The sequence below is a fragment of the Cyprinus carpio genome, chromosome A12 (assembly GCF_018340385.1).
Source record: "Cyprinus carpio isolate SPL01 chromosome A12, ASM1834038v1, whole genome shotgun sequence".
In the NCBI taxonomy this organism is placed as follows: domain Eukaryota; kingdom Metazoa; phylum Chordata; class Actinopteri; order Cypriniformes; family Cyprinidae; genus Cyprinus; species Cyprinus carpio.
Window position 1 is genome coordinate 3,668,558 of NC_056583.1, and position 72,089 is coordinate 3,740,646.

At 35.8% G+C, this 72,089-nt stretch overlaps 4 protein-coding genes across 7 annotated transcripts in view; 3 read left to right on the forward strand and 1 right to left on the reverse strand.

Moving 5' to 3' along the window:
• Window positions 1-3,602: 3,602 nt before the first annotated feature.
• Window positions 3,603-6,398, forward strand: cd79b (CD79b molecule, immunoglobulin-associated beta). The gene is made up of 5 exons (XM_042767177.1): window positions 3,603-3,773; window positions 4,240-4,533; window positions 4,613-4,731; window positions 4,838-4,891; window positions 5,574-6,398. The coding sequence occupies exons 1-5, from the start codon at window positions 3,722-3,724 to the stop codon at window positions 5,679-5,681; spliced, it is 627 nt and encodes a 208-aa protein (XP_042623111.1). The 5' UTR covers window positions 3,603-3,721; the 3' UTR covers window positions 5,682-6,398.
• Window positions 6,399-7,893: 1,495 nt separating this feature from the next.
• On the reverse strand, window positions 7,894-9,833 carry LOC109058766 (interferon a3-like). The gene is made up of 4 exons (XM_042768266.1): window positions 9,300-9,833; window positions 8,675-8,752; window positions 8,416-8,570; window positions 7,894-7,909 (listed from the first exon to the last, which is right to left on the reverse strand). Exons 1-4 carry the CDS (start codon window positions 9,573-9,575, stop codon window positions 7,894-7,896), a joined length of 525 nt encoding a protein of 174 aa, XP_042624200.1. The 5' UTR covers window positions 9,576-9,833.
• Window positions 9,834-23,285: 13,452 nt separating this feature from the next.
• Window positions 23,286-40,635, forward strand: LOC109099339 (pleckstrin homology domain containing, family M (with RUN domain) member 1). 4 transcript variants are annotated; one of them, XM_019112844.2, is made up of 13 exons: window positions 23,286-23,469; window positions 24,591-24,650; window positions 24,730-24,888; window positions 26,601-26,845; window positions 29,568-30,203; window positions 31,333-31,771; window positions 32,407-32,575; window positions 34,724-35,611; window positions 36,717-36,862; window positions 37,411-37,604; window positions 37,704-37,767; window positions 39,081-39,238; window positions 39,423-40,635. In XM_019112844.2, the coding sequence occupies exons 3-13, from the start codon at window positions 24,835-24,837 to the stop codon at window positions 39,529-39,531; spliced, it is 3,102 nt and encodes a 1,033-aa protein (XP_018968389.1). In that variant the 5' UTR covers window positions 23,286-23,469; window positions 24,591-24,650; window positions 24,730-24,834; the 3' UTR covers window positions 39,532-40,635. The 4 variants fall into 4 exon arrangements, with proteins under 4 accessions (XP_018968389.1, XP_018968386.1, XP_018968387.1 ...); XM_019112841.2 differs by lacking the exon at window positions 24,591-24,650; XM_019112842.2 differs by lacking the exon at window positions 24,591-24,650 and having other exon boundaries at window positions 23,287-23,469; window positions 24,800-24,888.
• A 2,327-nt stretch (window positions 40,636-42,962) lies between these two features.
• LOC109080946 (rho GTPase-activating protein 12-like) overlaps window positions 42,963-72,089 on the forward strand; it is a 31,327-nt gene continuing 2,200 nt past the window's right edge. Inside the window, exons 1-20 of the mRNA XM_042768267.1 lie at window positions 42,963-43,549; window positions 45,954-46,818; window positions 47,609-47,774; window positions 56,449-56,552; window positions 58,490-58,540; window positions 61,149-61,613; window positions 63,377-63,583; window positions 63,738-63,818; window positions 65,091-65,202; window positions 65,506-65,509; window positions 65,624-65,693; window positions 67,789-67,856; window positions 68,697-68,781; window positions 68,853-68,954; window positions 69,057-69,155; window positions 69,241-69,343; window positions 70,373-70,498; window positions 70,590-70,688; window positions 71,187-71,264; window positions 71,557-71,685. Coding sequence (XP_042624201.1) covers window positions 46,045-46,818; window positions 47,609-47,774; window positions 56,449-56,552; window positions 58,490-58,540; window positions 61,149-61,613; window positions 63,377-63,583; window positions 63,738-63,818; window positions 65,091-65,202; window positions 65,506-65,509; window positions 65,624-65,693; window positions 67,789-67,856; window positions 68,697-68,781; window positions 68,853-68,954; window positions 69,057-69,155; window positions 69,241-69,343; window positions 70,373-70,498; window positions 70,590-70,688; window positions 71,187-71,264; window positions 71,557-71,685 — 2,923 coding nt within the window. The 5' untranslated portion in view covers window positions 42,963-43,549; window positions 45,954-46,044. The remainder of the gene's footprint in view (window positions 43,550-45,953; window positions 46,819-47,608; window positions 47,775-56,448; window positions 56,553-58,489; window positions 58,541-61,148; window positions 61,614-63,376; window positions 63,584-63,737; window positions 63,819-65,090; window positions 65,203-65,505; window positions 65,510-65,623; window positions 65,694-67,788; window positions 67,857-68,696; window positions 68,782-68,852; window positions 68,955-69,056; window positions 69,156-69,240; window positions 69,344-70,372; window positions 70,499-70,589; window positions 70,689-71,186; window positions 71,265-71,556; window positions 71,686-72,089) is intronic.

The window sequence follows — 72,089 nt, forward strand, 5'->3', positions numbered from 1 at the left end:
TGTCATCAGCTGCCAAACTTGTCAGACCACACCCCCTACAATAAGACAATTAAAAATCACATTTCATGTGGCTTTTATTTGTTACTACGCTGAAGAAAAAAGAAAAAACTGGTGTAGAAACAATTTTCACTCAGATATTGCTAGTAAATTTAACCAACAATTACAAAGAAATGGCAAGTAACATTGAATTAAACAAAATTTTGAAAAAGAAAAATACTAAATAGTATATTCTTTTAAAACATACTCCAGTAATCTTTGTTATTTCGAGCACATTTTTTTAATTTTTTAATTTTTTTGTGCTCTTCAAAGTGACTGTCCTGGGAAGCATTTGGGGTACATTTACAGTTTATTTCCATTAAGAAGTGACCAAAAGTGGTCATATCTAAATCAGTGAGCTACTTATTTTGTAATTAGTCCCTCCATGTCCACCAGTCGGTTTGATTTGAGGGGTAGTAAGCATTTAAGGCCATTTAAGGTACTGAGCCAAGCATAGCACAATGAAGGCACTGCTTTGTCTCATTTAATCACATATTTCATAATACTTGTTTAGTTTTATTTTTGTACTGTCGATTACTTGCTTTAAGGGGGTACTGCTTGGCTTGCCTCCTCAAACAGTTCTGACTTTAACTGATAACTGCGCGTGAGTGAGTTTGGTTACAGCTGTAGTGCTGTACACTTCGCACAGCTCAATGACTGTGACAGACTGCAACGCAGAAACGCATGGAAAGGACCACATTAAAGACACTTCATTGTTATATGTGTGACCCAACAAAATCCAGCATGGCAACCCTCAGAAAAGACAAAAACGGCAGCAATTATAAAATGCAAGCAACATTAAAACCCAAAATAACGATAATAGACCAAGGGTGTGATCTGGCATGGGCTATGTCCACATTAATCCCACATAGCAAACGGACTTGGCCCAAATGTGGCCTCAAGCTGGCACTGCTGGCCTTTTGTCGGCAATGGCATGTACCCTTTCAGCCAGAGCTGGGCCATGTGTGGCAATGACGGCAGGGCGGTGATCCGGCAAACAATATGAGGGCTGATTGTTGGTGGGAGGAGTGTGGCCCAGATCAGTCAGGTGATATGTGGCCTAAATCAGGCTATGATCTGGCAGCATATTATGTGACCCATGATAAACAAGATGCATGATAATGGTTAAATGATCACATACATTTTTAACGAAGTGTAGTATTGTTAATATGTAGTCTTTGAAATGGCAAGTCAAAACAGAATGAAACATTATCATTTCAAAAGTAAGCAAATTAGTCAAGTGCATTAAACTGCACTTAATTAAAATTTTATTAAATTTTATATTTTTATTCTTGGTACAAATAATCTTAGAATCCTTAAATGAAGAGTGAGAGAGAGAGAGAGAGAGAGAGAGAGAGAGAGAGAGAGAAAGAGTGAGAAAGAGATCATTTAACCATCATGTAATAATTATTTGGTTTACCATGAGGCACATCATTATTATTAGTATGCTGTCATGCACAAGCATTAAATAAAATGATCATGAAAGAATTTTATTTTTTATTTAAATCCTCTGTATCCATGTGATGCTTGGTGTGAGGAACAGAACAGATCCAAATTCAAACCGCATTCATCGGCGATATGTAGCTCCTTCCTCTGTAGCTATAGTAACAATTGAAAAATGTGCCGTTAATAAGTTTTACAACAAGTTTTACGGCAGCGATATCAAACGCTCATTGGCTCTCGCCGGTTTCGTCATAGATTGCGACATGGCGTGTGTCCGGTGATGCGTGTTTTGAATGAGAAACGCGCGCCTTAACGGAGTGGATCGGGATAGTATTTTCAGCGTTTAACAAATTAGATTATTCCCTGCTCCTCGCACTACTATTATATTCTGCCAGAGAGGACTACAACTGCAATGTATCGTCATTTGGACTACTGTGGTACTGCTCTTTGACACACCTGTAATAAATTATTATGATTAAGTTACATGTGTCTATCTGTTACGTTTCTCTTATAGAATGCATTCTTTATATACTCACTCTTTATTGGTTGATTTGTTCTTTATAAAAATACATAGAAAAATCAATGCAAAAGGTATTTTTTAATGTTTTTTTTTTTAATTGCACAGTTACATGATGTGTGAGTTTTAAGTCTGATTTTCTATTCAGTTAAATGTACTTTATTGGCATAGTTTGTGTGTACATTAATGTACAGATGTGGGCCGGATCTGGGCCAACACTATGTTGCTGTCTGGTTTACCAAAGCATGTCACAAAATGAATAATTGTGATTATAGTAATATACAAGGCAATAATCTGAAATATTAAGATTATGTATTCCCAGACAGCAATATAGTGTTGGTCCAGATCTGGCCCACATCTGGCCCGCATGAAATCCAACAAACTGCTTGCTGTCTGTGTTGGGTCTGGGCTATATAAGGCTCAGGTGTGGCTCAGATTTGGAGATTCTGGTTTACTTAAGGCTGAGAATTGGCACCAATAATAAAACCTGTTTTGGCCCAGTTCAGGGTGATTAACTGGCTGAGATTCGGCCCCGGTTATGGCCCATGTGTGGCCCTTGTCTGTAATCCAGTTCTGGGCCACTTCAGGGCCGTCATTCTTTGCGGCACTTGGGCCGAGGGAAAAGTGATTGTGTGGCCCGGATCTGGGCCAGAAGACATTTGCTATGTGGGATCCAGGTACATTTGAAAACACATCTATTTCTCTAGGTTTTGGCCTTTCATCTACACTGAGACAGCATTTTTGTCCAGCAAAAAATTAGCTTTTTGAAGCCGTTCTCCCATGTGGATAAAGTTTAGTGTACCAATATACTAAATATATCTCTGGTTGTACCAGCATTGTAGTGCCTGCTATGATAAATGCTACTTTGTACAACCTTATTATTACATTCCTGCAGAATATTTACTTTAATGTGCTGTCGTGTAACAAAAGGTGATGATAGACCACTCACAGAATGTTGATTTTGAGTGCGACCTGTGTTCAGGTATGTTTAATTAGGGCTGGAGCTAAACTCTGCTGAAGGTGGTCCTCCAGGAGCAAGATTGGGATGAACATAAGACACAATGCTTACGGTTTATTTTGATGGTCCCCTTTAAACATTCTGCTGACTATATGTAACTAACTCTCATTAGTTAGGGATAGTAGAAAAAAACCACACAAAATCCGTTATTGCAGAATTCGCAGTATGTACTAAAATAAGACTTTTGCATTTAACTGTTTGTGGGCATATTACAAAAGCAATGGCTAATATATTTTCTTAGTAAGATATGATTCACTTTAAGAAAAGTCTGTAAATATACAGCCCAATATAAACCTAACATTTTAATATTAAGGAATTTTCTGTATTTGTGTTTCTCCTGTATTTTGAATGACACAATGCATTGCATTCTGCTTTAGGGTTAAAGGAAATGAACATAAACTTAATGAAAAACATACTGGTCATTTTCAGCCAAGACATTAATCTGTTTTTGTGATGCATAGATACATACATACGTGATAAAGTAGCCTATATCAGTCTTTAGATTTTCTATTAAGATGATTCATTTGCTCTTTCACCTTTTGATGCATGAGTGTTTCGATTTGCATGTTTCTCGGAAAAACGGTATCATTGCAGCTTTATGACCTGCACCCTTCAGTCTGGTGGAGCTGTCTTCCTTCTGTTCTGTCTATGTGACCTGCACTGAGTTCTACGCTTTCTTGGAGAGGTGTATTTGAGGATCAAGAATCATGCATTACTTCCTGCTGGGATCTTCAGTCATGGCGCTGATTTACCTCTCAGGTAAAAAAAAACTGCTTAAGACTTTAAAAAGTGCTGTTGTGTTTAACCTGAAATGTAAGATTTTGGTGCACGATTATGTTCTAGGTTGAATTGTTAGGACAGCAGTTTAGAATTGATTCATGCAATTTTTGTTTCATATTTGAAAGGATTACAGTTTGCACATTATAGTTGCCTTCGACTTGTTTTTAGTGTCGTTCTTCCTTTCCATCTGTGAGTGAAAGAGGAAGTCCCATCGCTTCAAAACAAGTTTGCATTTGCTAGAAAACATTTTTTACAGTAAACATGTCATGAAGTTCATTGTTTGAAGCAGTCTATAACACTGTGGGATGTACTTGCTGTTTAGTGTCTTTTATAATGCCATGCATGTTTCTTGGTTTTACTTCTGCTGCTAACTTGAAAATGACCTTTGCAATATTAAACGAGCTCTGTCTTATGTATTTTCTCTTCATCCATCTCATCTTTTCAGCTGAAGTAAATATCCACGTGTTCCAGAAGCCACGATTTATTGGTGTGAAGACCGGTCGGACTGTGACAATATACTGTGTGACATCTGATCCATCTTTGACGGCTCAAGTAGAGTGGTACAAAGACCCCGCTTACAAAAACCAACTCAAGAACGGCCAAAAAATAAGAATAACGGAGAAGAGCGATAAAATGAATGCATCCATTACCGTGAAGAAAGTGGAGATTGAGGACAGTGGCACTTACTTTTGCAAGCTGAACAAAACAAATGGACCTGGAACTGAGCTACAAGTTTCCAGTAGGTATCATTTTGTTAATGTTATCCGCTTGCTTTCTTCGCTAGCCTGTATACACGTATTTCTCTGTTTCTTCTCCAGGATACAGTGACCCCAAGACTATCCTGATGAGATCGAGAGTCAAGGATGTTTTCATTTTCCTGCAGGCTATACTGTTGATTTTGTGTGTTGTCGTTCCTCTGGTTCATATTTACAAACTGGTAAGGGCCACAGCATTTCCACAAGCTGATTTGTGCACTTTCCGTTGTTAAGTATGCATTTCCTTTTACCTTACATATCTAACAACAGTTTCTCATTCGGTTTCAGGAGAAGAAAGAAGATGCGATTTATGAAGAGCCGGAGGATGATCACATATATGAGGTGAGTGTTTCGGTTAATTTGGTTAGCTTGTTGTTGTCTTTCTGTTGGTTTACGGTTGGTTGAGTTTTTAGCTCCGAGCTCTGTAGCTATTGTTGCATGCACTTCCGGAAGTGAAAACATGCATGGTCTGTTATGATACACAATGCGTGAAGTTAAACTTGTAGTTTTTCTGAAATAAATAGGAACATTTCTAACCTCTCCAAATTCTGGTCCTTTGAATTTAACTGGCCAAGCGACATTTCAAGAGTGTTCAGACCCTGGACCACAAAACCAGTCATAAGGGTCAATTTTTCGAAATGGAGATTTAAACATCATCTGAAAGCTGAAGAAATAATCTTTCCAGTGATGTATGGTTTGTTGTTTGAGAATCTGGAATCTGAGGGTGCAAAAAAATCTGAATATTGAGAAAATTGCCTTTAAAGTTGTCCAAATGAAGTTCTTAGCAATGCATATCACTAATCAAAAAATTAAGTTTTAATATATTTACAGTAGGACATTTACAAAATATCTCCATGGAACATGATCTTTACTTAATTTCATAATGATTTTTGGCATAAAAGAAAAATCAATAATTTTGACCCATACAATGTATTTTTGACTATTGCTACAAATATACCCCAGCGACTTAGGACTGCTTTTGTGGTCCAGGGTCACATATGTTCTCTGTCTCTGTGCTGTCCAGGGGTTGGAGATTGAGCGGTGTGGTGGTACTGATGTGTATGAGGACATCACTGGCTATGCCCGGGACACAGAGGCAGCATGGGAAGTCGAGTCCCCAGACCAAGAGTGAGAAAAACAAATCCATTGGATACTGATCTGCAGAAATCAACACCAGACACAAATGTCTGTGATTACATCCAATCCACTATCAGTTTTTGCTGTATAGGTCACATGCATGCAGACTGATGCCACTGTGTGTGAATACAGTAAATGCTTATAAAAAAGTTTTTATTATTATTATTATTATTATGCTATTTTTAACCCTGCTTGAATTTTTTCTTGAGGTTGACATTCATCAATAACAATCATCTATAGACACTGTAATACATTTAACTTATGTTTTTATTGTTGTTTGCTTGTTTGTTTTCTTTATTACACCTTTTATTGTAGTTCATATTCATTTTACTGTACTGTGTGTTATGTGGTAGTTTTTTTAGAGTGTGTTTGTTGTATGAATGCACCAGCTCTGCTAGTCATTCATAACAAGGTGCTCTCTATCTGGTAATAAAAATACCAGTTGTAAGGAACTGCTCAAAGCTTAAGGGAACTTTCACTTCATATCTGTTAAAAAAAGCATGTGAAAAGCAGGTGTTTTCCACAAAGTAGCTTTTTTGGTAAATGTTTGGTATATTTTCTTTGCATTCAATGATCGTACACCACAAGTCTGATGATCAGCATGATTTGAAAGAGCATCTGCAAAGAACATCTGACTGTCTGTACAAGGATTTAACATTGTCACTGATGCAAATTTGCTATTTGATTAGTAAAATACTGCAAAATCCTAAATTATATTTGTTTGAAAATTTTCTATACCCTGAAAGTTATAAAAGAATCAAATAATTTTTATTTTTTGTTTAAACCCCACATTTTCTGAGTGGTCTCAAACCACATTTGGACGCTATGCCTATATATGGATTAATAACATACCTGAATGGAAAGACAGGTTAATACACATATTGAAGGAGAGAAATACAGAAAGGCTGACAAAGATACAGACTGTTGGTTCAGTCTTCTAATAATAAGCTACTGTAAGAGCTGTATGGAGGGAAAGTGCGCCATCTTTTGGCCATTCAGACAAACTAAACTTCTTTTACACTACATGACTATGCCCTGGTTTACAGTCTAGACCAGTCGATGCTAGTTGGAAGAGACATCTGTAGATTTGAGTAGACAGATTTTACAGAATTTCATCATGTAGTGTACTCTCAAATGAGTTTTGTTTTTTAAGCATTACATCACCTGCTCACCAATGGATGCTCTGCAGTGAATGGGTGCCGTCAGAATGAGAGCTGATTAAAACATCACAACAATCCACAAGCAATCCGCACCACTCCAGTCCATCAATTAATGTCTTGTGAAGTGAAAAGCTTCATGTTTGTAAGGAAAAAAAATCATTAATTTGCTTATTACTTCAAACTGTTGCTTCCAGCTAAAATACAAGTCCTCTTTCCATAATACTGAGGAAGTGTTGTTATGGATTATGGACTCTTATTTTGGCCAAAGCGACGGTTTAAAGTTAAAACACCTTAATGATGTTCACTCCAAGCTACAGATGATCAATTTCACTGCAGAGGATCAATTCGAGCAAGTGATGGAATGCTTAATTTTTCTGATGAAGGAACAAACTCGTCTACATCTTGGATGACCTAAGGGTGAGTACATTTTAAATTTTACATTTTGGGTGCACTATTCCTTTAAAATATGTTCAAATTTGAAAGCTCATGTAGTGTACAGCAAACAGGAAAATATTTTGTTTTAAAAATGTATAAAAACATTCAAGTTTTTATTTGATGCCAGAAATACAAAAAGTATTTTTTTTTTATTGTGATCACATTTTTGCATTTTATTTAACAGCTAGAATAAAAGAGCCATTAATAAATAAATATAAATAAATAAATAAATAAATAAATAAGGATATAAACTCAGAAATTTGTATGCAAAATCATATTGTATAAAATATATTAAATTACACAAATAAAATGAATGATTAAAATAAATAATAATTATAAATAATCTATTAAAATGTAATATTGTTAATATAAATATCTAAAAATATAAGGAATAAAAAACAACAATATATAAACACTGTATACACCTGTATCTGATAACATTATAAAAAAGAAATGTAAACCCTGATTAACAACACTAAATTGTTGTTGTTTTTTTATCTTCTGTAAATGGAGTGTGGCTTCTAGAAGTCCATTCTTAAACATGAGTGTTGAAAGAGAAGGACCCCAGCTGGTTCATGAAACTTAAGATCCGTTTTCTGACGATCTCCCAGCTTAGATCTCTACCCTCCTGAAAGAGAAAAACAGCATAGTTCATCTGCTACCAGATTCCTGAGGAAGAGCTAAAACAGCAGCATATTGTAGTTCATCCATATGCATTTATTTATTTATTTATTTCCACGATGAACAGCTGAGGATCGACCAAGTATTGAGTGCATAACTGAACATATACTTGAAGGAATTGTACCTTTTCTTTCATTGGTCTGTGAAATATGCTAATTTTTTGAGATAGGAATTTTGGGTTTCAGTGAGCTGTTCAAAATCAAATACAATAAAAGACCTGCAGCTTTTTGGTGTGCCCCTTACATTTTGCTAAAGAAGGACCCTGCTTACCGTGTTCGAGAATGTGTCTCAGTCTTTCAAAATTCCTCTGAATATTAATGAGTTCCTCTGACTTTATAGTGTGTGTGTGTGTGTGTGTGTGTGTGTGTGTGTATGTGTGTGTTTGTGTTTGTGTGTGTGTGTAAATATATATATATATATATATTATATATATATATATATATATATATTTACAGTGTACTTACACATGAGCGCAGTCCTTTAATCTGTTCATGCATGACATCTAAGAAATCTTTCAGTTTTTTAGCCTCCCAGGGGACGACGGCATCGTCAAAGAGGACAGTGATCTCCATCAGAGCCTGAATGACGAACAGGATCCGTTTCTCAGGCTGAGAAGAACAAAAAATATGTAAATATGAATATAGATCAGCATCCCATAATACTGAGTCTGAGAATACAGAGTCTTTTTTAAATAATGATATTTTTTACTGACCTCTGCACTTCTATGGTTATTGATCAGTTCATCTGGGATGGGGTTGACATCCTCATGATCATTATGGATTTTCTCACCCTGTGAAATATTCAGAAACAGATTTAATGAAGAGATTATTTTGAACAGAATGGTTAGCTCGGTTAGCTATTGCAACTGCATTTGGTTAGTTTACATTTTTTGGTTAAATCTATATTATATGAATTTATATGTGAAATATATCAGTTATCACCCAGTAATATGTCTTATTAAGATGATATTTGATGTAAATGCTTAGCTTTATAATGAAAACTCTGTACAGTAGTTTCAAAATTCAGTACAATGATGATTGAAAGATGAATAAATAAATCATTTAGACATCAGAAAGCATGTAGTAAACATTTTTTTCCGCTAAGTTTTGATTATGTTGATCATTTAGAAACTTTGGAAATACACACAGATATATAGGGTTAATAAACTTTAGCATTTTTGCAATTCACTTACATTTTTTTAAGTTTAGTTTAAGTACTTTTAAGTAATATTCCATTTAGTCTCTCAATTAGTAATAATAATAATAAATTAATAATAATAATAATTGAAACAAATACAATTAAAATTGTAAGATATATTCCATAGAAGTTAAACTCACCATCTTTCTGATCAGATCCAAAGAGACTCCATGGTGTTGCCGGAACTTGTGTTTTATCCACCTGCAGCTCAGCACAGAGCTGAAAGCGCACGCGGACAGAAGAAGGCAGAGCTGCAGCAAACGAAGGTCCATTCTGTCGTGTTGAGTGATGCCACTGCTTGATCCACTGATGAGCTGCTGTTTTAATGCTGGTGTTTCCTCTGGTTCTCTGCTGGTGTCTCCTCTCCTCCATTCTGGCCGCCGTTTATATGCGCGCTTTTCGGGAATTGCACCCATTTCACTTTCCAGATGTAAACAGCGCGCACCTGAGCGACAGGTAAACCACAGTTACGCAACCGCTTTTGTGTTAGTGTGTGGGAATGCGCAGTGTTTCGCTGATAGGGGCAGGTAGACCGTACAAAACAAAAATAACAAACAGACATTATAACAGAATAAATACAGATAAACACCACAAGGCCTACTGCTAAAAGTAAAATTGAGAAAAAATACAATTTAAACATAGAGTGTCTAACAAAGAAAGTTATAGTTAAAGTAACATAGGCTATATTCAAATAAATAAATAGCTAAGTAAAACATGCTGTTTTTGTGCAGGAAATGTATTTTTAAAATTAAAAAAGCAATCATGTAGGCTATCTTGTAATTAAAAAATATTTTATAACTATAACGTGTATTTTTTTAATTAATTTTAGTAGCTAATTGTTGGGAGTATTATTATTATTCATTGTTTCTTTGTTTATTTACGTTTGATGGTTTAAAGAAGACGAAAGGGCAGATTGCGTGAGAGTTTGAACTCTGACTCTTACAGTAGGAGAGAAATCCCGCCGCGGAATACCTGAGAAAGTGAAATCGAAAGCGAGTGACGTCGCAGAGCCGTGACGACACGTCATCGTTTCATCACCGAATGCACATTAAGTTTTATAGATCATAAGCCATTCTATGGGAGTATCATGATGTATCAGGCTTATAGATCATTATATATTTTAAGCGATTATTTTGGAGTATCATGATGTATCAGGTATCTATCTATCTATCTATCTTTCTATCTATCTATCTATAAAAAGTGTATATAAAAGTGTAATTTTATTCTGACAATTTAGTCGACAAACTGAATAATCAATGACAGACAAAAAAATCTGAAAGGTAAAATAATTATCCTCAAGCATATGCATATTTACATATTCAATTGCCCATAGGTCTGTTTGAATGGTAATAATAGAAACACTATGAATGAAAATTTAATGATTTCACTCAGTCAAGCTATAGGTTTTAATGAAAGCAAATATAGTTTGAAATGTAATTGGAATGTAACTGGAATGGAAATATTAAATAAGAATCCCATTAATTAGAATAAGCAGGCTATCCAATAAAAAATAAGAACACTAAAAACATGCCATGCAAATCAGACTCCAAGGGTTTGGTTTTATCATTTTACTTCAGAATTATATATATAAAAAAAAAAAAAAACTTTAATGTGTCCAAAAAATAAATAAATCTTAAATTGTTATAGAGCTACTATTTTCCAGAGAATCAATATTAGATCAAATCTCAAAATGACTGACTAAATCTGACAAATATTAATGTAATTAAATTTTTTACCCTTTTGCCATAATGACATGACGTGGCTAGTGCCTTGAATAGATAGATAGATAGATAGATAGAGGGAAACATAAGGGGAAGAAAACAAACTAAAAGTCCATGATGGTGAAAGTATGTAAAATGCGATAGATAGATATAGATAGATAGATAGATAGATAGTGTGTGTGAATACAGTAAATGCTTATAAAAAAAGTTTTTTTATTATTATTATTATGCTATTTTTAACCCTGCTTGAATTTTTTCTTGAGGTTGACATTCATCAATAACAATCATCTATAGACACTGTAATACATTTAACTTGTGTTTTTATTGTTGTTTGGTTGTTTGTTTTCTTTATTACACCTTTTATTGTAGTTCATATTGATTTTACTGTACTGTGTGTTATGTGGTAGTTTTTTTTAGAGTGTGTTTGTTGTATGAATGCACCAGCTCTGCTAGTCATTCATAACAAGGTGCTCTCTATCTGGTAATAAAAATACCAGTTGTAAGGAACTGCTCAAAGCTTAAGGGAACTTTCACTTCATATCTGTTAAAAAAAAAAGCATGTGAAAAGCAGGTGTTTTCCACAAAGTAGCTTTTTTGGTAAATGTTTGGTATATTTTCTTTGCATTCAATGATCGTACGCCAAAAGTCTGATGATCAGCATGATTTGAAAGAGCATCTGCAAAGAACATCTGACTGTCTGTACAAGGATTTAACATTGTCACTGATGCAAATTTGCTATTTGATTAGTAAAATACTGCAAAATCCTAAATGATATTTGTTTGAAAATTTTCTATACCCTGAAAGTTATAAAATGTTCTGTTTTTTTAAATCAGATAATTTTTATTCTTTGTTTAAACCCCACATTTTCTGAGTGGTCTCAAACCACATTTGGACGCTATGCCTATATATGGATTAATAACATACCTGAATGGAAAGACAGGTTAATACACATATTGAAGGAGAGAAATACAGAAAGGCTGACAAAGATACAGACTGTTGGTTCAGTCTTCTCTAATAATAAGCTACTGTAAGAGCTGTATGGAGGGAAAGTGCGCCATCTTTTGGCCATTCAGACAAACTAAACTTCTTTTACACTACATGACTATGCCCTGGTTTACAGTCTAGACCAGTCGATGCTAGTTGGAAGAGACATCTGTAGATTTGAGTAGACAGATTTTACAGAATTTCATCATGTAGTGTACTCTCAAATGAGTTTTGTTTTTTAAGCATTACATCACCTGCTCACCAATGGATGCTCTGCAGTGAATGGGTGCCATCAGAATGAGAGCTGATTAAAACATCACAATAATCCACAAGCAAATCTGCACCACTCCAGTCCATCAACTAATGTCTTGTGAAGTGAAAAGCTTCATGTATGTAAGAAAAAAAAAAAACATTACATTGTTTATACTTCAAACTGTTGCTTCCAGCTAAAATAAGTCCTCTTTCCATAATACTGAGGAAGCGTTGTTATGGATTATGGACTCTTATTTTGGCCAAAGCGACGGTTTAAAGTTAAAACACCTTAATGATGTTCACTTCAAGCTAAGCTTTTCACTTCACAAGATGTTAATTGAATTGTGTGGATAACTTGTGGATAATTGTGATGTTTTTATCAGCTGTTTGGACTCTCATTCTGACGGCACCCATTCACCGCAGAGGATCAATTCGAGCAAGTGATGGAATGCTTAATTTTTCTGATGAAGGAACAAACTCATCTACATCTTGGATGACCTAAGGGTGAGTACATTTTAAATTTTACATTTTGGGTGCACTTTTCCTTTAAAATATGTTTAAATTTGAAAGCTCTAGTGTACAGCAAACAGGAAAATATTTTGTTTCAAAATTATTTTACACCCTTTTTTATATTTCATAAATAAATTCACAAAATGTATAAAAACATTCAAGTTTTTATTTGATGCCAGAAATACAAAAAGTATTTTTTTTTTATTGTGATCACATTTTTGCATTTTATGTAACAGCTAGAATAAAAAATCCATTAATAAATAAATAAATAAGGATATTAACTCAGAAATGTGTATGCAAAATCATATTTATAAAATATATTAAATTACACAAATAAAATGAATGATTAAAATAAATAATAATTATAAATAATCTATTAAAATGTAATATTGTTAATATAAATATGTAAAAATATAAGGAATAAAAAACAACAATATATAAACACTGTATACAGCTGTATCTGATAACATTATAAAAAAGAAATGTAAACACTGATTAACAACACTAAATTTTTTTTTTTATCTTCTGTAAATGGAGTGTGGCTTCTAGAGGTCCAGTTCTTAAACATGAGTGTTGAAAGAGAAGGACCCCAGCTGGTTCATGAAACTTAAGATCCGTTTTCTGACGATCTCCCAGCTTAGATCTCTACCCTCCTGAAAGAGCAAAACAGCAGTTAGTTCATCATGCAGATGAGTTTCCAGATTTACAGCTGAGGATCGATCTATATATTAGAATCTTACCGTGTTCAGCTCTGTCATGTGTCTCAGTCTTTCAAAATACAGATGCAGCTTTTTGTTCCCCTTCATTTTGTAAGCACCCTGCATCGAGAAAAATATTAATGAGTTCCTCTGACTTTATTGTGTGTGTGTGTGTGTGTGTGTGTGTGTGTGTGTGTTTGTGTGTGTAAATATATATATATTTGTTTTTATGTATACACGTGTATATACTTACACATGTACTTACGCATGAGTCCAGTCCTTTAATCTGTTCATGCATGACATCTAAGAAATCTTTCAGTTTTTTAGCCTCCCAGGGGACGACAGCATCGTCAAAGAGGACAGTGATCTCCATCAGAGCCTGAATGACGAACAGGATCCTTTTCTCAGGCTGAGAAGAACAAAAAATATGTAAATATGAATATAGATCAGCAGCCCATAATATTGAGTCTTTTTTAAATAATGATATTTTTTACTGACCTCTGCACTTCTATGGTTATTGATCAGTTCATCTGGGATGGGGTTGACATCCTCATGATCATTATGGATTTTCTCACCCTATGAAATATTCAGAAACAGATTTAATGAAGAGATTATTTTGAACAGAATGGTTAGCTCGGTTAGCTATTGCAACTGCATTTGGTTAGTTTACATTTTTTGGTTAAATCTATATTATATGAATTTATATGCAAAAGTATATCAGTTATCACCCAGTAATATGTCTTATTAAGATGATATTTGATGTAAATGCTTAGCTTTATAATGAAAACTCTGTACAGTAGTTTCAAAATTCAGTACAATGATGATTGAGAGATGAATAAATAAATCATTTAGACATCAGAAAGCATGTAGTAAACATTTTTTTCCGCTAAGTTTTGATTATGTTGATCATTTAGAAACTTTAGAAATACACACAGATATATAGGGTTAATAAACTTTAGCATTTTTGCAATTCACTTACATTTTTTTTTTAAGTTTAGTTTAAGTACTTTTAAGTAATATTCCACTTAGTCTCTCAATTAATAATAATAATAAATTATTAATAATAATAATTGAAACAAATACAATTAAAATTGTAAGCTATATTCCATAGAAGTTAAACTCACCATCTTTCTGATCAGATCCAAAGAGACTCCATGGTGTTGCCGGAACTTGTGTTTTATCCACCTGCAGCTCAGCCTGGCTCAGCACAGAGCTGAAAGCGCACGCGGACAGAAGAAGGCAGAGCTGCAGCAAACGAAGGTCCATTCTGTCGTGTTGAGTGATGCCACTGCTTGATCCACTGATGAGCTGCTGTTTTAATGCTGGTGTTTCCTCTGGTTCTCTGCTGGTGTCTCCTCTCCTCCATTCTGGCCGCCGTTTATATGCGCGCTTTTCGGGAATTGCACCCATTTCACTTTCCAGATGTAAACAGCGCGCACCTGAGCGACAGGTAAACCACAGTTACGCAACCGCTTTTGTGTTAGTGTGTGGGAATGCGCAGTGTTTCGCTGATAGGGGCAGGTAGACCGTACAAAACAAAAATAACAAACAGACATTATAACAGAATAAATACAGATAAACACCACAAGCAGCGCCGGCGCTGTGGTGGGGCATTCGAGGGCCGTGCCCCCCCTAGCGGTCATTGATGCCCCTCCTACAGGCCATGGCGTGGCCCAAAAAAAATATCCCTTTTAGTTATTTTTTTAATATTAAATGTTCAAACTGTAACTTAAATTAAATAAAATAAAAATAATGGGGAAAATGCATAATTTTGGTTGTTCATGGCACGTTACTAGGCTTCGTCATGGTGAATGCTTATTGGTCGCCGAGTAAACTTGTTACATTTGATTTGCAGCACGCGTGCAAAATCCATTTCAAGTTGAATAACAGTTTGTCCGTCTATATTATACACAGTTGTTAGCAGCTAATTTTAAAAATTTATAAAAAAAAAAAAAAAAAATTGGATTTACGAAAATGGTTTAGACCTTCGCAGCCTCGTCAATCAGCAGACTTAGATACTCCGGCCACGACCACCAGTACCACGGTCTATGAGAGCCGAGCTGGCGCTTCTTCTGCAAATGCTAGCTCCGGGCAACCGCCAAAATATTTAATACGCAGACATTTGTGTGATGATGTCCAACTCGTTTTATGAAGAAAAAAAACCTTAAGTTTTCAGAAACATCTATACGAAAAACTTTGTCTGATGGGGACATTTTTTTGCCGGTTTTTCAAAGCTTCAAACTGATTCAGTGTTTTATTTTTGTCGTCGTAATTTGTTAATTATTAAGTATAAAAATATATATTGCTATTTATTGTAGGCCTATTTTATGTTTTTTATTTAGCCTATATTATATTTATATTATTATTTTCTGTCCTGTTCTGTTGTTTAGGCTATCTGTTCTGGGCCGGGTTTCCCGATAACGATGTAGCCTAGCCTATCTTAGCTCTTAAAAGCGCTCTCTACGTGCAAGGTTATAAACATTAGCCGCAATTCCTCGCGCGTTTCCCAAAAATGTAGGCTACTGAACTTGTAGAACGCGAGAATAGGCTACTACGTGCTACTTGAGTCGCTGTCCATTCGCAAAGTGCTGAACTAGGCTATACTAACCTTATATGGAATAGTATTCTGAACGTTTTAACTAACAATCGTCATCTGTTGTGTATTAGGAATCAAGACAGGTAAAAATAAAAATAAAAAAATTATACAATGACATTCTTGTAATAATAAAAAACTCCATAGTCACGGGAAGAAGGAGGCGGGAACCGGCGAACATTCAGATAAAACTTTAATAACCAAATAAAGGTAAAACAGCACGACAGCCCCTCACGGGCGACTGCCGCGCACAAACAAAAACCAAACACCAAAAATAAAGCCCAGGCCTGGTCCTCTCTCGTCCTTCACTGTCGTCGCTCCTCTTTTGTATCCTTCCAATCTCCTCCGTGGGACTCGAGACCGGTGAGTGGAGCAGGTGTCGCTCATTTCCCAATCACTCCACCGGCCTCGCTCCGTTCCCACGGCTCTCGGCCCCGCCCCACTCGTCACAATTCTATATAGATAGATCATTGGAGCTAACATTCTAGGGTAGAATGTCATTTCTATATAGATCATTGGAGCTAACTGACTCTTGCCGTATCCGGGTCGGCAAAACAGCAAATTTCAGCGCTGTCTTCTGTTCCTCTTTTAGATAAAAACCCAAGTCTAAATCGTTCATTGTCATTCTATATAGATCTTTCAGATTTAGGTCTGGATTTCCATGCTACTATGATGTTGCCAATGCGTCAAAAAATATTTATCAAACGACAGTGCCCCCCCGCCGATGATCCAATGCCCCTCCAGTAGATCTGCTTTGACGCCGACTCTGACCACAAGGCCTACTGCTAAAAGTAAAATTGAGAAAAAATACAATTTAAACATAGAGTGTCTAACAAAGAAAGTTATAGTTAAAGTAACATAGGCTATATTCAAATAAATAAATAAATAGCTAAGTAAAACATGCTGTTTTTGTGCAGGAAATGTATTTTTAAAATTAAAAAAGCAATCATGTAGGCTATCTTGCAATTAAAAATATTTTATAACTATAACGTGTATTTTTTTATTAATTCATTTTAGTAGCTAATTGTTGTTAGGTGGGTGGTGTTTAAAGTTTAGGCAAAGGTAGGCGACTGCCTTGGGCCCCCAAAAGCCAAGGGCCCCCTAATGCTTTTCATATAGGAGGTGCGCATTAAGCGCGGACACACGCGAACGGTTGCTGTTTACGGTGTTTATGCACGAAAATCGTCTGCGCGACCGAGTTGAACGTGCTTCTTGTGTATCCAGCTTGTCGCAAAATAAAATTGTATGCATCTAAAGCTGACTGCCGCACGAGCGCGAGGTCCCTCTTTCCCAGCGCGCGCGCACACTTCTCTCTCTGCGTTCAGCGCGCGGCTGAAAGAAGCTGCGCTTTCAGTTAAAACACTGACATGTTGCTTCTCTAATTTTACATATAAGTATAGCTGAAATCACAGCACAGCTATTGTCTTCAAGCTATTCTGTAGCCTATTTGATTTTTATCAGATGACGGCACGATTAAAAAACAGGATTTTTTTGTGCAGATTAACTTCTCGGAAGGGAGAGCTGGTTAGTCTTAATGGGTCGCGTTTCAGTCGCTATTTCATATTCATCCGGTTGTCTGACAACAAACAGTCAAATGTATCAATGAAAACAGTTTTGAGAATTTTGCTGCATCAAAATACAGTATGTGGCACAGATAGGCAAACAAATGTAATAATAAATAATAAATGTACATTTTGCATGTTCAGAAGTGAGCTGCCCCGTCGTGCGAAAATGCAAACAGGTTTTGTGTAAAGTGCTCAGTGCAAAGAAAGAGAAGTAATAGGAAGCTAGTATTTCTGTTTTTTTTTTTTTTTCATGTGTCTAATAGACATGAACAGAGTTCCTTGAAAAACATATATTACCTATGAAACATGTCTACTCTTCATGCTCTGTTAACTATGGTTTCACTAATAATAACATTTATTTATTGCATAAAGGATCATTATTTGTCCATGCCCATGTTGATTAGATTTAAAAACTTTAAGGTACATTTAGAACAGATAAAAATGTGCGATTAACTCATGACAATCATGCCATTAATCGTGATTGTATATTTTAATTAATTGACAGCAAGTTAAAATGACTAAAATAAAATGTTGGCTTACGTTGGTAACTCACATTTTCATTTTACCTGATAAAGTACCATTTATGAGCTGAGCTGTTTTGGTTTAGAGCTGTTACCAGGGAAACCACTATATTTCTGTCTCCAAAAGCACCTCCTACTGGCAGAGAATGAATGTGCATTTTCAATAATCCAGTCTGCAGTTTTTGTTCAGACCAATGCGAATATTCACCCACATAAATCTGTTTTAAATAATATAATAATTTATACTTCTGACTCATCTCAGAAATATAAAGTTTCAGTTGTGAGGTTTATCAGTTTATAATTTATTTTGTTTTATGTTAAATCTTAAAAAAAAAAAAACGGTAAATCAATTTCTATTTTGTGGTCTACAACATGAAATAATAAAAGTATCTGCTAAATGAATAAACTTAAATTAAAGAATCCCATTAGAACATGTACATAAAAAATGTAGAAACATTGGACACAACAATGTGGCACCATTGTGCAGAAGCAAGCATCACGACAAAAAAAATGAAAGAATCCCATTATATATGTAAATTTTTGAAAATTTGTAGGGCCCCATTCCTGTATTTGCCTGGGGCCCCCAATTCACTAAATCCGCCCCTGGTTGATCTATTTATATGTGTGCAAATGTATAGGGCCCCATTCCTTTTTTTGGTTTGGGGAAGAAGTAAGGGCAGATTGCGTGAGAGTTTGAACTCTGACTCTTACAGTAGGAGAGAAATCCCGCCGCGGAATACCTGAGAAAGTGAAATCGAAAGCGAGTGACGTCGCAGAGCCGTGACGACACGTCATCGTTTCATCACCGAATGCACATTAAGTGTTATATTACGATCATTACAAAAATGTCGATGAAAAGAGTAATACAGTGGGCTAAATAAATGAAAAAAATAATAAATTAATGAAAAAAATAAAAAAATAAAAAAAAAGCCTACCGATAGAGGAAGATGCACGCGTTAAGAACAATGTGGATATTTAGATATTTAGCATGATACATCAGCCAATCTGTCGTTAGTAAACATAACATAGCTGTTATAACACAAATGTCAAATATTTTAAAGAGGGTTAGATGCCTCCAATCTTCCACAGAATGGCTTTTGATCTTTATATATATATATATATATATTAAAGTGTCATTTTATTCTGACAATTTAGTTGACAAACTGAATAACCAATGACAGACAAAAAAATCTAAAAGGTAAAATAATTATTCACAAGTATATGCATATTTACATATTCAATTGCCCATTGGCCTATTTGAATGGTAATAATAGAAACACTATGAATGAAAATTGAATGATTTCACTCAATCAAACTATAGGTTTTAATGAAAGCAAATATAGTTTGAAATGTATTTGGAATGGAAATATTAAATAAGAATCCCTTTAATTACAATAAGCAGCCTATTCAATAAAAAATAAGAACACTAAAAACATGCCATGCAAATCAGACTCCAAGGGTTTGGTTTTATCGTTTTACTTCAGAAAAAAAAAAAAGAAATTCTAAAAACTTTAATGTGTCCAAAAAAAAAACAAAAAAAAAAAAACTTAAATTGTTATAGGCCTACTAATTTACAGAGAATCAATATTAGATCAAATCTCAAAATGACTGACTAAATCTGACAAATATTAATGTCATTAAATATTTTACCCTTTTGCCATAATGACATGACGTGGCTAGTGCCTTGAATAGATAGATAGATAGATAGATAGATAGATAGATAGATAGATAGATAGATAGACAGACAGACAGACAGACAGACAGATGATAGATAGTCATCACTGACATGGACCGCTCCTCCTTCAGTGCATTCACTGTCAAACAGCAAACTCCACTTTCTGACCATAACCAAACTAACATTTATATTAAAACAAATCACACACCAGAACAAAACAAGCTGGAAACCTGCAAAATGTATCAGGTCCAGCAGAGATACAAATGGACTCCAGACAGTGCAGAAAAATTCATGTAAGCCCTGAATTCCGAAGAACTGAAGAATCTAATCACTATATTTATGAATAAAAAATTTGAAACAACTAAAGATGGTGTTAATTTGGCTACAAATGAAATCAATAACATATTTCAAAAAGCAGCATATATAAGTGAATTGAAAATGAAAGGCAAAAAATTCATTAAAAAAAACACCAAAAGATGAAAAATAGTTTGACTCAGACTGCAAAACATTAAGAAAACAACTTTATCAACTTTTTTCAACTTTAAAAAATGATCAAATCTGAAACATAAAGAACCATACAACACCAGCATAAGAACTGAATACTGTTCAAAACTAAAACAATACAAAGACACAATTAGAGCAAAAAAGCAACACCATCTGACCAAAAGTTTAGAAGAAATAGAACATTCAATAAATCAAAATCAGTTCTGGGATATGTGGAATAATCTTAGCACAAGAAAACCACAAGACCTACCAATACAAGATGGAAACATTTGGACACAACATTTTGAAAATTTATATAAAGAAATCCCACCAAAACAGCTCAATGACAATTATGATCTGATCAAACAAAATCTACAAACTTATGAAGACACAATTAAAAATAATCAAAATCCACTTGACTTCCCAATTACATTTAAAGAATTGACAAACAAACTCAAAAGCCAAAAATGTAAGAAATCTTGTGGTCCTGACAGTATTCTGGGTGAAATGCTGAAACACAGAACACCTGAGCTTCAGACAGCTGTGCTCAAATTATTCAACACTGTACTTAGTTCAGGCTGCTTTCCTGACATCTGGAGCCGTGGACTCATTACTCCTATTCACAAGAGTGGAGACAAATTGGACCCTTATAATTTCAGCAGTGAGCAGTAATCTGTGGAAGTTATTTAGCAGTATTTTAAACCATAGAATGGTAAACTTGCTTAACGAGCACGATGTCCTGAGCCCGAGTCAGATTGGCTTCCTTCCAAATCACAGAACGACTGACCACATTTACACCCTACACACCCTAATCAATAAACACGTAAAACAGACCAAAAATGGAAAAATATTTGCATGCTTTGTCGATTTCAAAAAAGCATTTGATTCTATTTGGCATGACGGATTATATTATAAGCTTTTACAAAGTGGTGTTGGGGGTAAAGTTTTTGACATTATAAAATCAATTCAAACAACAAATGTGCGATCCGAATTGGCAACAAACATACAGAATTCTTCACCCAGAAAAGAGGAGTGTGGCAGGGCTGCCTGAGTCCAATGCTGTTCAACATTTACATTAATGAATTAGCTGTGCTGTTGGAACAGTCTACAGCCCATGGACTCACTCTACAAGACAAAAACAGCTTTTTCTGTACGCAGATGATCTGGTGCTGCTGTCATCCACCCCACAGGGACTACAGCAGCACCTGGACCTGCTGGACAACTACTGCCAGACCTGGGCCCTGGCAGTAAACCTCAAAAAGACCAACATTATGGTCTTTCAGAAAAAGCCCAGATGTCAGGAACACAGATACCAGTTCAGTCTAGACAGCACCGCCCTAGAACACACGATGCAGTACACTTACCTAGGCCTGATCCTCACTGCATCGGGGAGTTTCAGTTCAGCAGTGAATGCTCTCAAAGATAAAGCTCGAAGAGCTCTATATGCTATCAAGAAAAAATTCCAAAATATTGAAATACCGCTTCCAATTTGGTGTAAAATCTTTGATAGTGTGATTCAGCCCATAGCGCTGTATGGAAGTGAGGTTTGGGGTCCACTCAGTGATCAGAGCTACACTAGATGGGACAGACATCCAACAGAAGCCCTACACACAGAATTCTGCAAAATGATTCTAAAATTACAAAGAAAAAACACCCAATAATGCATGTAGGGCAGAATTAGGCCGATTCCCATTGATTATCAATATGCATAAAAGATCCCTCAAATTCTGGATGCATCTTAAATCAAGTCCCACAGAATCGCTACATTTTAAAGCAATACAAACCCAAGAACTGAACCCCGAAAGGAGTCCACTCAGTCAGCTAGTTCTGAGACTTACTAACCTGACTTACTCTACTAACACTATCCAGTCTCAAACCAGCACTGCTTCTCACCCAAACATCGAAATAAATCAAATTATCAAACAATCTAAAAATACATATCTGGAACATTGGGATCAAGAAACTAAAACACAAAGTAAATTACAATTCTATCGAACTCTAAAATCAAATTATGAATGTGAAGATTATCTCCAGAGTGTCAGAGACACAAAGCAGAGACGGATCCTGAGCAAGTACAGGCTCAGTGAGCACAGTCTAGCCATCGAGACCGGCAGACACAGAAAGAGCTGGTTACCCAGAGAGCAAAGGGTGTGTGCTCACTGTCAGACAGGAGAGATCGAGACAGAGACGCACTTCCTCCTTCACTGTCAGAAATACATATCCATAAGAAACCTCTACTTCAACAGATTCACCAACTTAATTAAGAACTTTACAGCCATTAGTGAAACAGAACAAATAAAGATACTATTAGGAGAGGGACACACAGCAGCACTGGCTGCGAGATACGTGTGGACATGCCACAGCCTGAGAGACAGCAGGTGAACGTGTGTGTGTGTGTGTGTGTGTGTGTGTGTGTGTGTGTGTGTGTGACCTCAGTGGGTCTGACTCTATTGTGCACCACAGTCATCCTTAGTATGTTTGTGTGTTTCTATGTAAGTTAAAGACTGTGGTATTAAATGTTCACACATTATAATCTGTTACAGTTTAATATTTTAAGCTGTTATAATATTCAGTTCCATTACTGTGATGTTCATTTAATTATTATTATTATTATTATTTTTGTATATGTATACTAAGCTTTGGCAATATTGTATTATTTACATTCATGCCAATAAAGCAATTTGAAATTGAATTGAATTGAATTGAATTGAATTGAATTGAATTGAATAGAATTGAATTGATAGACAGACAGACAGACAGACAGATAGATAGATAGATAGATAGATATATTTTAAGAGAGTATTACAGACAGACAGACAGACAGACAGATAGATAGATAGAAAAATGCCACATTTATTGCTTATTTGCACTTCTATTAGATTTTTTTATTTCTTTACTTTCACTTCACTCTCTGTTTTAATACACTGTGCTGTTTGTTGGTTGTGACAGTGTGGAGTTTCGTTCTTTTCCATCACACATGTGCTCAACATTGAGAGAATCTGTTTATTTTATGCAGTGTTGTTCGTTGTCTCTCGCTGGAGTCTTCAACACACTCAATGCTGCGCAAGAGTTGCGCAATAGCGCTGCTCGTCAACAGGAACACGGCGAACCTTGCGTTCATTTCCCATGCTGCCTTTCGCGTCAGCTGATCATAAATCGCCTGCCCGCTTCTGTTTTCCCGGATCAGAAAGTGACAGATAGCACACGACCAGTGCTCGTGTCGATTCGGTAAGAGGAAAGGAAACACCTCAGCCATGACCGTGTAGCTGCTCCAGAGCCGCGCGACAGATAAACGCAGAACAGACATGGTGAGTGTATTGTGCGGATTCTGTCCGCGATCAGGAGAATTGTCTGCTCGCTTATAATCTATATCTATATAATCTAATCATTTTAGCCGGATTCATGAGCAATAACAAAAAGTCTGTGTCTGTTCGTGTCTCATTTAAGAGCGTTTGGATGTTTCTCAGCTCATGACGAGAATACAGAATTAAATGATACATTTTAAACCATGTAAACAGTTTTTGTTTATCGAGATATTATATTCTATTTCAGTGAAGTGTCGTGAATTTAGTGTTTTAGTCTAACCAGAAGTCTGCTGCAATGTAAGCAGTTTATTTAATGTTAAAAACGCTTATCTTTTTTGGAAGAAGCACACTTTAGCATACTTAAAAATCTAACGTTACTTAATATACTTTAAAAGAGGTTACTTAAGTAGGAACTGAATGTTACGTTTTCTGACATTTAGCAGCATGTTATTTGCAATTTGAAGAAAATATATAGTTTGTATGCATATCAAAGCAAAGCAGTTCAACTTAAAAGTTTAATAAGTATATCTAGTAAATTTATAATAACATATGTTGTCTTTAAAATGGGGTTTAAGTGTACAGACAGGCATTTATGGTAAACTAAAATGAGCTTGAATGTAATTTCTGTTGAAACGTGTAATGTTTTATAACGCACTACAGTTAACATTTTTTTTTTTTTTTTTTTTTTTTTTTTTTTAAAAACCTTAGTGTGTGTGTTAGCCAACACATAAAAAAGTGAAGAAACAAGTATACTCTCTTTAAGTACACTTAAGTGGTCTTTTATTTCTTTTGAAATGGGGTTTAAGTGTACAGACAGGCTTTTATGGTAAACTAAAATGAGCTTGAATGTCATTTCTAATGTTTGTGTAACGTTTTATAACGCACTACAGTTAACATAAAAAAAAACCTTAGTGGAAAGAAACAAGTATACTCTATTTAAGTACACTTAAGTGGCCTTTTATTTCTCTAATACTATATTATCTGTTACAACAGATCTGAAGTACATTACAAGTGCACATTTAGTTCTACAATGACTCCTGATGCATTCTGAAGTAAAATAAACATGTCGCCATACACTTAAATCAGCGTAATTCATTGACGTGTGACTTAAAATCTGTCTCAAGAGGAAACTGCCAGGGATGTGTGCATCACTTCCACTATTTGCTACCTAACAAAGACTGCCGGTATATTACACACACTAATCTTCTTCTCCTCATTGTGTTTTTATAAGCTACCATCTAACCTCTTTTGTTATATAAACAGTCGTAACACCATCAGTTGCACAACCTAGAAGTGATCTTCAGGTGAAATCAGTGTCAGTGATGTTTTGCAGCGTGTGAAGTGGGACTGACTGAAGCTAGAGGAGCCATGTTGGCCACCCAAACACCTGAGAGCGGCCCGGAGGCAAGAGATGTAAAACAGGTTCGTAACTTCCTCATCTTTTTGAAGATTATTTGAATTGTGGACATTACAAGGTCATTGATAGGAAGCCGTTCTCATCTCTTGAAACCCGTCGAGCAGGTTCTTGGTAGAGGTAACGTAGTTTGCGGGAACCTGGTTAAATCCTCGTTAAATCAAAGATGATGCGTGTCATCTGATTAACGTTAAAATGCTTTCTTCTAGCTTATACGCACAGATAAAGTGATATAAGTATGTCATTTGCATGTTTATTAAAACAAGTGTATAAGAAGCTACAGTTTGCGTGTGGTCTTGTAGAAGTCAGACCGCACACAGGATGAAACCAGACAAGTACTGCCTTCATGAGAGAGGTGTCTGCTCAAGACATCAGGTTTTCTGTCTGGCCATTTCCTCTTCATTTACTATAAAACTGCAGTTCAGTAGTACTTTGTATTCAGTTCACATACAGAAATGGATAGCTAAAGCAAGAGTTAATAAAACCGTTCAAATTCGACAGCTATATTTACACTGCAAGGCTTAATGGACAGTCTCAATATTAAGATACATTTTTTTTTTTTTGTGCTTTCTGTTTGTTATTCACCCGAGCGACTGTTTTATTAGCTCTTTAGTTCTTCTGAGTTTCGATAAAAACAAAACAAACAACATGTACACACTAACATGTATAAATCTAAATCTAAATATATGTAAACATATATAAATGTACATATTCTTGGCCTTTTTATCATACAAAATATACATATACGTACATGCATACACACGCTTTTATCTTCTAAAATTAATCAAATAAAAAAAAGTACAAAAATAAAGTCATAAAATGAATTTCAGAAGAAGCACACAACTCATCAAATTCCCAAACATGATGTGTGCTGATGGCTTAGAAACATGATGTTTTCTGTGTATGATCACCCCAAATTATTGCATATGAACACACATTTGTACACTTGGTGATGTCTCACAAATCTAAAATAGGACATAAAAGGGATCTTTCAAGTTTTTAATATCAGCAACCCAGAATATGAGATACCCATTTTTGTATATTAATATTGATGCATAGAAAGTAATTGTTTCAGAACTAAACCGTCTTTTTAAAAGGCTAGATAGATAGATTTTGTATGTGTTTAGCTGTTTATACACTTGAAACAAGATCTGATCTGAGCCAGAATTTCCTCATACATCTAGTCGTCATGACTAAGTGCTTATCATGACCCTTAAAGGCAAACTATCTTGGCATCATTCCTCTCAGAAACATGATTATTTGCATATCATTTGACTCCGAGGTGCTATGTTGAGTTTCCACAGCATTGACTGTCAGTGCTTTGGCTCGTATGTAGTCAGTCAGCTGATATCAGTTTTGTCTGTAGGTATGGCTCATACTCACATGTCCGTTCTGCCCTCTTGTCTTGGATCCTCAAGAGGCTCCACAATGATTTCTTCACATCTTGTGAAGTTGTTTTGTTGTAACAAAAGCTGCAAGATGTCACAATGGTTCCAGTGGCCTGATCTTACGCCGGTGATGCAAATCAATGCAAATTATAGGCCCTTAATTTTTATTATTGATTTTGACAGGGTTAAAAAAAGCCTCTTATCACTAAATCGATAACTATAGATTTCACGTGTTTCCTGGTATTTCCCTCCTGGCTATTTTGCTTTAACATCTGGTCCAGGAAAAAAACGGATGCATAGCAGAGCATTATTAACCTCTCTGTTCTCCTCAGTGGATCAAGGAAAAGATCGCACGGACCCTAAAAGTCCTGCAGAAGCGTTACATCACCACAGACACGGCGGTCACCAGCGAGGACCTGGAGGCTAACCTGCTGTGTTGTGCTTTGGAGACGGTCTTCATCCATGGGATCAAGAGCAAGTTCATTCGATTTGATGGAAGTCACACGCGCAAAGGAGGGTCACGAGGAGCCCTTCCTCAGCCTGTCTTCTGGAGCCTGCTGAAGACCGTCACCCACAGGTGGGTCATAGGTTAGAACAGAGGTGGGCAAACTTATTGACTCCAGGGCCACATCAAGTTTTCTGAATAGAAGTGAGGGCCGCTTGCAGGACAAATTAAGTTTTGAGATATAGATAGATAGATAAAGATAAAGATATATATGTGTATCAGTTATGACTGTACTGTATGTGTACTTGTACATGGAAGTATACATGGCAGTGCTATTCTTGTACCATCTCTAACTTATTTTTTTATGACCATATATAAGTCGAGTGTATATTTTTATAATTTTATTGAGAGATAATGTAAATGAAACGTTTACAACATTATGAACATGTATTCTTGTTCCCCTCATTCCACAAGAAATCCTTTAAATTTAGTAGCATTCAGAACAGAAAAGGGAAGGGAAAATATAAGTATAAAAAAAACTGATATTATAGACTCATTCACTATAAACAATATTTATTTTAAATGCCAAGCCTAAACAAATTTATTTAAAGTGAAACTGAAATGAGCAGCATGTTGGTAATGCAATAATCCAAATGTGCGTGCTTTGTTCTTGATGTTGATTGCATTATATAAGTCGCTTTGGGACATAAATCGCAGCACGTTTCAGATAAAAAAAAATTGTGATTTATAATAAAATGTACATTTTGTTCTACAATGTAAACTGCACACACTCACATCCCAAACGTTCTTATCTAGTAACTTATTAAAAACATACATTTTCAAAAAATGAATATAACTGCTTAAAAATGTGTGTTTTGGGTATGGATGCGTGTAATTTACGTAAAAGTTATGTTTACCACAGGCTGTATTTTATTCCTTAATTGAAAAACCCCATTATAAAACCCCATCGGAAAATCTCTTCTGGATTCTGATGTCATAGTCCCCCCGCCTCCATTTCTGACATACTCCAAGCTTTCACGCTGCTTCTGACCTGAAAGAGAAATAGATTCGTGACATGACTCCACAGCGCTCGCGCCCAATCTAGATTCGGTGTTAGGATCACATGGAAGGCAATTCAGAGTGTCTCGTAATGTCATCTGTATGGTTCTGTTGGAATAATCCTGTGTTTGCGTCTCTCTAGTATTTCCTCTCCTCCTACTATGAGTGTGTGTATCAGTGGGCGGGGCTATAGAGGCAGTGATGTAGTAGAAGCAGGCGTTGATCTTCTCCTGCGGAGGCGGTGCTTAGCCACACTATTACATCATAAAGTGGCACATTCCAAAACGAGTCGTTTTCTGAGCTTGATTTCAATAAAAGCCGTTTTTAAACTAACTAGAAAGTTTTGAGGTTTGAAACTTACAGGATGTTTTATTGTACATTAACCTGTTATATGTCTTAAGATAAAGGGAAATTTGATTTCTCAGTTCACGGTCCCTTTAAGGGACATGGCAACAATTATTTATATAAAATAAAATATAAAATTAGTTTTTAATATTGTAATCTTTATATTTGAAAGATTGTATAAAGAAAATATAAAGATATACTTTAAATGTAATCTTAAAATATACACTACTATTCAAAAGTTTGGGGTCAGAAAGTTTTCTTGAGCAGTAAATTAGCATATTAGAATGATTTCTGAAGGATCATGTGACACTGAAGACTGGAGTAATGATGCTGAAAAACAGCTTTACATCACAGGAATAAATGAAATAAACTTTAAACTATATTCAATAGAAACAATTATTTTATATTGTAAAAATGTACTCCACAGTTTTACTGTTTTTACGTGTTTTTTTTTTTTTTTTTTTTTTTTTTTTAAATCAAGTAAATACAACCTTGAGCATAAGAGACTTCTTATAATTTTTTTTTTTTTTTTTTTTTTTTTAAATCTTACTGATCCCAAGCGTTTGAACAGTCTTGTAATACAGCTAGCCCCCAACAACCAACTTCTGCCTTTCAGCAAATCATGTCACATAATGTTACTGTTCCCTTGAATCTTGGATGCATAGACAGACGGAACAAAGTGTCATTCATGAATCTTATGTGATTATAGCATACATCCACTCTTTTCAACATCATTCCAAGCCTTTGGTTTGGTTACTAACCAAGTCAGCTGATATTGGTTCATGCTTCAAAATAATTTTAACCTCAGAAGTATTTCCAAATGAGCAACCTGTCACCTGTTTGGAAACAGAAAGAGGATTGTGACAAGCCCTGTAGGATTAGATGAATCATGTAATTTAGTAATTGGCTCCTAAGTCTATGAGCAATAGTCAAGTGACACTCACTCACTCTGCTCTTTAAGGCCTCTTGACTCACATTTCTTCTGTAGTGTGTATATGTATATATATATATATATATATATATATATATATATATATATATATATATATATATATATATATATATATATATATATATATATTATAAATACACACACACACACACACACACACATATACACACACACATATACATAGACATGAAAGTGATACATAGTTATGGTTTAATCCAAGTGACACAAGTTATTAGCTATAATTCACATATTAAATATAATATACGCTTTAATTCACATACAAACATTGATCAATGCACATTAAATATGGTAAATGTAAGATCAAACATGCCTGAAGAATGAGAACAAGTGTCATTGGTTCTTGAGCATCAAACAAGCACATTTGAGCTTGGGTTTATCATATTTGATACATGAATATGTGATATGTGAAACCATGATGTTTCATTTCTGGGTGAACTAACCCTTTAATGGTCACACGCAACTCTTTTGATGCTGTAGGGATGTTGTTCAAGAATTGGAACGTCTAAGCTTCATAAACTCAGATATCGGCCGCTGCAGAGCATGGGTTCGGCTGGCGCTAAATGATGGGCTTCTGGAGTGTTACCTGGCCTCGCTGTTTCGTGAAGGGTCCAAATTGGGCTCTTACTACCAGCCCGGGGCTCTTTTGCTGGACCCGGAGGACCGCGAGGTTCTCCTCACCCTCCTGCAGGGTTTATCCTCGATGACCTTCCAGCTCTCTTATAAATCAGCTGTGCTGAATGAGTGGACCAACACACCGCTGGTCCTCGCGGGTCTTTGTACACCAACGCCTGTCGACGAGCACCTTGTAGGCCCCAAGCGCAAGGAGTCTTGGGATACGGTCTCCCAGTCATCCGCAGGGTCTGGAGGCTCAGACTGGGCTCAGGAGGCACTCCAGAGGGAGCCGAGGAAAGAGCAGAGCGAGGGATGTGAGCCGAACGCTCCGCTGACATCGTCAAACCTGAGTCTGGATACGTCCGGATCATCACAGCTCTCCTCCAGCCTGAGCTCTGATAGTCTGCTGCAGGGTCAGGAGCTCAGGAGTCCAGAGAAGGAGCACTGGAGCTGTGACCCGGAGATCAGCCAAAACACACAACAGAAGATCACTGCTACAGAGTGAGTAAATGCCTGTTTGGTTAAAGTCTTATGACTCTACGCAATGTGTCAGTTGATAAATCGATTAGGTTTGTGCAGAAACATGAATTTTCAATATTGATTAGTTTGTGAGTTAAAAAAAAAAAAAAAGGTCCTGTATAATGACACTGATTCAGGTTGACATCCACCAGGGGTTTCCAAATGGGGGCCACAAATAGTTTAAATGTAAACCGTAATAATAAAATAAATAAAACAAAAAGAAATTTTAAAAAATTACCAAAATTGACGTTGTTGTTGTTTTTTGTTTTTTCTGTTTACAAATCTTAATGGTAATCATTATTATACACTGTTATTTTATTCTGTGTTTGTCTTCAGATTTAAACATTTAACAGTACTGTAATGTTGGGTGAAAAATGTACTTAATAGAAAGTAAATATTTATAATCGGTTTATTTTTATAATGTAAGTGGAATATTTTTAATAAATTTTAAAAAGCAAATTATTCCTGTGATCAAAGCTGAATTTTCAGCATTGTTACTCCAGTCTTCAGTATCATTCCAGATCATCCCAATATGCTTATTATGAATGTTGAAAACAATACTTTTTTTTTTTTGGAAACCGTGATGCATGTTTATAGGTTTCTTTGATGAATAGAAAGACAGCAAGAATAACAGCATTTCTTTTGTAACATAATAAATGACTTAACTGTCACTTTTGATCAACTTAATGCATCCTTGCAAAACAAATGTAGTATTTAAAAAATAAAAATAAAAATAAATAAATCTTACTGAACCCAAACAGTAGTATACTGTGTAACGTTGCTTCTGTATTTAAAGGGTTCAAGAATCATCATATTTGTGTGTCTGTGGCATCAACCCCTGTATTAGATGGCAACCTAATGTTCTAGCATGCTGTCAGTATGTTTTTACAAAATCCTTTTATTCAGCTGTATATTAAACATCAAGCATGTTCTTGGCTTGGGTTTTAATGCTTCTTTCACTGAGCTCAGAAACTTGCCTTCATGCTTGAAAAGCTTTTTGCGACACTTCTAGTTAGGACAGAGTTTTCACAAGTTAATGTGAAAAAAAAAAATTGCTTAATTTTTGTTAGCAGAAATGTTGTAATCCGAAGCCGTGCTTGTTTGTTTTCAGAGAGAACAGTTCCTCTAATCAGGACTTGAAGGAAGACTTTATGTTCATACCAGCTTCAGACTCTGCAGCACGAGCTGTTGATGAGAGCACGCACATGCCTGACGCGTCTCCAACAGCTGCACAGGACACACATCAATCAGATGCACACGTCTCAGGACAAGCTGAAGCAAGCTCAGAAAAGCTGTCAGCTGAGACGGAAGAAGAGACAGTGGAAGAATCTGAGACTCTAGATAAAACCGTCATTGAGACTGCAGAAAGCGAGCAGAAGAAAGACTCATCTGTTGATACTTCGACCGAGAAGACGTCTGACCCCGGCACTCTTCCTCCAGAGACCTCTACTGTCTCTAGTTCAGTGGAGCAATCCCAACATGCTGCATACAGACGCTCTGCGAGTACCGTCAGCAGGAAAACCTCCTCAGACTCTCTGTATTCCTCCTGCGTGAGTGTTATTTTAGGGATTCATATTCTCCAGCTTTAATTTCTTAAGCATATAGATCACTTCATAGCTGTATTTAATTGGTCCACCAAAATGAATTTTGATATTGTATTGGTATTTTTAAAATGAATTGATAATATGAGTGATTCAATCACTAAACTATTTGGACTACATTCGCACACATATTTGAAACTAGTTCTGGGTTATTTAATATAGATTCATTATTTTGATGAACCGATAACCATTTTTAAATCCCAAGATCGATTTTTCTGTCTATGCTGTTTTCAGGTGATGCTTGAACCAAACGTTCAAACTAAACATTCTTAGTAGTGCGCGTCTCATCCAATAAATGAAATGAGCTTTTCAATCTACACATCACCATCATTTACCATGGATTTACTCTAGTAACACTAACTGCACTATGGTATTGTGGCAGAAATGTGGGATATTTATATCAAATTTTATTATATTAATAATGTAGAGATGTATTAAAGGAGTAATGGAATATGATTACAGTTAAGCTGTATAAATATATCAAATTGAAGTCAGTATCATAACTCCGCCCTATTTGGCACTGAGGATGGGCCTAAAACTCTAGCATCTTAAAATCTGCTTAAACACACCTTTATGTGTCTCAGAAATCCACATCTTGGATATCAGAGGATGACTTCTACAAGCCAGAAGAAATGGGCAGTTCTGAAGCATATGCCGTCATTGACATTGCGCAGATGAATGGACAGGTGACGTCTACCTCTGAATCAGACACCGTCCAGACACCACCTAGTGTAGTGCACCGGAGACACAACGGTAAGATGGACACAAGACAGGAATTTCCTCAGGTCTGATTCTTGGTTAGTAACTGCTGGAAGACTTTACTCACCAAGCCCTGAGCTGCAATGTATTGGAAATGTAGTGGTTAGTTATTTTTTATTGGCTTTAAAGGGATAGTAAGAAAGTCAAGAAAGTCAATGGCAACAACCAACTGTTTGATTACCAGCAATCTTCAAAATATCTTCTTTTAAGTTCAACATAAGAAAGCAACTCATACAGGTTTGGAACGACATGAGGGTGAGTAAATGATGACAGAATTTTCATTTTTGGGTGAACTATCCCTTTAAAGTTTCAACTGTGATTAATTCTTTCCTTCTTGCAGACATGTTTATACTTGCCTTTGCTTGGTTTGACATACAGAAGTGCTAATTTAATTTTCATAGCTATAAGAAGGCTTTCAGTGGTTGAAAGTGCCTTAAGTGTTGTTCCATGCACTGAACTTTGAGGTTTGATCGCAAGTATGATTGGGATTTAAAGCAGAGAGTTACATCTCAAACTGAAGAAGGCCTCGGGCACTTTCATAAGGTTGCTCAGAAATGAAAGGCATCTGCTAAAGTCAGAGGCCTGTAGACAGCAAATGTTTATAAGCTGATAACCTCACCATCTCTGTGCTGCTTAGTTTCTTTACTGTTTTCACTGCCTGAAATGTGGTTCAGTACAGCCCAAGCTCTATCAGCAACATCTGTGGCATTTGATGCTGGTTACCACAGAAGAACAAGTTCGTCCAAAGTCTATAGAATACCCAAGACGTGTCACTCGTATAGTTTTGAGCGGGGAAAAATGCAACGCTTAATATGGCCGCTCAAACCCCGCCTTCTGAATGAAAGAGCCAATCACTAATCGGTAAAGTCTAAGCTTTTAATAACGCTATTTGAGCAAAAGTAACAACATTTGTGGCACAGTTGTTGTCAGATTTCTTTGGTGATTTCAAATATGAAATTTAATCGTAAGCTTAGTGAACAGTTTTGGACAATTTGATGTTTCCCCATTCAAAGAGATAGGAGTTACTCTTGGATGCCTGAGAGGCGTTTCAGAGATGGCCGCCGAGTCACATGACTTGTCTTAAAAGGACTTTGGTTCGTCTGCCTAGAACATTAAACAGCAGTTTGGACCACTTTAATACAATATTTGTATGCTTAAAATATGATTTTAACATTTCTGCTTTTAAACCTTCAGTGCTAAACCTTATTTGTTCTTTTAAAAAAAAAAAAGGATGGTTCACCAAAAAATGATAATTCTGTCATTATTTTCTAACTCTCATGTCTTTCCAAATCTGTATGACTTTCTGAGCAGCATGTCATTTTTGTATCTTTGATGTATTGTTACAGTTTGTGTTAATATTTTGAATTAAATTTAGTTTTTTCTCTATAATTTCAGCTGAAGATAATTTTGCTTTTGTTTTTATTGGGTTTAGTTTTTAGCTAGTCTTTTGTTTATTTATTTTTTTTTAAAATATGGTACATATTTATATATATATATTTTTTTTTTAATATAGTATTTATTAATTTATTTATTTTATTCAGTTTTAGGTTGTTTTTTTGTTGTTGTTGTTGTTTTTTTTTTTTTTTTTTTTTTTTTACTACTTGTTTTTTTTTTTTTTTTTTTTTTTAATGAGAAATGGAAGTCAATAGGGAATCAGGATTATTTTCGGTAAATAAAAAAAACTATTTTAACTAACAATAACCCTAGTACCCCGTTGACTTTCATTGTATGAACAATGAGACATTTTCCATCTTTTTTTGTAGTTTTATTTTATTTATTATATATATATATTTTAGTTAAATTATTTTTTTCATTAATAAAAAAATAAAAAACAACAAAACTGTAACCAGACTCTCATAACTCTAATTTTTATGTCAGTAATGTAAATTACATACACATATATATATATATATATATATATATATATATATATATACACACATACATATACATATATATATAAAATGAATCATTTTCTTTTTTCTTTTTTTTTTTAAATACTCATACGCTCAACCTCAAGTTTATAATACAGCAATTTGATTTAAAAACCACAAATGTTCGATAAAGAGTAGAACTGTTGGGTGTGTGTAAAGCATGGTCTTTGTCTCTCTCTCTCTCTCTCTCTCTCTCTGTCTCTGTCAGGTCTTCCTAACCCGTTCAGGGGTCTGCTGAAGCTGGGTCAGCTGGAGCGCCGCAGTGCGGTGGGCATGTGGCGCAATTATTACTGCGAGCTCTCTCCATTTGAGCTGCGGCTTTACATCAACGCAGAGGAGCGCATCTGCCATGAAAACCTGTCCCTGCTGCGGTGCGAAGACGTCCACCTGTCCTCCAGTAACGAGGGCCGATTCCGGGTATCCTTCCCGAGCAAAAGAATCTACCTGCGTGCACCGTCTCGAGGAGAGGCGGAGGACTGGGTGGATCGCATCGTGGAGGCCATCAGCAAACTACGGCCCACAATGAGAGACGAACAGTGGGAGGTGCTGCACACGTCCAGCGACCAGGACGTCCCCTCACCGACACCCTCAAGCCCCGATCCTCCACAGTTAGACTGGACCCGTCATAAGGACCCAGAGCCAGATGCCATAAAGGAAGCGGTGGTCTATCAGAACTTGGAGGAGAAGGGTTGGCGCTCTGTTTTACTCTCTCTCTCCTTGGAGGCCCTCAGGGGGTACCGGGTCCAAGGGGACTGCAAGATGCCCCTCTTCTCATACTCCATTGGGAGCATCAGGGACGTGGTTCCTGATGTTTCTTTAGGAAGTCCTGCGTTTTTTAAGGTTCTGACTGCGCAGGACACTCTGACGCTGAGGGCGGAGAGCGGAGAGGCAGCGCAAGGATGGAGGAGTCTGATCAGAGGAGCGCTCGACTCGTATCTGGACACGGAGGATGATGGAGCGCTTCAGGGCGTCTCAGCAGTGGGCAGTGTCCTCAAACTGGTCCAACACAGACTGAAGGGAGATGGGGTGCTGCTGTCTCACTTGTCTACTGTCCCGAATGAGAGGGGACTAGATGCACAAAACTATAAATGTGCAGGTATGAGATGTTGGCATGGTCTTTTTTTTACAGATCTGTAAGTTATTTAGAATTACAATTAAATGCAAATCATGGAGATCTTGTTTTCAATATCTTAATTCATTTTAATTCAGCAGTGGAGATATTATTGGTTTAAAAAGTGTCAAAGTGGTGTAACTGTTCAACTTTTTTTAGTAATGACATAATCTATATTTATTATTATTGTTTTTGTTATTTATTAACAATTCAGCAGATGTATTATCATTAGCATTTCTATAATTTTTTAATGCTCCTTCAGAAATCATTCTAATATGCTGATTTAGTGCTCAAGAATCCTTCTCATATTATCATCATCAATGTTAAAAACATTTTGGAAGAATTTGCATGATTTTTTTTTTGTGGATACGTGATTTTGTTTTCAGGATAGATTTTTTTGATGAATATAAAGTTATACAAAAGAAGAGCATTTATTGGAAATATAAATCCTTAATAACATTCAAAATGTCTTTACTGTCACTTTATCAATTTAATGCATCCTTGCTAAATAAAAGCATTCAATAAAAAAAGTACAATATTTTAAACTGTAGCTTATGAATCAGATATTTCAATCTTTTATATGGCAAGGTTTTCAATAATAATTCATTTTAATTAATTGATTCATAATAATTAATATGATAGTAATGGGTAAACAATTATTTAAACATGTTTCTTTAATCGTTGCTTGCTTTGTGTGTGTGTGTGTGTGTGTGTGTGTGTGTGTGTGTGTGTGTGTGTGTGTGTGTGTGTGTGTGTGTGTGTAAATCATTAAGTTAAAATGTATGGAAAAATGTGCTTTTGCTTGATGGTTACACCACTACTGACATTTTCTTGAATCATCCATTTTTTACCTAATATAAATATTTGACACAAATGAAACCAGCAATAGAAATATTGCATTAGAACTATGTATTTGCATTCTAAACTGGATTTGTCTTATCTTCACTTTGCATCGGCCCCAGAAGTGAGGCATCAGCCACATGTTTATTTCCTTTTCATGCCCGCATCAGTGAGACTGAGGAAGTGCTGTGCTCTCGTGTCTGTGTGTAAGTGTTTTTCTCAGTAAAAGCCGTTGTAAATGTGTTCGCAGGCTGCCCTCATCAGATCGGGATGTCTCTGGGGAGAGCCAGACTCTGTGAGTTCTCAGGTCAGTACTACTGTGAGAGCTGCCATCAGGGAGACACAACCATCATCCCCTCCCGCATGGTGCACAACTGGGACCTAACAATGCGTGAGGTCAGCTCTGATGACTTTTTAAGTTTTATTTGACATTTTATTTTATTTATGGATTAAAATGAATATATGTGGTATTCACTTTCCATTTTACTTCATTTAATGATTATTTATTGATTAAAGTATTATCTTTATAATAGTGTGTGTGTGTGTCTGTGTGTGTGTCTGTGTGTGTGTGTGTGTGTGTGTGTGTGTGTGTGTGTGTGTGTGTGTGTGTGTGTCTGTGTCTGTGTGTATGGTCACACTTTATTTTACTTTTTTTGTTTTTTGGAGCAGTTCTCACGATTAACTAATTGCTTATTGACTGTTTTGAACACTGATAATAATACTTATAATAATAATAAGAAGAAATGTTTCTTGAGCAGCAACATCTGCATATTAGAATCATTTCTGAAGGATCATGTGACACTGGAGTAATGATGCTGAAAATACATTAATAAATTACATTTTAAAATCTATTTAAAAATAGAAAGTGCAGAATCTTTCCAAACCCAAATTTCTGAGTTGTTGATGTGTTTGTCATCCAGCTGTGTGTGCATGCCTGTGTTCAGGTCTCAAAGCAAGCCTTCAAGCTGCTGACACAGATTGAGCACGAGCCGCTCCTGAACCTGGACGTTTTGAATCCTGACCTGTTTGATCACACTGAGATCATGGCTACAGTGCAGAGCCTGAGACAGAGGCTTCGTTTCCTTGGAGATTACATCCTCATCTGCCGCAGTGGCATCAGCAAAAAAATCCAACCCAGGTGTGTGTGTGTGTTTGTTCTTAGATGCAAGTAATTAAGACATCATCAAGTCTTTAACAGATGATTGCAACAGATAACTAATATGTATTTTATGTCTAGACTTCAGCAGCGGACATACTTACTGGATAACAGTGATCTGTACAGTGTATTGGACTTGCAGCAGGTATTGGTTGCTGTTTTTTTTGTTTATAATTTGAACTAGGGGTGTGCGATATGTATAATCTATCAAAATATCATAATTATTGTTTTAATGATGAACGAGCGTATTACCGAGCAAAACTTTCTACTCTTTTGGCATCCGCTTTGCAAAATAAGGGTGATATAGTTAAGCTAAATCACACGATTGGTGTTTTTCCCTAATATGAGCACGATTGTGAATCTTATATTGCTCGTATAAAAAAAGTCAATAAACAGTAAGGTAACATTTGAGTTACATTTTAGACACAGTGATGTCAATATTTTGTTTTTGCTTTATATTGTTAATGAAATTTTCCAAATGAAACCACAGCAGAACTATTTTGCATCTTCAAGCAAGTAACACCTAGCAGAGCTTTGTTACAATGCATCCACATTTTGAAGAATCAGCTTAACCTCTTAACTGTCACTCACATTTTTGAACATGTAAAAGTGCAAGATCCAAACAAATTTTCATAATTCATGAATGAAAACATTTTGTAACATGATTTTGATGTACCATTTTCATGGTAATGCAATGTCTGAATTTTAAACCCATTTTAAAATGGGTTTCAAAGGATACATTTTGAGATTAAGTTTTTAAGCTTTTTTTAACGAAGGTCAGAACTCCTGTTTATTATGATGTAGATTTTTGAGGTGCACTCTTGTCATAAATTAATCTATTACTTTTCCTACTTGATGTTTAACAAAAAACATTGGTAAAATATCTATTTAGGAGTCTTAGACCTCTCCAACGATATATAGTTTGTCATGATTAGATTAGGATTTAATTGTAAAAGAGTGAAGTAAACTTAGGTGTCCAGGTGACAGTTTAGAGGTTAATAAATGATTCAGTGACCAAATTTGAATGAAACTTATGAATGAATCACTCAACTCATTAAGACAGTGACTTGCCGCCACCTACTGGTGGTTTTAGTTTCATATTTAATGTTAAGTATCATTTAATTTTTTCAAAATGAAATCAATCGGTGGCACATATTGCTCTTAAATGGAAAAAACAGTTACTGAAGTGAGCTAACCACACTCTCAGAAAAAAAAAAAGGTACAAAAGTTGTCCCTGGGGCAGTACCTTTTCAAAAGTACACTTAAAGGGTGCATATTGGTACCTTATAGATCCATATTAGTATGTGACAACTTCTGTACCTTTTTTTGTGAGAGTGCACTGCAGAGAATATGAAGAACGAGAGTATCGCACATCTCTCATTTAATCAAACCCCTAACCCTTGTTGAAGAAAAGAGTGCTCTTAAGTGATAAGACTTACGATTTATTTTTGCACACAGATAGCAGACGAGCACTACGAATCTTACCTGCAGTCTCTGATTCAGTTTGGGTCCAAGCACGTGCTCAACTGTGACCTTTGCACCCAAAGAGGCTTTATATGTCAGATCTGCAACACTGACAACATCATCTTCCCTTTTCAGTTTGACAGCACCACCAGGTACGGTTATATAACACGCAATAGACCTCAAACATAAAACCTCACACATCCCCTTTCACTCCAGACCATTTGTTTCCGATTGCTGTGCTGACACTTTCTTTTGTGACTCAGTCACGTGCAGCACAGTAGTGTGATAAATATCAAGAGGATGATGGTGTGACTCTGTGTGTTTTCTGTCTCTCAGGTGTAACGTCTGCAAGACAGTGTATCATTCCTCCTGTAAGGCGAAGTGTCCGGTCTGTCCACGCTGCGTTCGCATACAAAAGTACATGGAGAGGGACTTGGAGGACTGATTTAGCTGTTAGTTAAAAACAGGTTTCTAAGAAAACGTCATGCACCAAGCACAAAATCCAGGGGTAGTACTATATTATTGTAATACTCAAATCTTTAAGTTATTTTCTCAGTAGCTGACCAACTGGAAGCGTTTGATCGTTTTTTCACACTAAGCGTTTCATTTGACTCATCTGAAACTCGACTTTAAGTGCACTTATTTACACATTCATATGTACATATTTACTCACATCAGCACTCCTGTGTATGTTCTTTCATGAAATGTCAATAATGCCAACCAAACCCTTTTCTGCAATGGTGGAAGAGATGTTATTAAAGCTATGATTTTTGCTCTTTTTAACTTTATGGGAACACACTTGACCGTTACTCAGTTCTCTGGGCTTCACGTGTTGTTCTGCAGGTTAGTGTTCAGAATCAGAAGTTTTGGTTCTTAATTTTTTTTTTTTTTGCATAGTCAGAATTGATTGTCAAGCTAAGGAAGTCGTATTTATGAAACTTAAAGCACTTAAATGCCAAGGATCTTATAACTCTTGTTTTATAGTACTATTTTTACATCTGAATGTCACATGCAAAGTTTTTCTATGAAGCATGGTATGCATTAATAAGCATATTGTCATATATGCAGAAATCGTATGCATTTAATAAGAGGATGGTTATTGAAATTATGAAATGTACCAACACTTATAACCTCCTTTAACAGGTCATTTTTGTACCATACTGTGCCTTTTTCGTGTTTCATAGTAGCATCCTTCATCACTAAAACTGGTTGTACCAAAAATGTAACTATTGCAAGCCAATGTGAGTTATTAAGGTTTGTCACAAAATCAGTTATGTGCAAAGAATCCTAATTGATGCTGACATTCAACTCTTTTTTTTTTTTTATATATATATATATATTAGTTTCCTGGTTTAATGAATGTCTCTTTGGTTTGTATATGAAGGTTGACTGCTGCTTCATTAGCCCTCGTCATATATGGAAACTGAAATAAGAGAGAGAAGGTTTTTCTTTTTTGTACTTCTTTTTTTAAACAATGCTGTTTTTCTTGATATTTTTATGACAAGTTCATTATATCACCTGTTGAAGGAAAATCCCACATGACTTTGTCTTTTTTTTTATCAGCTGTTTTGCCACTAGAGGCAGTGTCACCTCAGCAAAAGTCTTGACATGGCTTGACAGGAGCATTGCTTTTACATTCATGAATTATTATAACCTTTATTTTACAGGGAAAGGAAGCATGTTTAGATTAAAAATCTCTTTTTCAAGAGCGTCCTGGCCAAGATTGACAGTAGCACAGCTCACGTGGGTGTAACAAATAACATCCATACATACACAAGTTAAATCATATCAGTACGTATCAATACATAACTATTCAAAATATCTACAACCCAATGTTTCCGTTTCCAAATTGCTGAAGCTTTCCTCTGATCTATAAGCAAAAGCGTTTTATATTCCTAATCGTTTGATCTTTTTAAAATATTATTATTAATTCTACAGCATAAATGCCTCATAATAAATGTGCGTGTAGCCATTTAGCAGATGCTTTTACCCAAAGCATTGATAAAAGCAATAATATTTACAGTGCACACAGCACTAAAGTGTGTGTTGATGTGTGTTTGCTGAGCTTATACTAAAATAGTGTGCTTGTGTTAATGGGACTTCACACAAACAGTGTTTTCTAGAGCAGTGCTTCCCAAACCTGTCCTGGAGGCCCCCCTGCCCTGCACATTTTATATGTCTCCCTAATCAGACACACTCTCTACTAATGAGCTGATGAGTGGAAACAGGTGTGTTAGATAAGAGAGACATACAAAAAGTGCAGGGCAGGGGGGCCTCCAGGACAGGTTTGGGAAGCACTGGTCTAGAGTCACGGACCAGCTATAGAAGGATGGATGCATATTTTTGTCTTTAACTTGTCATTCCCCTCAAACCACATCGCAGTGTGTTTGTCTCTGACTGGTTCTTCCTGTTTTCTTACCTTTTTCTGGCTGTGTTTGTTTCTGTTCATCTCTTGTATGTACCAAACAAACTCCTTGCCATCTAAAAATATGATTTGTGAGCATAGTAGAGTATAGTAACCTTGAACTGAGTGCAACCAGTCAGTGTAACACCTGAACACTTGCTCAGATTTGAATGATATATTTTTACTTTTTGCAAGATACTACAGGCAAGACTTTTTATTTTTATTTTCTTTTAATGCACCATTCATTTTTGATTCCATAACATGTCTCCTTTTTTAGATTAGTGGAAAGAAAATATCCAAAATACACATTTAAGTGTTTATTCTTATCTTATTTTATTTTCTATTTGCATCTTTCGATTTTAATTACAATAGGCAGTTTTCTCAAAATAGGATTTTTTTTCCCCATACCGATTCAGTAATCTATGGAAGCCAGTTTCCGCCATGGAATAAAAACATTAAAAAAGGTAATTATCTCACAATTCTGAAAAAAAAGAAACGGAATTACAGAAAAGTCAGAATTACTGCATATAAACTCAAACTTTTTTTTCTTGCAATTCCAAGTTTACATTTTACAAATCTGACTTTTTTCCTCTGATTTCTGAGTTTACATCTTGCACTTCTGTTTTTATTGAATAAAATATATATATATATATATATATATATATATATATATATATATATATATATATATATATATATATATATATATATATATATGTATATATATATATATATACACGTATATATACATATACGTGTATATATAAGAATAAAAATGCAAGAATGCTGAATTGCAAGACATAAATTCTGACTTTTTTTTTCTCAGAATTCTGAGTTTACAGTTTCCTTTTTTTCTGCCAAAAAAATAAAAAAGGTAATTGCAACTTTTTATCACACTCTGACTTTTTTTCTTGTAGTTTATATCTTGCACTTTTGAGTTTAAATCTCACAGTTCTGATCATTTTTTCTGACTTTGTTTTTTACAAAAGCGTGTGAAAATTGCAAAAATAAATAAATTAACTAAATAAATTATTCCATGGCAGTCTTTGATATAAATTTCCATTTCCGTATCACTTCCATACACCAGACTTTCCAGTTTTATTCCAATCCATATTCTTAAGGTTCATATATCATTTACCTGATTTATTATTTGATATTTTATTTGATTCTTTTCCCTGGCTGCTGACAATATTTTCTAATTTATGGAGTGATAAAAAGTTATAACTGATAAACCTTTTAAAATAAAACTAGAATTTTCAACCTGACTTTATCCAATGTTCCAATGATATCTCTTTGTCTGTTAGTTGTATTTTTGGCCTCCACATGAATATGTGGATGCCTTTTCTCAATGATAACCTATTCTACCTCGACCCCACCCCATACTTCAAAATCCTACAGTGTTCAAAAGAGGGCATGTCATTTCCTGCTGACCTGGAACACGTTATCAGCGCAGCACAGACAGACTGAAATAAAACCAACAACAGAATAACACCACTGACTGAGAGGTGACCCTAAAAGCTTCCATGAAGTCAGAGTGTTCACACCGACACCCAAGTCTGTGAACTATTGAAACATGAGTCATAAAGCTGAAATAGCCTTGAATGAAACACGCAAAGAACAGCCCTTCAGTTTACACTCGCGCACGCCTCGGGCAGTGTTGCCATGTCAATGATTAAAAACACCAGTTCTCTGCACTGTTTCTCTTTTTTTATTTTCTGCTTCCTCATTTCTCAGTTTTTCCAGCGATGGACACTTGTCCCTTCGCTCTGGGACTGACTGTAAATACACTGAAGTTATAATATGCAGTTTTATTGTGTGTGTCTTGTATCAGGACTGATGTTTGTATGCTCACACACCCCTCCTGCTCTCTTCCACTCAAACCTGTCGAGCAACACAAATCTGGCCACTTTTTTTCTTCTTCTCAAACTGACACAACAGCACTACAGGTCTAAAGTATGGAGCTGAGACGTCTCGGATTAAACCAGAAACAAACAGAGATGCTAGTTTGTTACTGAATGAATTTTTCCCAGGAGTCGAGGGATTATTCTGTTCTCTGATGGTAAGTTCATTTTCTTATCTCATCTCACTGTTTAAATCACGGCGCTTAGAATCTGTGCCGCACTTAGTCCAGATGTGCATGTACTATTGCTTTGTTATGAACAACTGTCAACTGTTGTTCATAACAAAGTTATATTGTTTTTTGTTGTTGTTGTTTTATATATATATATATATATTTATATATATATATATATATATATATATATAAAACTATGTTGCTGCAGTAATCAGGAACTGATCATAATATTGGCAAATGAGACTTCCAGCAACATAATGACTAAAGGAAAAGCATTTAGTTGTATTTTATGACTTGATTCACAACCATGTACCATGTTTTTTGTTTGTTTGTTTGTTTGTTTTTTGCTTTGTTTTATTTTATATTGCTTTGCTTTTTTTGTTTTAAGGTTGTTTTTGTTTTGCTTTTGCTTTACTTTTTGTTTTGTTTCATGTTGATTTATGCTGCTTTGATTTTTTTTATGCTGTTTTGCTTTTTATTTTTAAAGTTATAAAATAAAAATGATGATTTAAAAATATTAAAATATTAGCAAAAGATTAATATAATTAAAAATAAATGTAATATGTCATTATTTTTATGGGTGTGTGATATAATTTATACTGAAAATGGTGTAGAAACCATTTTCACTGAGAAATTTCTAGATAATTTAAAAAATCAGCAATAGTGACTGAAATAGTGTTTTCTTAGTATTCAAAAAATCTTTGCCTTTTTTACAACTTCAAAAAATTGTTTAACAATGTAAGTGTTATGTACACACAAATCATTTATTTATTTACATTACGTACGTTTTGTATGGAGCTATTCATTGTTCGGCCGTCTGAGCACACTGTCAAACCAGTTGCTGGATGCAATGAAGACTCTTGAATGTGATCATGAGTGGTTCGGACACATTTTTCTTGACATTATAGGCGTTAATTGCCTGCAGTTCATTCCATGAGGGCACAGCAGATGATGACTGTACTTAAAACACACACTCATTCACGTCTTTGTCAGCAGCTGCTGGTGTGGCAGTTTTTATTAACTAATCAGTCATCCCAGAAACATCCAATGATCTGCTTTACATATTAAGTAATAAGTATTTTGTAACAACCTCATTGAAACCGAGATTGCAGTTTGCACGTAGCATGATGCATGTTTTCCTGTTTTACCAGTTGATGTTTCCCCTATTTTGGTGTCTCTTCTTCTGTGTAGGTTTGGGGTTAGTGCAACGTTCCTCTGCAAAATACATTCACTTCCTGTAGCCACTATTATGCGGCAGAGCCATCTGTCGCTCTATATTTACATGCTTTTAGCATAATCTGATTGCCACCAGTGTTAAACTACTTTGAAAACGACTTTAAAAGCATTAAAGTAATATACTAATTTGTAATAGTGCAACACAGTGTAGTTTCTCTTTTGCTTTGCACTACAAGTCACAAACAAAATGTAACTTCCTGCCTTGAAGGCAATATCTTTCAATATATATATATATATATATATATATATATATATATATATATATTTGTGTGTGCGTGTAAATGTACTGTTTTCATAAAATAAACTACTCCCTGTTCTCTACTCTCTCCCCCTTCCCTTCATGCTTGTATGTTTTCATCACTTTGTCTCTGCTTTCTGGTTTCATTACAGTAAAGAATGTAATGAACCGAATCTTCTGTAAAAAATATTCTGTTTTGAGCGTGTCTTCTGTTAGAAATCCTGACAGGCTTCTCTCATCTCTCTCTCTCTGACACACCTCTGGTTCCCCTGGTTTGTCTGCATTCCTGCGTTTCACAAATATTTTGTGTTGTGAATATGATTATCCAGCTCCACATTTGCACACCAATAAACAGTATATTTTAACATATACTTCTTATGTAAATATAAATAAGTAGATTTCAGGTTGAATACTCTTAAAGAGCCCTTATTGTCTTGCTTTTTTTTCTAAATGTGCACTACTAGTTAGTGACACACTGATTTATTATACAGTACATATACATATTATATTTGGCTAATAATCATCTCAGACTAGAATGTAACATTTTCTTGATGCTAGGATGTTGTGGGTGGTTGCTAGGGTATAGATATATGGTTGCTAATGAGTCCGGAGTTGTTACTAGGTTGTTTTGGATAGTTGGTCACATAAGTTAAAAGAGCACCCTGAGTCTGTTTATGTTTTGTTTTGATTTGTTTTTGTATTTGTTTTCTATTATATTCTTGTCCCTTACCACTGCATGTAAATATTTGTTTTTTTGTTTTTTAATTCTTTTATATATCTTTTATATGTGTGTGAGTGTGGATTTTGTATTCTTTGATATTCTTATCCCTAGTAAGTCTGTATTTTTGTTTGTGTTTGTGACTTTAGATTGGCGTTATTTAATTTTTTCTTTCTTTTTCTCTCCTTTATCTTCAGATCTCATGATGACTGCATACGAACCCTGATTTCCCGTTTGCACTGAACACCAGCCACATAACAGGTTTGGGATCAGCAGAAGTGCGCCACTATGTCACTTTCACAGCAGGTTCTGGTGAATTATGAATACACATACACCGCTCGAGATGGCAGAGAGGTGTCCATCAAACCCAACGAGCACTACATCCTAGTAGCCAAGACCAATGAAACCTGGTGGCACGTTCGGAGGGATGAGACTGAAAAGCCTTTTTTCATCCCAGCAACCTATGTGACCGAACTCCCACCTGAGACCAACCAAACCTCACTGGAGGTTAGTAGAAGTGAATCCCTCAAGTCTAACTCAGAGATGGCTTCTGATCGTCTTCCTGCCATCATTGAGCCCGCTGAGGTAACGCTTCGAGTCCCAGCCTCTATAAAACGAGACACGGAGAAAGACGGTCATAGAATATCAACATATATTATTCCAAAGGAATTCTTTGAACTGAAGGGTTTGGATCCAGATCCCTTAAAGACTGAAGCAGAGGCCGGTCCTGTGCCTGAACACACAAACTCCAAGCCAGCTACCCCAACTAATGGGGAAACACCACCCTCTATCTTACTGAAGCTTCTCCATACAGTCAACACACCTCAATCCCCAGAACTGGAGACAAAATCAACCGTAAATGCAACAGAAAGGCCTCGGGTGGACACGAAGGCCCTGGATCAAGATATTCAGATGCTCAATAGAGCTGGCTGGGGTGACATCTGGAACCCCATGAATAAAGACAAGAATGTGAATGAGAGCTTGGAAGCAATGAGTGAACCAGAATCCTTAAAAGCTGACGATAATGTGACTGTAAACCCTGTCACACCAGATAAGAATATGGTAAGTCATACTAATACAATGTTCTCTTTTGACAAATGGTAAAATAAAGCTGCAAAATGTTGCTGAATTTCAAAAACGACCCTGGATACTTTAGCATATCCAAGAATATACTAATAATGATTTGGTTCACTTCAACTTTGAACTGCAATTTAGCTGCTTTCCTCGACCGCACGGCGGCGCTGTCCACAAACAAGCATCAGGGCCTACGAGAGAACAAACCCATAGGACAGTCATGTCTTTGTCTTAGGTGTCCAAAATTACTGAAAGAAATCTTGGTCAAACTGATAATATAGCTGTAATTGTCAGTTTAGAACTTTGGCTGTCCTTAAAATTTGGTGTAGCTATAACTAGTGCTATAACTTAAAAATAAAATGTTATGCTGTATAGGCTATAAACAATATTTACTGCAATCAAAGCTAGTAAGGAGCTAAACAGCAGCTAAATATATTATTGTCCTTTCCACACTGCAGTGTATTAGACAGAATTAAAAAGTAATCAGTACATTTAATGCCTCTTCAATGTAAGCATCATAAAGTATGTAAATACATTATTGTGGTAAGCCTATTTACATTTTAGGCTAAGGGCATCTTACCCCAAGGGTCTTATTTTATTTTATTTTTCAAGGGTCTTATTTTGAAACTTTCCTCACTTAGTAGGCTATGCAAAATTAAAGCTGTTCTTACTGGCCAGGTGTGAGTGAAGAGTCAAACAACCCCAAACCCTAATTCTTCGCTTTATAATGTGGACAAAAACGAGTTCTGACATATCTGATATAGTTCTGCGTTTGAAGAGAATGTATCGGCGATCAAACGCCCAGCTAGACTGCATTTCTGGAGCTCCCTGCCAAGTGATCTGCATGTCAATGGTGTGCTTGTCCGCCGCTGCCCCTCACCGGCAAAGAGCCGGCTTCTCCTCCGTTTTATCTGCACACCGCTCGCAAGACACTATAGGCTACGGTACGTTTGGGAAACTTTTATTAGTAGCCTACAGAGTTTATAAGTAGCCTGCTTCGTTGTTTTTTGAAGGAATCGAAACGTGCTGCGTGGATCTAAATATAAGCCTGCTAATTTGACTGTGTATGAGGGAAGGGGTTTTCAACCATAGCCTACTAGCAGAGTCAAATGAAGAAGAGCACAACAGGTTAGGTGAGTTGCTGCCGAGTGCCCTAGTGAGTGTGAGTGGCACTGTAGGGAGGTACAGTACCAGGCTTTTGCAACCACTCCCACAAACACACCTGGTTCCCTGCGGAGGGACAGTTAAAGCACGTCAGCATTAAAAAAGATGGATTATAAACAGCGGATTTACTGCCGGTTGGAATATCGTTTGCAACTTTTTGTAATCTAAGCGTTTGGAGACGGAACGGTTCACCTGTGCAAACACCTGCTGTGAAGGTACGACAGAATGATCCCGCGCTTCCTGTTGGGAGGATGCGGTGAGCTATCTGACATATAAAACCTGCTATTTCTACTTACGGAATTCTGAATGCATAAAATGAGTGATATCATGATAATACGAACGATAATATCGAATTACATTTGCACGACCCTGCATAAAATATTGAAATGCATCCAACTTGAGTGAAAATCTTCTGTTCTTATGGTTTATTGTGTATTATGTTAATTTTATTTTTTAATTAAAAGGCATTTTAATATTTTTGGGCTTAAAGACAGAAGGTTCTAGGTGGTGTAACTTTCCTGAGAATGTAAGAACGAAAAGTAAATTAGCCTAATAATAAATAACTAAATAAATAAATTGCAGAATCAAAATAATAATAATTGTCAGAATAAATATATATATATATTTTCTGACTATTAAAAAATAAGTGATAAAGTATTGAAAAAATTCCCAAATCAATGTTTGGACAGTCAAGTTCAGAACTTGGTATTATTTATTTTCATAAATAATTATTGATATTTATGGATGGATGGATGTGTGTGTGTGTGTGCATACATTTGTGTTTGAAAATGTTTTAGCTTTATAATATATATATATATATATATATATATATATATATATATATATATATATATATATATATATATATATATATAATTAGGTTGAAATTGGTGTAGTTTGGTGTTTATTTTTTGGTTACATCACTTAAATAATTCTGAAACAATTTGAAAACTTATTATAATGAAAAAGGTTATAATTTCTAAGAATTTGGCATTTTGAAGTAGCTTATGTTTTTGAGAGTTTTCTCTTTTTTTAATCTAGACGTCCTTATTAATTATTGACCCATATATCAAAATTCCATGGTATTACTATCTGATACATCACTGTGGCATTGTACCGCCATGGTACTTCTTTCTAGGTATTAACATCACTCTCTTAAATTAGTGGTCAGTCAGAGTGGGATTTACAAACACAAAAGTCATCATAGAGTCAAGAGCCTTCCATGTTGCTACTAAGATAATTGTGCATAAAATGTCATTTTCTTTGCATCTTTCTTAGAAGTCTCCATTTCATCAGGTCTGTACATGTGTTGTCTGGAAGGGGTTTTTAGTTTGGTGGGATAAGCAAAAAAAAACTCTGGAGGCCTGCCAGTGAAGTACTGGTTTCCATAGCAATGGGGGTTTCAGCAGTGGCATGGCTGAGGTGCCATTCAGTTCGTAGCGCTGGTGTGTAGTCCCGGATATGTAGGTCAGTTTATGCTAATGCATCTCACACAGCGCTGTGCACTGGAAGACCCCAGATCCTAGTCCATGTGCACGACTGGAGTGTCACGCGTGAGTGTGAGCAGCATAGGTGGAGTAGTTTAGGACTCTGAGAGGTGCAAGTTTGTGCCCAATCGAGTGCTGGTAGTTGAAAATTTAGAGAGACAGATATTACTTTTGTAAATTAATCCATGTGCAAATATTTACAAAGGTACAGTATATACCCATTGGAGACTGGGTTCCCATACTCTGTGTCGCTCCACTTAATGATTAGCCTAAAACATAGCAAAAGCGCTGTTCAAACTCAGCAAACTCACTCAGCAAAGCGATCGCAATCTTAAAACAGTGTGCATGCTAAATTTTTGTCAGCACTTTTCAACTTTAATATAACTTTAATACAACATTTTCAAAGTGTTACAAAATAACTATTAAACAGGCAAAAACAATTTCATCAGAGTGAAAGGTCACCATTCAATTGTTAACTATTGTGTTGTTGCTGAGTTGTGTCTGCTCCTGTAGTGTTTATATCTTTGTGGCTGTTGCTCTGTGCTGATGTGCTCATTAATGGCTTTGCGCTTCCTTTAGTAATTAGGACGGCACTTTATAGGTGGGGAGTTTAATTTTAGCACAGTGGTAAACTGATTTTTTTTTCCACAACATTTACTAATGTGAACGTTTGTTTGAAACAAATGTTCAGCTATTCCCCTCCTCCAGTTGCTCATGAGATTATTATACTACTATTCAATCAGTATTCATCCTTGACCAGATACATTGGAGACAACTAGTAGAGTTTTGAGCCTTTGTTGCTTTTCCAGCTCCTTTCAGCATGACAGATCTTAACTATCCTGCCTTTCTCCATTCAACAAAATATGGGAAGGTCCTCTTTCACCAGTTTGTTTGGACGCCACAGGAAAATAACTTGCTTGTTGGATGGTCTGCATGCTATAATTTGGCAGTTACCATGAAGATTCAAGCAATGTCAACACTGTTTTGCAGTGTCTCATGGTATACTCCATTTAAAACTATTTGAAATGTTTTTGTTTATCTTTAATGATCGAATTATTGTTTCATTTTTATAGTTTCTCTATGAGAGAATACATATAATTTATGTATTAATAAATTTGTCACATCACAAATCTGTTTATTTGCCAAAAACTGATTAAAAATGGTGAAAAACCTATACAATATAATTTTATCCATCTATCTATTTGCCAAATCACTTGTAGGGACATTGGATGTTGGTGAATGTTTTGGCCAAAGACAGGGAAATGCCCTGGACAAATGGATATTTATTTTGTTTTGTTTTGTTTTGTTTTGTTTTGTTTTGTTTTGTTTTGTTTTGTTTTGTTTTGTTTTGTTTTGTCAGCTTCACTGCTAATGGAAAGTCGTTTCAAAAGGTTAAAAAAACACAACTAAACTTCCTCAGCAGGTAGATTGAGAGCAGCATTCGGTTCTCTTTTTACACTGTGCATGTTTGAACATTCAGTGGGATTGCAGGTCTGAATAGGGGAAGTTTTGGATTTTCTATTGGAGAATTAAATCCAATCCAAAACTGAAAAATCTTTCAGATGTTTTTTTTGTTTTGTTTTGTTTTGTTTTTTTTTTTTTATGTGATATTATTGTGTGGGGTTTTTGGGGGAGTTTTAGTTTTTTTTTAGTGTGTAAGTGTTATAAAGTTTTATTCTTTCTAATAAAATTGAAAACACTGATCAACTCATTTACACAGAGTCCATATCAATAATATCAAAATTCATTGGCTCTTGTGTGTCATGTGACTAAACGTCATGATGTCACCATGATCACATAAAAACCAAAGAGGTTTGAAACCTTTGATTGTCTGGAAATATCAGGTAATTTGAAAAGGCTATAGGAAAAAGTATATAGTCATGCACAGCAATGATTAATTGACTAGAAAGTGTTCCTTGTGATTTATATGGAATTATTATTATTATTATTATTATTATTATTATTATTATTATTATTATTATTATTATTAATCCTTATCATAACTGACTGGATAAACTATTTGGTCAATCAAGTGGGAACCCAAGGTTAAATGTTGAACTTTCAGTCACCTCACTCATGGTGTAAGAGTGTTTTTCACTTTTCCGAGAACAGGATGTGAAACTTCAGCACGATCATGCATTAATGTGCTTAAGATTCTCGTTTGGCTGACAATAAAATAAATAATAAAAGAAAACAGACAAAAAAAAAAACTTGCATTGAAGGAGGGACCAAAATATCATAAAGCCCTACCAATAACCAGCCTCCAAGAACACAACGGCATAGATAATCACCACAACATCCTAGAATTGTGGTGATGAGGTTTTAATTAGCAAAGACACTTTCATTATTCTTGCTGAGTTTGTCGGTCCTACAGAGGTCTATTTTAAGGTTGTTGCAGTTATTGCAGTATATAAAGGTGCACATATGTTTGAGAGATGGAGAAGAAAAGGACCCTGAGTGATGATGTGCAGATAATAGCTGCAGTGTGCTATGAGCTCTCAGACCTTAAGTTTTCAATGAGGTAATGCAGGATTCCAGGCCATGATTAGTGATGTAACACAGAGGGGGAGCTGCTCGGTCCCCTGAATGGCCCCTCTGTAAAAGTGTGTGTGTGTGTGTGTGTGTGTGTGTGTGTGTGTGTGTGTGTGTGTGTGTGTGTGTGTGTGTGTGTGTGTAAAAAGAGAGGTAGGAGTTCAAGCTGCTGATTCTCCAGCCTCAATTTCATTGGTTGATAAGTAATTTGGTTAAGTAATCAGCAGCGTGCTGTGCACCCTACAATCACTCACTTCTTTCTCAATTCATTATAGCTGTGAATTCCTTGGCTATCGCTTTGTTACAGACGTGATGTTTCTCGGTAAAATGCTGCTACATTCCACCCGTCTTCTCAGTGTTATTTAGAATTAGATGGCGTTTGATATAAAATCTGATGAAACGCCTTTTGTATTTCAAAATGTATAGTGGTAAAATGTGCAAATGAGGAGCTTCGCTATGCCTATGTCCTACATCCTCCGCTGGAACGCCACGTGAATGTATGTACAGCAGTTAGTGGAAGCTAGAGATTACGTTTTAAATATGGATATTTGTCTTACACAAATGCATCAATTTGCTTCAGACAGCCTTTATTAAACCCCCGGAGCTGTGTGGAACACTTTTTATGATGGATTGCTGCACTTTATTTTGCTTTGGTTGACCACCATTCACTGTCGTTATAAAGCTTGGAAAAGCCAGGACTTTTTTTAACATCACTCCGATTGTATTCGTCTGAAAGAAGAAAGTCAAAAAGTCAAACCTAGGATGGCTTGAGGGTGAGTAAATTTTAATTAACAATTCTTTTAACAGTCACTACTGCAATTGTTTACTCCTGTGCCATGTTTAAAGTTTATAGCCCGGCCAACACTGAAAACTGAGTTTACCTGTTGTAAATACGACTTGATAGGCTGTTCAGCATTAATGTCTGGCTGACTCAGGAAGGCAAAAGAGACATTGCCACAGAAACCATTAGTCATAGATGATCATAATCACACAGAGAGTATTACATCTAATCATGTCACACAGTATCTATATGCAGTCATTGCTGTATTGACTGTCTCCAAACAGGTTTCCAGACCACTCCCCCTGTCTTCCATTGGTCAAACTAACAGATAGTCCCGCTCCCAAACTCACACCACTGTTTAAATGATTGGCTGTATCTGCTGGTTGGGATGCTCGAACAAAAAGGGTCATGTTTTCACAGCACCACAGAATTTTTTTGAAAAAGTTGACACACATGCCATTATCGGTTTGCAGTAAATCATGAACTGCATAAACATGCACAAAGGATAGTTATACAAACTTTATGAATTATCATGTGACCAGAAATGCAACAAGGCATACAGACTGTGACTTAAACCATGAAAACATACCAGTTGCTCCTAGTTTTGTCTACACCCTGATTTTAATTGCGTATCTGTGGTAATTACAAGGGTGGTATAGAGCCTGTAAAATTATGTGTGTGTGTTTAAAGAACTTAAGGACAACTAAACTGTTCACATATTAATTTATGGCCTTGACACAGAATCACAATGGATTTCATACCATTGATGCTTAAGGAGAGAAACATTTAGCTGCTGTCATTCAAATGCAGGGATTCCCTCAGGGTAAAAAAAATTAATTGCAGAGTGCTATAAATAGCACAGAACATTGCGTTACACATTAACTCATGTCATTCCTGCTCGTTTTTGGTGTGTAATCTGGGCTCCTCGCTAATGTTTCTAGATGGAGCTCTAAATGAAAGTTTGTTCATCTAAGTTTTCTGTGTTTTTATTCAGCTCGACTTGGTAATATCCAGGTCATATGGCTATATGCTGCCATGTTAAAGATTTGAATAACAAAACTTCTTGTGAATAGTTATCCATAATACAGGCTCGTGCATTTTTACTAAGGCTTGTTCCAGGAACTGTATATGCCTGGCCTTTGTCACTTATTCATGGTCATCATTAGAAGGAGGAAAAAGAGTTTGATCGTAGGTGTGATATCCAAACTTTGGGGTCTCTGTGTCTTCACAACCACAGACAGGGAAAATAGTGTTATTTAAAATTTGCAAAGACAGATTGGATTGCATGCAGGGAAGCTGTTGTCATTCTTGTCAGACTGCTTGGATGTGAAATCCTAAACATATTTCCTGCTTTAAACATTGCTAAACATTCACAGATAAATGTTTATCAGATGTCACAGCTCAACACAGTGGCCCTTGTCCTCTGAATTTTATCATGCCACCACATCATGCCATTTAAAATACACATTGCTTTACAGTTTCTAAAGTTGTATATCTGTTTTGAGTTACACTTGAATTTTAATATAATGTTAAACTCGGCATGAAATGAAAATTCACCCTATCTATTGTGAAGGCATGTTATAGATCTGTATATTATATTATGGTAGAAAAAAATCTGTTGCTATTTCCGTTTCATCCTGGCTTTAATTTTTACTCTAAAACACACTAAAATATATAGAATCAAATTCATAGGAAAGAAACATCTTGAGATTTCTTTAGTATCTCTGGTAAAGTTATTGGAAATGCAAAAAGTCCAGTAATTTTACATGGATTTCAAGAGTTCTCAACAATGTCTCAAAATGTGCTCAGATCAGGGTCATTATAGATAATTAAAACTAAAACCTTAAATTGGTACTATAAATGATACCTAAAATAACTAAATCTGAAAATGAATAAAAACTACACTGTAAAAAATCCTGTTTTTTTTTTTTTTTTTTTTTAAAGAAAAGACAAGAAAAAAAATGACAACTGTGGTTTCCGGATTTTTTTTTTTTTTAATACAGTAAAAATTTATATCTTATTTATAGAACAACCTGTGAAATGTAACCATTGTAATTTACAAAACAAGAAAATTTCATTTTTTAACCAGTAAATTCAACAATGCACACTGCTACTAAAATCTGTTTCCTACCTTTAGCATTATACTGACAACCACCATAAAAATGAAGGTGGTAAAAGTGGAAGCCACATGAAGAATAATGCAGAAGGTAATCATAAGCAGCTATTCCACAAGCTGAAGTATATACTAGTAGTATACAGATGCACAGGGTCATTCATGCAAACAAAAAACACCATCATGGTAACACACGACATTTAAATAATGCAATAAACATTCATTAAACAACTAGATAACAAAAACTATCAAGAAACATGATTTTTTTTAAAAATTACGTTTAAATATGAAGTGTCATGCAGGGAAATCTGTGAATGTCAGTTTACAGTTTTTGACTAAATTATACGTTGATTTGTTCTTTTTTTACTTTTAAGACTGTGAAATTGATAGCATTTTACTGTAAAATTACTTTAAATATCTGGTTAAATAAGAGTTTTTTTCCATAGCGTTTTCACAGAATTTTACAGTGAAAATCACACTTATTTTTTGCAGTTATATAGACATATATATATTATATATTAAAATTGACAAAGATGCACCACAAATTACATAAACTATCAATAAAAATTAAAATGTAAATTTAAAAGATAAAATATAACAATAAAAGCTAACTGAAAATATTTATAAAAACTAAAAATTATCTCAAGATAGTAAAATCTACAATTAAAAGTCAGAAATGTGCTTTCTTTAATATAATATAATATAATATAATATGATTTTTTATAGTACCCTATAATATAATATAATATAATATAATTTAATACTGTATATATATATATATATATATATATATATATAATATAATATAAATAATGCCTGAATGGCTATTTGGCCAGTAGTAACATAATCGCCCATGAAACCAAGTGAAATCATTAGGAAAGGGAATTTGTTTAAACTTAATACATTTTTCAAGAAAGATAAAGACTTAATTTCTTTATAATATCATGCACCAATGAATAAGACCAGGAACAAGTTTTAAGAAAATAAGGTCAGTTATGAATTCCTGTTCACTTTAAACTGAGTTATAAAAGACTGATCTCTGAGCAGTCCTGTATTGTTTATGGAGGAAGCTTTTTTTGGGTGTCAGAGGTGTTACGGTCAAAATGTGTAATTTTGAGGAAATGTACTCAAGTCAGTGACTTTGACTGGTGTAGGTTCTGTTTCGATGAGGAAAAAGAGGAACTTAGACAATTCAGACTTGAGAGTTTATAAGATTTTTATGTTTGCAAAGATACCTGAAATTACACACCTTCTCAGTGTCAACACTTCTTTTTTGACCCGTTGTCTCTTTGCATCTTTATGTATTCAGACGGTCATGCCTGCCTCTGTCTCTCCATCCGTCTGTTCTGTGTATCTGCCCCCTCCCCCTTTCACTCTAGCAGAGTAGCACTTCAAGACAGATGTTCATTAGTGGCCTCGTCGGCTGCAGACACAGAGTGTGTATATGTCTGCATGATTTTGTGTGTGTGTGCGCGTGCATGTGTGCAGGATCAGCCTGTTCACCATGATGCTCACTGCTGGATAATTTAGAGTTTGACTGTTGTCTGTATTGACTGATCTAAACAAAGGCATGGTGGATTTTTACGCTAAGATTCGGACCAACCACCGACCCAGAAGCGCGATGCCTCTCTCTCTGAACACGCAGGTATGTCCACAACCCTTTAAAATTTGGTTTCTGGGAACGGAAATACTTTTTGTTTTACTTTGATGTGTGAAAAGTAATGAATTGGCATGACTGTGCAATAAGTAACACATAGCGTTTATATATGAGCAGTGTGCATTAAAATCACTAGCTAGTGTTTCAGTGCATGGATTTTGAATACAGAAGTGTGCTTTTGTGTTGTTCTCAGCTAGGATGTGGTCTCTTCCTGTTGAGACACTCCCCGGCGTAGCACTTTTTAAACATCATCAGGGTCAAGTGTTTGTCACAGTACAGTTGTCCAGTTCTGTAAAACTCTAAAACAGAGCAGCTGCAAGACGTTGCCCTTTAGCATCTCTGCAGTTTTGATCGGAAAAAGGAAGTTTCCTTCAGTTGCTCAGTCTGCATGGTTCCAGGCTGTGTCTCTCAATGCCAGTTTATTGGTTTCTCCCTATACATCCACTGCTGCTTTCTCTTTTTCTCTCAGTTAGCCTACTTGTACAATGACTTATACAGGTTGTGTGGCTGTCTCTGTTGGCCAGCGCATTCAGATCATCTAAATTTATCTCACAAAAGGATGGCATACATTTAAGGCTGGGGATTTCATCACTCCCTTTGCTTTAAAGCGTTTTAAAGGGATAGTGCAGCCACAAATGAAAGTTCTGTCATCATTTAGGCCACTCACACTCATGTTGTTAGAAACCTGCATGACTTCTGTGAAGCACAAAAGGAGAAATGTTAAAGAATGTACTGGACGCTCTTTTGCACATAGTGAAAGTGAATGAGGATTGAGGCTATCAAGGTCAATCAGTTATAGATGGACAATTAATGAACTGATTAAATCAAAATCTTTCTAATATGCTGATTTAGTGCTTCATTATTATTAGTGTTAGTATTATTAATGTTGAAAAGAGTTTTTGCTACTGATTAATACTGTTTGCGGAAACTGTGATAGATTCTTTGATGAAGAGAAAGTTCAAAAGAACAGCATTTATTTAAAACAGAAATATTTTGTAATATTTTAAATGTCTTCACTGTCATTTTTGATCAATGTAATGCATCCTTGCTGAATAAAAATGTTTATTTATTTAGTTATTATTTGGTTTCCACATCATTATTAAGCAGCAAAAACTGTTTTCAACATTGCTATTGTTAAGAAATGTTTCTTTAGCTGTGACTCAGCATACTAGAATGATTTCTGAAGGATCATGTGACACTGAAGACTGGAGTAATGATGCTGAAAATTCAGCTTTGCATCACAGGAATGAATTACATTTTAAAATATATTTAAATAGAAAACAGTTATTTTAAATGTAAATAATATTTCACAAAAGTACTGTTTTTATGATATTTCTAATGAAATAAATGCAGCCTTGAAGAGATTTATTTTAAAAATGCATTCATTAAAATCATAATTATTCCAAACCTTTGATCAGTAGTGTATGTCACACAACAGAGAAGAAAAGACAATTGCATCTTCACTAATAATGAAGACTTAAATATCAGTCAGAGTTTTTGAAAACCTAGAATATAGGTCATATAGACAGACAACCATATAAGTTCAATTTTAACCGTGACATAATGGGAACACTCCCACTTTTCCTTTTGTATTCCACAAATACAGTAAATAATATTTTGACAGATTTTGCATTTTTATTCATTTTATTATCTTGATCACTCAGTTCTTCTTCAGTGTTGAATATGGCAGGTGCATTTGTGTGGCTATTGTTTTTAATGATTATAATAATAAGCCTGTTTCCTGTCAGTTGATGCATTTTGGCACTTGCGGCTGAGAGACAGATTGGTCTGCACCAAAGGCTGGTAAATATAGACCCAGGATATGATGTGCCGGCGCACTAGCTTTGATTTCCGCTGTTGCGCTTCGATTGTCACTCTTGCTCTCTTGTACCTTTTCTGTCTCTATTTCTGTCTCTGTCCCACAGACGTTCCTCAGGAGAGGTGTGTCCTCATACAGGCCTCTCTCGAGGCTAAAGGTGAGCTCAGTGCTGCAGTAAGCATATAAACATCTATTCCACAGCCATCTTCTCTACATGCATGCGCAGGGAACTGCATGTGTTCTTCCGTATCAAAATATATTTTGCAATCCCTGTTCAGCATTGGTGGATAAAACAACCTTAAGAGCAAACTAAAGCCTACTGCTTATTTTCAATTAATTTACCACATTTGTTTTTACTATATAGCGTGCTTTTTAATACTATTACTCATTTTCTTCTAGGGCTACTTACAGTTAAGCATTTGAACAAACCCCGAACCCTAAGTAGTAAAAGTCTGTGCACTGCTTATGCAACATGCATAAGCAAATGAATATGATTGCATATGAATGACACCATAAATCGTGCTATTTGTTGAGAAGAGGTTTGCTATTACTTTTCTATGAGAGCAAGCTTATCACAGAGACTTGAGCCAGGAAGCAACCATCTAACAACCTCAAAAATAACGTGCTAAAAACCGTCCCGAGCACCTTAACCACCACATAGCAACACTTTGGCAATGTGTCAGTGACCATTACACATCCGTGTGAAAAAAAGTGCACTTAATCATATTGAATATGGACTTGAAGTGTATTTACTGTACAACTGTCTTGCAGATAATGTGTGCAGTATTAATGAAAAAAGGCCACTTGAGTGATCTTAAAGACAGTATTTCTTGACATACTTAACTACACTTTTAAAAAGTGCACTTTGTAATAATGTAAATTTTTATTTTTTAAATCATGTTTTGCCACAATTTGAAGAAGTACATTCACATGTTTTCCTGCCCATCCAGTCCTGATGGTTAACGGTAAACGAACTTGGCTTGCTAATCCCACTCACATTTTCTTCAAACAGCTATAACAATATGAACGTGTCTTTACGGAAAGACAGTTCATGCAGTAAAGTTGACAGATTGCCCTGTTCTGGGATCAGTCCTATAATCGCTGGTCTAGTACCGGTCGCTGTGATTTTGCCAAGTAAGACATGTTCCTAGATCGACATCTTCTGATGATCCTGATCAGCGTTATTGTTCAAAAATATGTCCATCACAGCAGTAGCACAAACACTGACAGTCCATCTGTGGGATGAGACAGGCTCCTTTCTCTAATCAGGACCATGTGAGATTTATCTGCTGTGGTTTTGCCCATCTATAAATAGGACAAACAAAAAAGATGAAAAGTTATCTGCAGCTATCTGTTTGTGGTTTACTTCTTTTACAACTGTCATCTCTTGCTCTGTTTCCTGAGATCAGCGCACATAGGAAGTGCTCTCTTTCTGTAATGGGCACATGAGGCTTCAGGCCTAGCTGAAATCACCTTGTTAGTTTGAACCCAAGTCGACACAGTTCACAGTAGTGTGTGTGCTGAATGTTCCGCAGGTTAAGGAGCGTTTGGTTTTGGTTTTCTTTTTTGGTGATGTGGAGAGTCCCTCCGAGCATGGTTCATCATTTTGCATAGGAGAGGATTGTGGGAGGAAGGTGTGAAAACAGATGCTCCATCCATCCGCTGTTTGTTTTGCTCTTTGTATGAATGTTTGTGGCATAACACAATCACCCGTTTACATAAGTCAGTATCACTGTGAAAGGTCATCTGAATCAAGTTACACGTGTCTTCAGTCAAATGCACACCATTTCTAGCATTTCATGATCGTATAATATATGATTTGATATGATATCTTCATCCTGAGTAGCTACTCAGAAGCTTAATATCCTTAACAAAAAAAGTTGATTTTATACATTTGTCGTCTATATACATATGTGTGTGTGTGTGTTTACAAAATATCACATATTTTATCACATTTATTTGCATCTGAACATGGGTGTATTAAATTTTGAGAAAAAAACATATAGGTATATTTTATAGCATGTTTTTTAGAACTTACAGTTTAATATGTATAAAGACAATTCAGTTTATATATAATTTGTATTCACATTATACAGTATTATATTATATTATATTATATTATATTATATTATATTATTATATTATATTATATTATATTATATTATATTATATTATATTAATTGTTATTGTTGTATTGTTGTTATAATTATATATATATATATATATATATATATATATATATATATATATATATATATATATATAATATTTATTATTATTATTATTATTATTATTATTTTTTTTTATTTTTTTTGGCTTTGGTAAGGTCAAAATTATTATTATTATTTTCAGTGTTTATTATTGTTATTATTTGCTTAGTATTATAGTTTTTGTTAACATTTTGAATTAGATTTTATTTTAATATTTTTGTTTTCATTTTATTGTAGTTAAAGTTTTTTTTGTTTTTATTTATAGTTTTTATAAAGTTTTATTTAGTTTTAGTTTAAGCACTTAAACTAAATGAGAAGTTTTTTATTTCATTTAATGTTAAACATTATTTAATTCTTTACACAACGTTGTCTTTAATATATTGTACATAAAAATGTCTTACACTTGCACACTAAATGAGTCTTCATATGTGAAAATATAGCTTCCTTAGTATTTAAAAAAGGTGCTCCTTGCAAAGAGATCATCATATTTGGGTGTCTTTGGCATCATGTTTTGTACAAGTACATGCATTCACGGGTGTCATTTTTGTCCATCAGGTGGAGGATGACAGCGCTCTCACAGCAGTGTATGTAAACCTCCCCCGGCTGCGTCGGAGTATCACTGACACCTCCAGTACCATTGCTTCTCCATTACAGGAGTTCCCAGAGCCTCCCGATACCCTTCTTTTAGACTCTGCGGGATGGGAGATCCATACTGACGACCAGAGCGGGAAAGAGTACTACTTCCACCCCTCTACGGGTCGCAGCACCTGGGAGTATCCGCTCAGCTCCTCCATGGAGTCATCAGTGAGGACGGAGGAGGCCTGTTCTCCTCCCTCGTTCCCCCAGTCTCCCATCAGCTCACCCGTAGGCCCTTCTCCTCAGAGGTGGAGCTCGGACTGGGAGAAGGTGCTGGATGAGAATACTGGCAGGCATTACTTCTTTAACATTGTGTCGGGTCAGAGCTCATGGGATCCCCCCGAGGATATCACCTCACCAGAGCAGTTTCTGGAAGATTGCCCGGTATGGAGGTTTCATTTTACCATATTATGGTATTTATGTGCATATATTGAATTTTACATGGATGAAAACGAGGCTGTGAGGAATTGACTGTCTTTACAACCCACCGTATAAAGGCCCATGGTCGGTTTTTGTCTACTGAATGTTTTTTAGGAAAGAAGTTTTGTTAGCTGAACAATCACAATGTTAGACAACATTACAATCTATTGAACACACTGTACTTCTATCCCTCACAGTCAAAAATTAAATATGGTGCTACATTAATTAAAGCCTATAGCTTTCAACCATTTTGACCCCCCCCCCCCCCCCAAATTATAAATTTTTAGTTTGGATTATTTTTACAGGTTATATTTTGGCATAGAATAGTTAATTTTTTTAAACTTTTAAATGTCTGTGGATATAAATTCAAAAATTTCTCCTTCCTCATGCAGAATAAAGGGGTCATATGATGTTGCTAAAAAGAAAATTATTTGGTGTATTTGGTGTAACGCAATGTGTTTCTGCTGTTTTATGTTTTTTAAGGTTTTTAAAACACATTATAATTTACTTTATTTTTTTTTTTCTATTCTATGCCTTGTGTTATGAGTCGATTTTTATAAAGCTCATCGTTCTGAAAAGCGAGGTGCGCTCTGATTGGCCAGCTATCCAGTGCTTTGTGATTGGCGAATTCCTCAAGTGTGTGATGGAAATCTTACGCCCCTCACCGTACTGTGATACCGTCTCCCAGCACGATGAGACAAAACAAATAAAACCCATTACAAACGAGCCAGTTGTTGCATCCAGTGGGGACATAATTATGGATTATAATGACTTATACTGTGTTTTTTACGTTGCGTTGCGTATCGTGCTGCGTAAACATAAAACCAGGTTCCATGTCTGCATTTGTGATGGGAGAAATGACAGACAACAAGCACTACTCTACACTGCTCAAAACTCGTGTTGAATGGGTGGCAAATTCTTTAAATATGTAAACGTACTTACAGGCTGTGAGTCAGAAGCGCCAGACTGTCCTTGCAAAGTTGGAATTGCCCCACTTTATAGAAACAGATACCGGCATTGAAGGCTAATCTCACAGGAAACCGTCCTCGTCCTCGTCCTCGTCCTCGTCCTCATCCTGCATAAAATGCACTGCACCCATCTGAATATTTGGTTGAACTGTTCTGGAACAGTGTTGTAAATACAACTTAACCACTGATTTCTAGTTGTGTCCTCTTTCGGAAGACCGAACAAAGTATTTTCGCTTTCACAACGAAACACACAGCGTCTCCACAACATGACAGCAGCATCAACAGCAAGAATAAAAGTTGCACCTTCTTTTTTTGCGTGAACATTTCGGAGGCGTTATGCAAATCTTCCCACATCGTGATGTAGACATGTGGGGACGTGTTAGAATGAGCCGTTTCAGGGGGGCATGGCAGAGTCTTAACTTTTATAAAGAATATCTCTTTGGATTTGAGACTTTAGTCTTTGCAACTTTACAGATCTTCTTCATGCACCAAGAGCTTGTAACACTCCAAAGAGAAAGGAAAAATTTTAATCGCATCATATGACCCCTTTAAAAAAAAATTGTATAATAAAAAATTTTATTTATAATTTATGTGACAAACAAATGCAATTAATAAACTGCAATAATAATATTTTAAAAAAGGTTTCTCAAACAAAGTTAATGAGTTCTATTTCTTTTAGGATTTTTTTTGTAATTTTTTTGTAATTTTTTTTGTAAAGTTTGAATAAAACTTTTGTCTTCTTAACTCCCCAAAATGTAGCCTCCGCTTCCTGAGGAAGACTACCCTGCATCTCCAGATCTGGAGGAAGCATCTCCTTACTCAATGCCATCAGAGTATACTTTGATTCAAGTGAAGAAGCTCTCAATCCCCAGAGCAAGTCTGGATCACAGCGTGCCACCAGGCTGGACCCTCAGCATCGACGCTGAAGGAGCTTGGGTCTTCACGAGCGACTACACGCAGGAACAGGTACAGGACTCTTGACACTGACCTTGACGTCTCCTTGTTTTGGGCCGGCTTACTTATTATTTGGGCTGATTATTAGTGATGTGGATGAATAGTATAGTATGGCTGTAGGCTAGTTTTGTAATTTGGTGAACTTAATGAAGCGTCTTGTTGACAGTGGATCAAGTCGCTAGACGATCAAGGACGGATATACTACTACTTGCGAGATGGCAGCGACTCCCAGTGGAACTTGCCTGAGGTGAGATACTGTGGGGGAATTTGGGATTGTCCACCTGAAGGTCTGTTCACACCAAGAACGATAACTATATTAGCGCCCAGACTTAGCGGACAATAAAGTTCTGTTTGTTATAAGGACACTGCTGTTATGTTATCATCTGCTTTAAATGCTTGCGCTTTATGTGAAGCCAGGTGGATTCTGATTGGCTGTCAATGTTTTTTATCATTCATCAGCTGGAAGAAATCGTCCTGAGAGTGATTCTGATCTGATAACATTTCTGTTTGTAGTTATTGTTATAGTTGTGGTGTGAAATTTCCTGTTCTTATAGAATTAGAATGATTATTAAAACTTTTTTGTTATAGTTATTGTCCTTTGAGTGGACGGGTCTTAAAGCTGTTGTTCTCAATCTTTTTGTCCCCCCTTATCTATAACAATATTCAAAGGCCCCATGACTTTTTCAGCTGTTCGTGATTGGAATAAAGGGATGGTTCAACCAGAAATTAAAAGTCTGTTATCATTTACTAACCTGTATGACTTTCTTTCTTCTGTAAAACACAAAATAAGATATTTAGAAAAATGCTGGTAACTAATCGTTTCAGTTTCCGAAACGGTTTGATTACCCACATTCTTCAAAACATCTTCTTTTGTGTTCCTCAGAAGAAAGAATGTCATTCCTGTTGGTAAAATATTTTAGAGAGTGGTAATGGTAGAAAAACGTATATTCATTAAATGTGTAAAAATGGCCAAAACTTATTACATTTTATTCATTTTCTTAACTTATCCAAGTCTGGATATCTAAGTTTCACAAGTCCATGGGAAACCTGCCTGTCAAGGGGTGAATTAAACATCTTTAAACTTGATTTTTTTTTTTTTTTTTTTTTTGGTGCTTCAGGATAATTTTAATCGTTCTTCTTGAAAGATTGCTGTGAACCACTGTCCTAAAGGGGGTGTTCACCTAAAAAAAAAATTAAGTGAAACGACTTACTTTCATGTCATTCTGATTCCAAATGATAATGTGAAACACAAAATTATATATTTGACAATGTCCATGCTGTTTTTTTTTTTTTTTTTTTTTTTGTTTTGTTTTTTTGTAAAAGTGGATGTAAAACTGGGTGGTGATTAATACACATTCACAAATAATTACAAACAAAGGCAAGTAACAAATCAAATTAAACATGAAATTTTGAAGTAGAAAAACCCATTTTATTACAATGTACTAACAAGCTCAAAAAAGTACAAAAACCTGTCATAAAGTTAACATTTCTGAATAGAAATTCTCTCTCGCACTTTTAGTACTCTGGAAGCCTAGGACAGTATGGCGTGGGAAATGGGGCCTCATTAGAGCAGGACACAATGGGATCCAAGCAAAACTGGAGGCGCAGTACAGGATACCAGGAAGATGTATGTACTCACACACATTTTCTTTGAATTTCTAGCTCTGCATCATGTGTTAGTTCATCCAACAGCTCACCCACACTCATAAACAAAGAGTGATGCCCTGATGCATGTGCTGCACACCTGATCCTTCATGCGTGTCCTTAGTGACCGTGTTTCCTAAATAGGCTCTAGAATGCACCTGAGACTCAGTTTGTTATAGAGTTGCTCTATTTAAATTCCTCCTACCCACCTAGTATTTTAGATCCTATCATTTCAATATGCAAACATATACTCAACATTTACCCTGTTTTCACTGAACTGAAAACTGTAGTTGTGTAATGAAAACTGTATATTTCACCATATTTAAATTGTCTTGTTTTTTTTGTTTTTTTTTCTAGGCCATTATTGTAAATGCAAAGTGTGATTTACCTGTTATTTTCTCTCAACAGAAGCCACTCATCATATCCTCAGTATACACCAGACAGCGATGCCTCCAGCTCTCCTGAGATGCCACATAATGTAAGACTCCAGATCAAATCGCTTATATCTTTTAAAATATACATTTTGATCTAAATTTTACATGAAGGAAATCTTCAGGCACCATTCATGTGATTATTATATGCTCACTATGTGGTTACTGCCATGAATGGCATGCTGTGTCATGAGGAAACAAAACGTATTGACATGTTTTTCTCTCTTTTCCTTGGTAAGTGTTGGGTTTTATAATGCCAGTATAGAGGTGCTCCATAAATTCCACAGGAGAATATAATGAAGCAGTTACACAAAACATGCTGAGTAAAAGTATTTATGCAGGTTAGGACAAGTGGACCAATGTCTAATCAAAAGTTTTAAAATATGACTAGAAGAATGACCCATTTAATTGATTCATATGCACACAATAGTATTTTGCCACACTGGCCCCTGGTGGTTATACAGTATATACACTCATTGGCCTCTTTATTAGGTACACCTTGCTAGTACCGGGTTGGACCCCCTTTTGCCTTCAGAACTGCCTTAATTCTTAATGGTGTAGATTCAACAGTCTGTTGGAAACATTCCTCAGAGATTCTGGTCCATATTGACATGATAGCATCACACAGTTGCTGCAGATTTGTCGGCTGCACATCCATGATGCGACTCTCCCGTCCTCCACCACATCCCAAAGTTGCTCTATTGGATTGAGATCTGGTGACTGTGGAGGCCGTTTGAGTAAAGTGAACTCATTGTCATGTTCAAGAAACCAGTCTGAGATGATTTGAGCTTTGTGACATGGTGCATTATCCTGCTGGAAGTAGCCATCAGAAGATGGGTACACTGTACTCATAAAGGGATTGTCATGGTCAGCAACAATACTCAGGTAGGCCGTGGCGTTTAAACCATGCTCAATTGGTACTAAGGGGCCCAAAGTGTGCCAAGAAAATATCCCCCACACCATTACACCACCACCAGCAGCCTGAACCATTGAGACAAGGCAGGATGGATCCATGCTTTCATGTTCTTTACGCCAAATTCTGACTCTACCATCTGAATGTTGCAGCAGAAATCGAGACTCATCAGACCAGTCAATGTTTTTCCAGTCTTCTATTGTCCAATTTTGGCTGCGCGAATTGTAGCCTCCGTTTCTTGTTCTTAGCTGACAGGAGCAGCACCCGATGTGGTCTTCTGCTGCTGTAGCCCATCTACTTCAGGGTTCGACGTGTTGTGCATTCAGAGATGGTATTCTGCATACCTTGGTGTAACGAGTGGTTATTTGAGTTACTGTTGCCTTTCTATCATCTCTAATCAGTCTGCCTCTGACCTCTGACATCAACATTTTTGTCCACACAACAGCTCACTGGATATTTTCTCTTCTTTTTTTCGGACAATTCTCTGTAAACCCTAGAGATGGTTGTGTGTGAAAATCCCAGTAGATCAGCAGTTTTTTAAATACTCAGACCAGCACGTCTAGCACCCACAACCATTCCACATTCAAAGTCACTTAAATCCCCTTTCTTCCCCATTCTGATTTTTTGTTTGTTCTTATGCTAGTTTTGTTCTTCGGATATTGTTGTTTAAATGATTTTTGTTGCTGCCATGTGATTGGCAGATTAGCAATTTGTGTTACCAAGCAATTGAACATGTGTACATATACATGTGTACATATATATATATATATATATATATATATATATATATATATATAGCAAATTTCAGGTGCCTGATTGTTTATATCATCACAAAATGTGAACTATATTATCGCACAGCTCTAAACCGCTATGAAGGTGCTAACATTAACATCATAGTTTTACTGTGGTTAAGGGGGTTTTAGCTCAAACTGTGCTTGATATTGTAACGAAGAACACTTCTTAACTCTGGATTCTGTATGATTGAGCATTTTAAAGAGTGATTTAAAGAGTGAATGGAGTGTTAAATGATTTGCTCCTAACTCTTAAAACCATTACTACACTTAAAAGGATAAAACAGCTGAACAGTAATCTACTTTTTCTGTTCGACATTTTAAGGTGAACCTTAAAGGTTATAATTTGCTTCACTTTCATGATGTCAGACATTATCCTGAACTTTTTTCTTTCTTTCAGAGAGGCTGTCGTAACTCATTAATTTTTATTTTTTTTAGGTTTCAAATTTGGAAAAGGCTGGAATCCTGAATAAAACAAAGGTGTCTGAAAATGGGAAGAAAATTAGGTAAGGCTGGCCATCGTGAACTTAAATAATGATTCCTGTGGCTCAGTGGTAGAGCATTGCATTAGCAGCACAAAAGGTTGTGTGTTCGATTCCCAGGAAACACATGTTAGGTGTAAAAATATATATATATATAAGTCAAAGAATCTGATAAATGTAAATGTAAAATCAATCATAGTACTTTGATAGTCTATAGGGAAGTCGTGGCCTAGTTTAGGGAAGCCGTGGCCTAGTGGTTAGTGAGTTTGACTCCTAACCCTAAGGTTGTGGGTTTGAGTCTAGGGCCGGCGATACCACGACTGAGGTGCCCTTAAGCAAAGCACCAAACCCCCAACTGCTCCCCGGGCGCCGCAGCATAAATGGCTGCCCACTGCTCCGGGTGTGTGTTCACGGTGTGTGTGTGCACTTTGGATGGGTTAAATGCAGAGCACGAATTCTGAGTATGGGTCACCATACTTGGCTGTATGTCACGTCACTTAGGCATTTAACTATATTGGTGAAAATAGTAACACTTTACAGTAAGGTTCGATTTGCTAACATGAGTTACTACTTTAACATTAACATGAAAAATACTTCTAAAGCATTTATTAAATTAATCTCAGCTAGTAGTAATTTTTAGAATTTATTAATGCATTATTTATGCCAAAAGTTATATCTATTAATATTATTTAATTGAACTGGACATGAACTAGTGTAACAATGAACAGTTTATTATTTTAAATTAATAAAAAAAAAAAATGTATTCCTCAGTGTCAGTTTATGTTAGTTAACTCATTAAAGTGTTTCCATGAAAACGGTTATGTTTGTATGTAAAAGTATAACATTTTACAAATCGTCCCACAGGAAGAACTGGAGTAATTCCTGGACGGTTCTCCATGGAGGGATACTGACATTCCATAAGGATCCAAAGTCACCAGCCGGAGCATCGGTGAGGAACGAAACCAGCAAATGTAGAATTTGCATTGTTTCACAACACTGAATGTATTTTATATTGTGCAGAGCAAGACAAATCAGATAGTTCCAGAATTCATCGTCGAGCTGAAAGGGGCAACAATTAACTGGGCAAGCAAGGACAAATCAAGCAAGAAAAATGTTTTGGAGGTATGGCTGTTACAAGACTAGCTACGACTGTGCTGGATGATCACATACTCTATACTTTACTAGTGTGTCATCTTGATCTTCCTTGTGTGTTTGTTCATTCAGCTTAAGAGTCGGAATGGTGTGGAGTACTTGGTCCAGTACGACACTGAGAGCATCATCACAGACTGGTATAAAATCATCTCAGATACCATACACCAGCTGGTGAGTCTTGCTTCGTTGTCCAAAAATGAACATTAACAAAATCTGCATAATCTACAACCGTGTGTTTGTGACTGCTGTGGGCCAGGATCTGGACCAGCACCACTCTGAAGATGAGGAGGAAATCAGCGAGAAGTCCTCAAGCTTAGACAGAGAGGACAGATCCTTCGACAAAAGAACTATGAGCAATGGTAGTGCTTCAAATTATTCTTAACCCTCTGGTATAAGTGCATTAAGGCTAACTTTTTTATTTTTAATGAAAGGAATGTATCATATTTTGTTTCAGTGATATTTATTCTTTCATATTTTGTATTTTGAGGGGATTTCATGATACAAGACATTTTCACCTTTAAATTATGCAGCATTTATTTAAATTAATACAGTGTTTAATAAAAAAACAGCAAAGATTTTTAAAATCCATACAAGAAAGGTTATCATAAAATCCTATGTAATACCACTGTGCAACCACTAGATGATGTTTATGTGCTTATAATTTCTTATAATTCCCATTTTCTATGGTGGTCATTTTTTGACTACAAAGGTCAGTGCAAACATTTTTTAAACCATTTAAATTTTTTAAAATGTAATTTATTTTTATTTATTTATTTAGTGCATGTCTGTACCTGATATTCCCTACATTTGGAGGACCAAATGTCCCCACAAGGATAACAATACCAGTAAATTTTGACCTTGTGGAGACATTTTTAAGGTCTAGGGTAAGCAGATAGAAAATAGTTTGTAGAGTATAAAAAACAATTACGCCTATGGAATGTCCCCACAAAAAAATAAAAAACCTGTGTGTGTGTGTTTATATAGCAAGTGCCAGAAAAAGCATCAAGTTTCTTATCATTCCGATGAAGCAAAACATTTTAAAAATTCTAAAAGTCAAGATTTCAGTTATAATTATCAAAGACCAGCGGAGGGTTAAAGGAATAGTTCACCCAAAAATTACAATTCGGTAATAAATTATTCTTCCTCATGTAATTCCAAACCTGAATGGCTTTCTTTCTTCTGTTGAACACAAAAAAGAAGATATTTTGAAAAAGTTCTGTCTTTTTTTTTTTTTTTTGTCCAAAAATTAAAATGTTGGTTTGACCCCCAATGAAATTTGATCCATTTATAAAAAAAACTAAAGATACTAAAAAAAAATTGAAAAGAAAGCACCGTACAGGATACAGAAAATGAGTATAAAAATGTACTGCCCTCTTCCTGTTCAGTAGCATCTCGTCATCCTTCATCCACTTCGACACCTGAAGCAGATCAGAAGAAGGTCCGCACCAAACTGAAGAAGTTTCTCCTCAAGCGGCCCACCCTGCAGTCGGTCAAAGACAAGGGATATATCAGAGGTCCATCACTGCTTCACCTCATCCATTTCCTGTTACCTTTACAGAAGATTTCAGATGAAAACTGATTCTAATGAGAGCCTTTGATCCACAGAAAATGTATTCGGCTGTCACTTGCACAATCTCTGCTCTCAAGAAAAGACCAGAGTGCCCAGCTTTGTAGAGAAATGCATCCGGACGGTGGAGAAAAGAGGTGTGTTTCCTTTACACCACAGCCAATTTTGATTATTGAAACTGACTTTGGATTAATAATGTGTATCATATTTTTTTAAGTAATGCATTTGAACTATTTGCAAATTATATATATATATATATATATATATATTTGTATATATATATATATATATATATATATATAAATAAATGGCTAAATGTTTCTTGTCTAATCATCAAATTTTTTATGGTAGTTGTCAAAAATGAAATATTTAGTTTCTTATATCTGACCTCACAGACTTTCACCATTATAAACAGAACGGTCACACTGGAATTCATGTTTGTTTTCTTTCTAAAGCCCACCTTCTTTGATTTGATTGGCCATCTTAGTCATTTTGACATTGACGAGTGCTGTTAGACTGCTGAGACAAAAATAACCTAAAAACACCTTTAAACCTTTTGAGTTTGTCTAAAAATGTCGTCCCTATTTAATATAAAAAAAAAAAAGCTGATTTTTGTTGTGGTTGTTCTCCATCAGGTCTGGGGATCGATGGACTCTACAGAGTTAGTGGGAATTTGGCAGTCATCCAGAAACTGCGTTTCAAAGCAGATCATGGTATAATTCATCAGCATGCATTTTACACTTCATCAGCTCAGTTTAATAGGTCTTCACGTCTGCACTAAGATGTCATACTCTGTATTATAGTTGGTTAGTTTCCTTTTGTATTTAAGAAGACGTCACTATTGCATTTGTTCATAATAGGAGCTGTAACTTTAAGCTGTCATGCTGGGGTTTTTTCAGTGTGCCGTTTCCACTCACACTGTCCGTGTCCCCTTGACACTTTAGCTCAGTTTAGAAGCCATTCCCTGCAGCTTTGACTGACTCGTGTGTTTCTCTGTTCCTCCAGAGGATCTGGACCTGGAGGAGGGGAACTGGGACATCCACGTGATCACAGGAGCGCTGAAGCTCTTCTTCAGAGAGCTGCAGGAGCCTCTTTTCCCTTACAGCCTCTTCAATGATTTCATCAGTGGCATCAGTAAGATCCCGAAATGTGGGAGTAGGACTCTAGCGGGGTTCCAGTGTGGGTTTTTCAGTGGCCAGAAAGAAGCACATTTCTGCCGCTAATGTTTGTGAACTTAGTCAAATTTCCTTTCTTCCATATTTAAACTGAACTAGATATATAATCATCAGATTTTACACAGATGTCTAAACCAAACCAAAAGGAGGACATGCTAAAAACATTCTTAAAAATACATTCTGAAATCTGTTTAGCTTTTCAATCAAATTATTATGCTGATAATATAATTTGTAGTGAAAGTTGTATTAAGCTACAAAAATGCAAAATCGAACAATATGTATTTTTAATCGAACAGTAATATTTTTTTTGACTCAATAATATGCATATTTTATTTATTTAATATAATTATTATGCTGATAAAA

Bases quoted from the DNA above. Each gene is read 5' to 3' on its own strand.
- cd79b (XM_042767177.1), top strand. From the start codon at position 3,722: ATGCATTACTTCCTGCTGGGATCTTCAGTCATGGCGCTGATTTACCTC. The intron at 3,774-4,239 runs GTAAAAAAAAAC...TCATCTTTTCAG, and splicing joins GGCGCTGATTTACCTCTCAG to CTGAAGTAAATATCCACGTG. The intron at 4,732-4,837 runs GTAAGGGCCACA...ATTCGGTTTCAG, and splicing joins TGGTTCATATTTACAAACTG to GAGAAGAAAGAAGATGCGAT.
- LOC109058766 (XM_042768266.1), bottom strand. From the start codon at position 9,575: ATGGGTGCAATTCCCGAAAAGCGCGCATATAAACGGCGGCCAGAATGG. The intron at 8,753-9,299 runs GTGAGTTTAACT...AATATTTCACAG, and splicing joins TGGATCTGATCAGAAAGATG to GGTGAGAAAATCCATAATGA. The intron at 8,571-8,674 runs GTCAGTAAAAAA...TGTTCTTCTCAG, and splicing joins ATAACCATAGAAGTGCAGAG to CCTGAGAAACGGATCCTGTT.
- LOC109099339 (XM_019112844.2), top strand. From the start codon at position 24,835: ATGTTGGCCACCCAAACACCTGAGAGCGGCCCGGAGGCAAGAGATGTA. The intron at 31,772-32,406 runs GTGAGTGTTATT...TATGTGTCTCAG, and splicing joins ACTCTCTGTATTCCTCCTGC to AAATCCACATCTTGGATATC. The intron at 32,576-34,723 runs GTAAGATGGACA...TGTCTCTGTCAG, and splicing joins AGTGCACCGGAGACACAACG to GTCTTCCTAACCCGTTCAGG.